Here is a 72,089-nt window from a genome sequence, read left to right on the forward strand (position 1 = left end):
CAGTTTTGTCCTCAATCTAGGGTCATTTAGGGCTTCCAAGACCACTAAGATCTTTTCTTCACTTTGCAGTTGGAGACTGGAAGAACTATAACAAACGTTTTGAGCTTCTAAAGTGCCTATCAGCCTTGTACACATTTGAGAAGAACTTTATTAAAAAGTGGACTTCCCCCTCTGTGGATCTGGTATTATCCATTCTTAACAAAGCATTACCATCCCAATGGAAGTTGCATTTATCTTTAAGACCCTTACAGACCACTACTCCCTCTGACAGGACCTGCATTACAGCCTCTATTGGCCATGACATTAGTCTGTCAGACCCTAGCTGATTGGGCTAAGGCCATTAGAAGGCATCTGATCATTCTGGCAGTTAAGTACCTGGCATTCATGCCCTTGCCCTACAGCAGTGGACTCCAAACTTTCTAAACAAAGGGCCAATTTACAGTCCTTGAAACTTTTGGGGGGCTGGACTGTGGCCGATGGGAGAAGAAAATGTCCTGGCATCAGAGGGAGTGAACATTTCCCCATCGTTGGTATTAGAGGGAGTATTAGTGCTCCATCAATGGTATCAATGGGAAGAATAGTGCCCCATTATTGGTGTCAATGTTAGGAATAGCATCCCATTGTTGGTGTTAGTGAGAGGAATAATGCCCCATCGTTGGTGTCAACTGGAGGAATAGTTCCCCTTCGTTGGTGTCAATGGGAGGAATAGTTCCCCATTGTTGGTGTCAATGGGAGGAATAGTTCCCCATCATTGGTGCTAGTGGGAGGAATAGTTCCCCATCATTGGTGTTAGTGGGAGGAATAGTTCCCCATCATTGGTGTTAGTGGGAGGAATAGTGCCCCATCATTGATGTCAATGGGAGAAATAGTGCCCCATCATTGGTGTCAATGGCAGGAATAGTGCCCCATCATTGGTATCAATAGGAGGAATAGTGAACCATCATTGGTATCAATAGGAGGAAATTTTGTCCTTTTGTCGGTGTCAGTAGCAGGAACTATGCCCCACTGTTTCTGACAGTGGGGGGAATAATGCCTCGAGGGCCACATAAAACCGAGCAAAAGGCCACATCCAGCCCCCCGGGCCACAGTTTGGAGACCACTGCCCTACAGTAAGGATGAGTTGCTAGGGCTCTCATGTCTCGTTTCCTGGATAAGCCTAATATCAATGAACATGAGGCTAAAGTGTAGGGCTGAAAAACACACATTCACAAAGTGCTTGCTTTGCATGCCCTTCGAGGGACAACATCTCTTTAGAGCTGCCATGGATACCCTCATCAAAGATGTTACTGGGGGTTAAGAGTACCCACCTTTCCAGCGTAAAAAAGCCTAGGTCTGAATTTGGGAAAACCCACTCATCATCGGAGGCCATGTAGAGTCTTTTTTTACTTACTTCCAGGCCACAACTTCCAAACCCATACCCTGCTCCCAGTCCGCCCACAAACCATGAACTTCCAAGTCCCCCAGAACCCTCAGATAAATCTTCTTCAGCATGAGGGTGCAGCCCACTTTCCAACAGAGGGTAACATCTGTTAACCTGTGATAACACTTGGAAAACCAGCATCTCGGGTGCTGGAGGTAGTTTTCTGGGGCTACAAGCTAGAAGTTTATTCCCTGGTTTATTATTTTCAACCTGCCTGTATGATCGCAGAGATTAACAGATCTTTATTTGGCCCTAGTGGATCTTCTGGAGCAGAGGATTATTGCCCTAGTCCCTACTGTTTCAGGGGTTCTACCCCAACCTCTTCACATTTCCCAAACAAAAGGGATATCCTGGATCTCAAGGCCTAAATGCCTTCATTAAGGTGCAAAACGTTCACATGGAATCTACCAGGTCTGTCATAGCCTTCCTTCATCAGGAAGACTTTCTGGCCTCTGTGGATATCAAGAACATGTGCCTGCATGTGCCCATTTTTCTGAGGCATCAGTGATTCTTTCACTTTTCTGTGTGTCCCCTACATTTGTGACCCTTCCGTACACTATGTAATAAATCCTGGACTTTTTTGCAAATGGGCTTGACCAGCATGTGTCCCTTATCAAGGGCCCTATCTCTGACCACTGGCTTCCATTCTTTGATCAAGAACTTCGTACAGGGTGTCTCCCATGTGGCTCCCCCTGTGCACTGTGGGAGACTCCATGGGATGCTAAATGCAGTTGTCCTGCTGCATCAAAAATCATTGTTTGGACCGTCAGGAAAATTCTTATTTCTACTTTTACTCAGAAAGTTGTGTTCCTGGTTGTTACTGAGCTGGCAGTCCTATCTGGTCCTACATAAGCATAAGGTAGTGTTCAGGCCAAAAACCTCCTTCTTTCCTAGGACAGTTTTGTTCTGTTGGATTGCTTTTGGAGACCCTGACAATCTGTGGATTCCTATGTCCCTCAATGAATAAAAAAAGAAAATGGGATTTTTATACTCTATGATTATGATCACGTTTCCACATACTGAGAGTAGGATGGGTTATATTGGGCTGGTCTACAATTTTTATGACTGCCAGTGTCCAGTCCTTCTTTAGGCAACAGTATAACCTGATAGTCTCTAAATTCCTGTGATCCTCAAGGGACTCCAAGAAATTATTTAATGGTACATTTTAGGATGTAACATGTCTTAGGGGAACTTAAAAGTTACTTAGAAAGTGCAACATATATGTATACATTTTTATACAAATACATACTAATTTCTAGGTACATCTTTCACAAAGTTGTCTAAATGTCAAAGTTTTGCCCATTTGTAAGGGACAAAATGATTGCAACACAAAATGTGCAGCTGTGATGTTTTTAAACTACCCAGAAGCAATAAATACTCTTTGGAATATGTTTTTTTTTTCAAATCCAGAAAGATACTTTCTTTCTCAAAAGGGAATACGATTCATCCATTACATTGTAGACCTATAGCTACAGCTAAACAGAATTGTAGTAGTGTTCATTATTCATATAGCAGGAATATATCCTGGTAAGGTACTTATGTTCCAAATGAAAAACTGACATTTCAGAAAGGGGGCAGAGGAGAGGGCAGAAGGAGGGGCACCCATTCTCTCCTCCATCAAGATGACACACATGAGAGAATAAGACAGGACTCATTTAGACGTCTGGCTGGAATCAGACCGTCCTCTCAGGGTGAGCCTTTCTGTTCATTCATTTCTGCCCTTCTCACTGCCAACGCCTGCCAGGGAATTAGCACAGATACCATGCCGGATTTTGCAGGAATCTGGAAAATGAAAAGCAGCGAGAATTTTGATGAACTTCTGAAAGCCCTTGGTAAGACTGGCAGACCACTAATTGTATAGGATGTAAGCATCTTTGTCTTATGCTTAAGGTTTTTTGCTGTAGTAATGTATTAGCTGTCCTTGTCTATTACCTATCTTTGATTTATACACTGTACATGGGAAATTAATAGCTATTGCTAACTTTTCAGAGGACTAGAAAGTTTCGCCTTTATTTTGTCTTTTATGAGATCACACCATAACTACACAGAAACATCCTTTGCACATTTTTTTAAAGATAAATAGATAGATAGATAGATAGATAGATAGATAGATAGATAGATAGATAGATAGCTGAATGTGTGATTTGTTTGAGGAATGGCAAGAGTCTCTCTATGTTCAAGAATCATTTTGTACACGTTAATAGATAATGTTACCTTTAGAAATGTACTTTCTTCTAGCAGGCTAACATCTACAGGTATGGATCCAGGCAGGTAGTAGTATTATTGTAAAACAGCAGAAGTGGTTTTGGGTTGGTTATTTGCTGAAAGCAAAGTAAAGTAAGGGAATATACGAAAAGCATGTGTGTTATATGTATAAAGCAGTGACTGTGACATACACCAATCATTCACTGCAGGTGTATCTTTTTGCTGTGTTTTAAGTTACAGTAATTGATGTCACATTTACTGCTTATTTATACCATAAGTGATGCAATGTATAGCAACACAAAGGATTTCCTCTGCCAGGCAGCATATACATTAAAATGTTACATAGAATTCAAAGGAAGGAGGTATTTGGTAAAGTGATCTGATTTTTGTTCCAAACAAAAGTTCTTGTTTTTTATTCCCCTGGGTACATACAGTGAATACAGGTGCACTGCTCCAAGGGAATAAAATAACTTGAGAATTTCAATTCATGTGATGTGAAAATGAGAAGAAGCTGTATAATTTAATTTGGTTTGTATCTCTACTTTTATGGGGCACACCTGTAATATAGCAATGTTAGAAAAAAATGAAAAAGACTCACCGTGAAAGTCATACTTTGATTCTTAATAAAGCAATAGCAATATATTTTATAATTTTCCCAAGATACAATAAACATTTGGTGATATTATACTGAGTCAAAATATTTTAAACCCAAAACAGAGACTGACACACAATGTAATGTGATTAAACTATACATAATGTCTCATAAACACATGATAAAAAAAACATTGAAAACATTGATTTAGCTGTCATTCTGGTTCTTTCATAAACCACTGTATGTACCAGCAAAAGTCAAGCTTGTGGCTTTGATTACCAAGGGATACTGATGCCTCAAGATGTCTTGTTTATCGTGTTTTATTTTATTGGCTTGTTTATTGGCTATTACATAAGTTCTTAAAGATTATGTAAATTTTCGCTAAGATAAAACACATGCTTAAGAACAGTTAAAACGATTAGATCTCAATGATTTTTTAACATCAGCTAATTTGTGCTCCATAAAAGTCGACAAAAAACATCTCTACAAGCCTATTTTTAGACACGTCTCCTGGTATTGTGTCTCCAATGCTTTAAAATATTTATCAATAGCAACAGATTGCAGTTGCACGCTCTCCTGTAAATGTTGGGTGGTTAAAAAAAGATCTTTGGAGAGTCTGCTTGTTGTCTCATGTTAAAAAGCTTGACCACAGAATATGGGTTGCTATAGGCAACTACTATAAATACTGGTTTTTACTAAAAAGAATTCTACATTAACTCCACCCACCACAATCTGAGTTATACAATACCAATAGTGAGTAACTGATCTAGAGGTGCGTTTTTTTTTTCAGCTTTTGTCATTTATTGAATATCATCTTTCTTATGAATTACTCTGAGATGGTTAATGCCTAAAATATACATGTAAAATGTAGGTGTGTTAAACACAGAAATCAGCTAATTTTATATATTGCAGGTTTCTAGTCCTTAAATGTGGTTGCATTTGTTTTAATTTCTGAAGCTTTTTTTCTTTATTTAACCTTGTAATCCTACAAGTAACACTTTCTATCTATATCCACTTTCTCGTCTATACTCATTTCTCTATTGAATCTATGGTGGCATCCATGGTTGTCACACAGGCTGGACTTCAAACATGTCTGCCTTTGTTCATCTCCATTACATGATGGATTGATAGGACTAGCAGTTTACAAAATAAAGATAAGGTTATTTGTGCTTTCTTTTAAGCTCACAGGAAGTGACAAGAACATTGCACTTCTTACAAGATCAGCAGACATTTTCGGTACTTGCTGAATGTGTTCACAGCCAGAGAAATAAAACAAATGCAACCACCATATCTATAGATTGGTAAGCTGCAATATATTCAATTTTGGATTTTAGGTTGAGATACATTTTAAAGGAAACCTTACCATTAACCTTAAGAAAACTTCAATATTTTCTGATTTATTGATGCAGAACAAAAAATGACTGTAGTTAAGTGCATTATAATGTATATTTCATGGAACATAAGTATATCATGTATGGCTATTACAGTTTTTGCCACTGAAATTAATATCTGTAGAGCAGTTAAGGAGTTTAGGAGGAGCCCAGAAGCACCCTGAACTAAACCAAACATTTAGGCCTCTTCTAAAATAGGTCTTTAGTTGCATAAGAACAGCTAAACCTTAAAATAGATGATAATTGTTTATTAGGTATTTTCTAAATTTCTCAATGAATTCAACAACACAGGTGTGAATGCTATGCTCAGGAAAGTAGCAGTGGCTGCAGCTTCTAAACCTCACGTTGAGATCCGTCAGAATGGAGACCAGTTTTATATTAAAACATCTACCACAGTTAGAACTACAGAGATCCAGTTCACAGTTGGAGAAGAGTTTGATGAGGAGACTGTGGATGGCAGAAAATGCAAGGTAGTTTATATATTAATCTCCCATAATCTACTATAACACTGTGATCCCATGTTTGTGACAGATGGCTAACCCAAATGTGTTTAGGAAATGTCAAGGTGTCTTAATGTCTCACTGATCAAGTGAAAGGAGTAATGTAAATGACTTTGGTTGCAACTAATAAGTGTTGCAATCAATACGAATTTCACAACTCCAGTCCTCAAGTATATCACTTATGTGATAACTTAGATCAGTAATAAATATTCATAAAACTAGAAATTTTAATTGAGAAACCTGTTTGAGGTACCAGAGGAATGGAGTTGAAAACCAGAAATTTACATTTACATTCACAAAAACAAAATCCTGACATAGTTTTCAATTATTCCACACTGTATATTAGACCCCACCCCCATATTATGGTAAATTTCCCCTATTTTGCCCCCAGTGACTACCTGCCACAAGAATAGGAAGAGGGAGAAAATCTTCTCTAAGGGGACACAAACATTAATCAAAACCATACAGAACTTGTAACCCTTACCTCTTCTGTTTAAAGCAAAAAGAAAATGTGTTGGCTGAATTTTTTTCATCAATAGATTACAGTTTGTTGCATGCTGAAAGAGAAGAGGTCACAATTTGATCAGTTCGAAGAGTAAAAATATGATTTGTGCCCCGAAGAGTTGAGAAGGTAGCAGGAAAAGAAGCACACCACCACCGCTTGTGTCTACCATACTTGTGTTGCTTACACATATACACATATACAATAATTTGGGGCTGCTGGTGCCATATAGGGGACAAGGATGCAAGAGATTGCATTTGTGGTCTCCTATACAACAAAAAAATTTAAATTACTGTTCACAAGTAGGATACAAAAATATTATGGAAGCAAATGTAGATATGGTAGAAAACACTGTGGCAAAAATGCCTCCTGGAGTATGGTACAAGCCCATGCCTATTTAAATGTGCTAGAAGTAACTTTATCGAGTACACTTTCCAAAAGATGATCCAATGTTTAGATATTTGTCTGTTACATAAAGCTCAGCCAAGCCTTCATAAACATCCCCTTCTTCAAATGCTGTTGTATAATTTGTTTATAACTTTAAAAAATTGCCCTGCACCAACCCTATTAATTTAACACTAGGTAAATGATTACAAAAGGAATAATTGAGACCCTTTAACCACATCCAGTCCGGACACTTTTACCCCCCTCCTGCCCAGGCCAATTTTCAGCTTTCAGCGCTATCACACTTTGAATGACAATTGCATGGTCATGCAACACTGTACCCATATGAATATTTTAGCATTTTTTTAAGACAGATAAAGCTTTATTTTGGTGGTATTTATTCACCACTGGGATTTTTATTTTTTTTGCTATGTAAATGAAAATGTCCAAATATTTTGCAAATAAATAATATTTCATCATAAATCTTGGCCAAAATTTATTCCGTTATCTTTTTAGTAAAAAAATAAACAAAACCCAAATTAGTTTATAACCAAAAATTATAATTTTTAAACTTTTTTTTTTACATTTTTATTTTATTTTTATATTATTATTTGTTTTTTTTACATACTGTCACCCTAGCAGTACAGTGTCACCCATATAGGCTGTAAAAGCAATCATTTCTCCTTCTCTCTGGCTGCATTCTTGCATCCATTGAGAACTACTGTGTGAGCTGTGATTGGTCACAGCTTGTCACATGGTACAAGGCTGTTGTGAATAGCCTTGTACCATGTGACCTCTGTGATCATTCACAGATTTCACACATAGTAAGCAATGATGTCAGAAGTGACATCTTGCTTACTACTCTGCATGTGATCACTGATTGGCCAATCAGTGATCAGATGATTGGGACCATCCGACAATTGGTGTTCCACTGTGTTCGGAGGACACAGCGGGCACCGGATCGCGGTGCGGCGCGCTCCCAGGGAGCGCACACAAGCAGGGGGCGGGGAGGCCATTTATAAATGGCCACCCGACCCTGCACTGCCACCGTCCGGCCGTTTATATACAACAGCCAGAAGTGAAGTGGTTAAAAAAAAAAATTAGGACACATTTTCAAAGATATTTCTTTCACGAAACCTGTTGTCATCCTGAATTACTAAACTAGTACTTCTACACTGCCCTGTTTTCTTTTCAGATGCCCAATCAGATTCAATGGAATTTAAAAAAAAAATTAAGTTTGCCCTGTACCTGATTGGATGACTGTGGTGAATGCAGGGAAAAATATTTCTTTAGTAAAAGACCCCCTGGGGCTTTCTCACAAGGGAGAGAAAGGAAAGTCATATGTATAAACCATTAATCATTTCACTGCAGTTTAGCTATAAGGTACAAGAAGGATCCTCAGACAGTGAAGTCCATGCATAGAGATCCTTTGGCTATGTGAGACACACTTCCCACCAATCAATACACAGTGTCTGCACACACCAGATCATAGGACCTCATATGCACAGAGGTCAATATACGCTGGTTTTCCCACCCAAGGGGAAAGAAGGGCAACTCTCCTCTATTACTACAGAGAACAATCCTTCTCTTTCTCAGTTTGCACCATCTCCACTCCTAAAAGATGGTATCTATCCGCACATTAATCCTAAAATTCCTCCATTAGTCCATTAAACTATGACATTAGTATCAAAACTACCAGAGGGACCTTAGTACACATCATAAAATCAATTAAGGGATACAGAAAGCCTTCACCCTTGGATTATACTGCCACCTACAAGAAGACTGGACACTAGCAAACAAACAACTCTAGACCAGACCAGGATAACACCTTCTACTACTTGCATGCCTTCAATTTAGTGGCAAAAAAAAAGGAAGGACAGAGACTGAAGCAGAATGATAAATAAGTTCTTGAGATCCTGATGACTTGGAAGAACCAATGGAGATTCACCAGAGGTTTTAGCAGGTCAGTGTGCCAAATCTGCCATGGATAATCTGGAGCAATGAGGATCATCAAAATGCTCTGCATTCCAATCCTGTCACATAATTGAAGGAGAGGTTTCAAGGGAGGAAAGACATAGATCAGTGTGTATTGATCCTGTGGAGCCACCAGAGCATCCAATGCTTGTGATAGAGGATTTCTGTACCTAGAGACATTCCTGCCCAGTCTGGCAATGAAACTGGCAGCCAAGAGGTCCACTTCCAAGGTCCCTCACCTGCGACGTAGATCCACACCTCTGAATGTAGAAGACACTCACCTGGGTCCAGTTGCTGCTGGCTGAGGAAGTCTGCCTGTCTTTGGATGTACATGGCTGACAAGGATGGAACAGGAACTTTTGCTCAGGACAGGATTTGATTTACCCTAGTGGCTGATGTATGCACCACCTGTGGCATTGTCCAACTGAGTCCAGATAAGATGATCTTTCAGAATAGATGTTCTTTCAAATGACAGGAAGGAAGGACTTCACCAGTACCAGTAAATTGCTGCACCACCAAACCAGGAACAGCCTGTTCCTCTGTGCCAAATGAGTTGGTCTGTCTAAACAATGAGTCGGTCCTGAAGGTTCAGGATCCATCTTAACTGCTGTAATATCAGGACAATGAAAGCCATATTGTCCAACAGGGCCTGTGCGGACTGTTCCCTCAACAGAAAGTTATCTAAGAATCTCAAAATGGGGATGCCATGACAGCACAGCAGAGTTAATACAATACCAGCACCTTGGTGAACATTCCTGGTGCAGAGGAAAGGTAGTACGGCAGGGCTACTGATTGGCAGTGTAGGTCTCCAACAGCAAAGCGTAGGAAATACTGATATGCTGGAAAGATGGGGGCACGTAGGTATGTATCCTGGATGTCCACTGAAGCTAGAAAATCTCCCTGGTAAACAGAGGTGTAGATGGACCTGGTAGATTCCTTACAGAATTTTTGAGCTTCAATAAAGACATTTAGCATTTTTAGATCAAAGATGAAGTGGATGCCCCTTTTGGATTTAGGAACAGTGAACAGGTTGGAGTAAATCCCCTGAAACTGTTCTGCCACATGATCTACCACAAAAACACCTTTATCTAAAGGAACAGGAGGGCTCGATGGAGATCTGTTAATCTGTGCAGTGACACAGGAAGGTTGGAGGTGAGAAACCGAGGAGGGTGCAGGGAGCATGAATACGACCTTCAACACGCAGGCATCAGAGATGCAAGCAGTTCAAGTGTCTGAAAAGGTTAACAAACTTACCCCCACTTTGGAAAGTGGGGGTACACCTTTATGTCGAGGAAATTTTGTCAGAGAATTTGGCGACTTAGAGTCCCAGACCTTGTTAGTGGACTGGCAGTCAAGCTTCGGGAGTCTGGATGTGGATGGTGCAGGAGTGGAGAAGCAAAAGGGACGTTTCTTAACCAACAGCAAAGGAAAAGACTTTGGAGTCTGTTCCTTATGCTTCATCTGCTGAGAAAGTAGTACTCTTGACACCAGCAGCATCCTTGAGAATCAAAACTGGATTTGAAGAGACGTTATCACTGCAAGGTCATACAGACCAGACACTTCTTAGACATGAGCTCCACACTACAGCGCTTTAACCAAAGTATCCTCAACATGTGTATTGACAGGAGACCCATGCAGGAGATGAAACAGGAAGCCTCGAGCAGCCCCTCAAAAGTGTAGATTCAAATATCTGTTTTAAAGAATTTTGAATAGTTAGCTTAGATTTGACAAAGTAAGATCGCAGCCAAGATGGAGTAAAGAGTAGAACCAGCAAACGAAAACAGAGCTCTAGAGAGGGTTTCCAACCATTTATCAGTTGGGTCTTTAAAGAAAGGTGCATCCTCTACCATGTTGGTCACTTAGGGTGGGACACTGCCGGATCCACAACGAGAGCAGACTACGTTTTAACAGAACCCTCTTCAAACAGGTCCAAGGCTAACAAGCACTTAGGAGAGGGGGAGCAAACACCTTGTTATGGTGTTTCCAATCTCCATAAAGGAAGATTTGGAATAGTGGGCACACTGGGAAAGTCTTTGCAATTTTAGGAGCTGTAGCTGACCCAAGACTGGGAACAGCACTGGCAAAGGCAACATGTTGATCCTCTAATTTCAGAGTAGTGCATACCACATTAATAGGAGTCAAAATAGTCTCTTTCAATTTGGGAGTAATGGCAGAGGATTGTGACTCCTCAGATACAAGCTCATCACATAAAGACTGAAGTGAAAGACAGAAAAAGTCTTAGCAGTCCATGGCTCAGTGGGTGCAAATACTGGCTCTGGCATTGTCATAAATCAGGTACAAAATCTGCAGGAGAAGGAATGAGAGTGTATTTGTGGACTCTGTAGTAAGAGTCAGCAAAACCATGGGTAATTTGGGCCATAAAGTCTTGAACCACTGTAGTAAAAACCTCACCTGAGGGGGGGAAGTGGCAGCAGCCACACCCAATGTAGCTAAGGAAGACTCTGAAGACAAAATAGAGGGCAACAAGATTCCAGATGCTGACTATAGCATCTTCAGTAGGCACACTGTAAGCAACTCTAGAGCCTTTAGCAGAGTTTAACCTGGGGGCACCACATTCAGCAGAGTTGCCCACCCATGTCTAAAATAAGATGTTGTGACCACATGGCAGTAAAGCAATGTAAGGCTCTGAGTACGATGCAACAATAAGGGTAAGTTGGCACTGTTGGCTTGGACCTGAAAAGCGTTTCGTGGCAAAATTGTTACCAGAACAGAAACTGGAAAGCATACTATGTGGAACCCAGAGGCTCAATGTCACAGCCAGGCTTTTCCCACACTGTTCAAGTTAGAGGGATGCAAATGCAGCAATCCAAAGTCAAGGTAGATGACAGCTGTTCCAGATAGCCGCATTTGGAAAGACTAGCTCTAGCAGTGATATAGAGATGTGTCCTGGTCAAACAAAAAAAAGAGTAAAAAATCTGCTAGCATAGTAAGTTAGTCTTTGACACACCAGAGCTGAAGAAATAACATCAATCCTTCTAAGACACTAGCAAAAACTGAGGCTGTTAGTAAAAGTGGTTATTCTAGGCTAGCCTATAGGTTTTTTATTCGCCAGTGTACAGTCTTCTGTAGGTGGCAATATAAACTGAAGGTGAAGTAATACTCAACTAAACATTTTGTGAGGATACTACCATAAAAGTTTTGTTCAGGCACTTTTTGATTTACCATTCGGTTTTTCAGCTTGTTTGTTCACATTTTTTTTACCGTTTCATCCTCCATAACCACCATATTTAACTTTTTACTATCATCACACCTACCTTTCTTTATATAAATCCCTTCACCTGTACTACTATTTTTCTATTTCTTATTTTGTCAAAATCTAGCCACAGACAGAACAGAAATTTGAGTTCCTAACATTTTCTGTAAGTGCTTACTCGTATCTGCATGTTTTCTCATAGATAAGACTCCCCATTATCTAGAGGACACAATAAGGATCAAGTAAAAAAAAGTAAAAAATTCCAATCCAGCTCAAAGTATAATTTATATTTCTCATACCACATAAGTTTACCTAGAATTCATGTTTATTGATTGAAAGTGCAAGCTCTGATCTACAAATTATACCTAATATCACATGGTCACTTTGTATCTCTTTTACGTGTGAAGTGTATATATATATATATATATATATATATATATATAGGTATTTTAATATATACACACATTTTGCAATTCGATATATTAATTAAAGCATACCATATGCGGTACTTTGGTTGAAGTCTAATATTTTTTATATTTCAAATTATGTTTTCCATTCTCTGTAGGTTTTCTTACACAAATCAGTTACATTTCTTATGACTAATTTTTTTTGTATGTAAAAATCCACTCACAAGAACAGTTGCATGCTTTTTCTTACCTTACAAACTGCTGACTGGTGATAACTGTGAGGTCCTATGAGGTGTATATTAAGGAGAGCAGAAAATGGAGGTATTAAGGGTGCAGGTAAAATAAGGTTTTAGGAAACAAAATACTGATTCATAGGAAATAAAGGCTTGCATTGATTGAATAACTATTTAATGGAAAGAATAAATAATGGTTGTACACCTATGCAATATTTACTGCATGTATGTGCATTAAAAACGTTGATGAATGAAATAAATACAAGCAAACAAGCAATGATAAAGTAGCTCCATCAATGTATAAAGAATTAATTTGTAAAATGTAAAACTAGTAAAAAATGTTGTGATTCAGAAATGCTGTCCTGATCCAGACTGGCATATAAATTTGGAATCTTAACACATTAGGGTTGATTTACTAAAACTGGAACGTGCAAAATTTGGTCCAGGTCTTCATGGAAACCAATCATCTTACTGTTTTTTTTTTTGTCAAAGCTTAATTGAACAAGCTGAAGTTAGAAGCTGATTGGCTACCATGCCCCCGATTTTGCACTCTCCAATTTTAGTAAGTCAACCCCTTTGTGTACTGTTTTTTTCTCCCATGAACATACAAGTACTTTAGGCATTTATAGTGGATTGAACATCCTGTCAGAAACTCTGGAAAGGGTCAGCAAACAGGTATTGCCTCAGCTCCAAAGCAATAAAGGAAAACATAAAATGCAGTCATATTTATGCTAAATACAGTAAATGGTTACATATCTGGGCCTCAATTTTTCATACATTTTTGGGCCTGTAGTAGGAAATTAAGCCCATCAGAGATAATTATCTTCTTCTGCTGATTCCAAACAACAGCCTTTCATAAGTGCATCTACTGCTAATTGCTTAGAAAACAAATGATCAATATAAAATAACATAGCGCATAACCAAGAATGCAGTGTAGTACCCAGAGCTATTTCAACGTGTAACCCACCATAAAGACAGAGACCTCATTTTAATTATACGGATAAGCCACATAAAAATAACCATAAAATAATATATTCCCCACTTAAGTGCTGAAAGTGTAAGTGCTTTAATTTAACACAATGACGGCAGAGTGAGTGAAATAGCTGGACACGTTACAGCTGTCAGTGGAAGTACATTAGTGTAACAGATGATACGCATAATGGCCTACAATGCGCTATATATTTCTTTGGCTGTCACACTGAACGTGAATTGGCTACATGATTACATCCCAGACGTTACACAGACCACACGATGTACAGTTTATTAATCCTGACATGGCACAGCATGAAGCCATGATTTATATGGCCGCCTCACATCTGCCCTTTTATAGAGATCACATAGAAAACATGGGGTGGGTTTACCAGAGTATTCATCCTGCAAGAATATTATAACAATGAAAGATACAGTGGAACAAATTACCAAAGGACAGAATGAAAATAATAATTTATAATATCCATTTACTACAGATGGAGCATGCTGTAGAAACTTCATAATGTATAGTTTTATAGTTGTACACTTTACTTTACTTCTAAATGTAATTTCCCAGTAAACCCTGCACACCACCCCACCCCTTTCCCTTGTAGTTGGCACCCAGAGCTCTTTACTGCTTTGTTTTGGTGATATACACCATGGAACTGTCCTATGATTATCACAGTGTGTATGTCCAACTTTGATTTACATTATTAAAAAAATAATAATCTGTTTTTGTTCTCAAAGTAGCTGTAGACTATTGCACCCCAATAGTTGTATCCATCTCCCCTTATAAATATTTCAGGGCACAACTATTTTAGCCAAGTCACAGCACATTGCCACATTCCTTTTGCATTTTTTAAAAATAAAGATTGCGGTAAAAAAAAAGGATTTCATTAATGTCAGTTCCTCTGTTCATTTAGAACCTGTTTTGCTCTTTTTTTGTTTATAGTGCAAAAAATAAAACACCCAGTGGTGATTAAACACCACCAAAAGAAAGCTCTCTTTGTGTGAAAAAAATTATAAAAATTTCATATGGGTAAAGTGTTGCATGACCGCACAATTGTCATTCAAAGTGTGACAGCGCTGAAAGCTGAAAATTGGCCTGGGCACGAAGGGGGTAAACGTATCCGGTAGGCAAGTGGTTAAGGGAACGTGGCAGGGGGTCTGTCCTATACCTACATACTTTTGCTAATAGATGTCCCTCGTTCCCATCTCAAAAAGTTGGGAGGTATGTGAGTGATTTCAATAGGCCATGGGACTCACAAGTGGCACTGGACATTTTTACCTTATGCATGCACTGCCTGGTTGGCTCACTCAGTCACTGGCTATTTATATTGTTTGCATCAGTTACCTTCTTACCACATCTTATATTCTTCTTGCCTATGGCCTTGGATACAGTGAGTAAAACATACTGGGGTTTATTTACTAAAGCTGGAGAGTGTAAAATCAGACTCATTTCGGCATAGAAACCAATCAGATTCTAACCTCAGCTTGTTCAATTAAGCTTTGGCAATAAAACCGGGAAGCTGATTGGTTTCTATTCAGAAGTGAGCCTGATTTTGCACTCTTCGGCTTTAGTAAGTAAACCCCACAGAAAACTTTTAAGGGGAGCAGGATTTTATACATCTCCCTCCAACTGCCTTCTCTGACATGGTAGGCCAATTAGTATTATAAATCTTCAGCCTGACTGATGGAGAGAAATGCATTTCTGGAGAGCTACACATTTGTAATTAAGTGAAACTATACAGTGGATCTCTCATTTGCATTTTCCATTAATATCACATCAATTTTTATTAGGATGGATGCTTTCCATTGTGTAGATTGCTTAGCAAATACTCCTGGAGATGAGGTTTCACATGCCTTTTTTGTTATGTTTTGTGCTCTTTGTTTTCTGTATCCCTTTACACATGAGTATTAGTTGTCTCCTTTGTATCCCTTGTTATTAGAGTTTTCCTATCTGGGAGAAGGAAAAAAAGATCTACTGTAAACAGACTCTAGTGGATGGGACAGGGCCCAAGACGTTTTGGACTCGGGAACTTGCAGGGGATGAACTGATTCTGGTAAGAAAATTTACATTGATTTGTGAGGCCTGTTTCACACTGATGTGGTGTGGGATTCACAGCAAATTCACTGTATCAAAATCGCACTTTGTTCATGCAGACCGCTGCGGGTGTCAATGTCAATGACACCCCCAAAATGGTTCGTAAAATGCAATGTGATTGGGTGAATCGGATCACATTGGTGTGAACACCCATGCGATCTGATGCCAGTGCGTTTGTGTGATTGGAGCTGTACAAAATGAATGGCTCAAATCGCACTGCAAAAGACTGACATGTGATTTGAACAGCAATTCCTGTCCAAATCACATGCAGTTTCCTGCACCGCATCAATGTGAACCGGCCCTTAACATACATTGGTTTATGTAATGAAATGAAGGTCTAAGAAGTCCCAAATGAAAATTCATAAACACCTGGGCACCAGTGAACCTGACCTAAAAGCCATCTTCCAGTGTGGTTTTCATTTCCACATTTAAAGTAAACCTGTCAGAAGATAAATACAGAGGCTGCATCTGAATACTTCTTTTTAAAAAAGCTAATTGAGTGTTGTTGTGTTATGTTATCTTACTTAATCAGTGACCCCCAGCACAATTACTTGGTTATAGAGGCAGAGCTAAGTCCTTACCTTGGAGTCAGTGACTCCAAGCTTTGAAGCCAAAGGGTCAACATGACAGCCAGGCCACTAACATTTTCTATAGGAATAGAAATAGTATAGAATAGAATAGAATAGAAATAGTCAGCAATAATAGCTTCCATTTTTCACTCATGATTGTGCTTTTTTTTTAAAGGAATGAAAGTTTACCTTTTTTAACCTTTGCCAGCAAAAAAGATGCGTCTGTGCATCAAACCAATCCACAATTTATCCAACAAACTTTCAAAATGACCAAGATGCAGTGAGGCTTATCAATGGTCCGTGTGTGTCAATTCCAAAGCCCATTGTGACAACTGGAAAAGGACTGGGCTTTATATGATTTTAAAGGGTAATTAATTTCTCCTAACCGTAAGAAGCGCTTATTTTTGTACACGTAGGAAAATATTGGTGCAAAGACCTGATACTTAACTCTTCTTCTCACTAAGAAAGATGCAGTGCACTTGTACGTAGATTGTGTGGTTCTACATACAACAAAATCAGCATGGAGCAATGGCAAATTGGCTGAACATTTACTGCACATACTATAGCAAGATATGCATATTTACATTATATTATATTATATTACATAATACATACGGCTCATGGCTCAACATACATCTTATTACTCAGAAGGGCACACATCCATGTAAGATGAATTGGCCAGTTGCTGTGACCTGTTCTCTGTGTGCCTTACAATATACAGTTTGTGTTACTACTGCGTTACCAACAGTGAGTTACAACATCAGAACCGCAGGCAGAAGGCAGCATTTATAAAGACATATAAAGCACAAAAAAGACCTACGTCTTTCACATAAAAAAATCATGCCACAGATAATAGTACTAACGATCAGATAATTTGAACTGGAGACTCAAATGACAATATCATTTGTTAAATTTATCTAAATTCATATTGCAGTGCTATACGTATTACAGAATACTTTTAACCATTAGCACCAATCCCTGCTCCAGACAGGAACTTGCAGTCTAGTACAACCAGCTCAGTTATACAAAAGAATACATATGCACACACAATGGACAATATGGATAGAAGATAGTTAATCTACCAGACTGTATTTTGGTTTTAGGAGGAAAAGATTTGGAAATGCAAACAAATGTGTTGGAAAATATACAAACTCCACATAGATTCTGTTTCTGCTGGTCATGCATTCTAGCACTACAACCCCGCTGCAATTGGTGGCCGAGGAGGATGGAGGAAAAGAGCACACTAGGAAAAGTAGTCTGGTGAGCCACGCATAGGCCATTTTAGCTGGAAAGCAGAGAGCAGGAGGAATGAGTGAGCCGGAGGAATGAGTGAGCCGGAGGACTGTGACAACCAGATATACTCTGGGTGCCCTAGGTATGCAGTGCAGCACTCACTGGGAATGGACCTGACAGGAAAGTGGTGTGCATAGTATCAGAAGAGTGATGTCAGCACATGTCACTTATTGTACCCTGTGTGTGCCTGATACCTCACCTTATCATGGCACCCATAGTTTGCACCGACCTGTGTGTACCCACACCCACTGTGAACACCCACCGACAGTACTGTCATCGGTGCCCCATCCCTCTATGCTTTCTTCAATGTCCTATCCTGTTGTATGTATATCCCCCTGTATGTATACTGACCGACTGTACTGTTATCCTAACCCTCCGTGTACTGACCTTTCTGGTCTGCCCCTGGTCCCCTCTCCCTCTGGTCTGGCCTCAATGCCCTGTCCCTCTGGCCTGCCCCCCATACCCTGTCCCTCTAGTCTGCCCCCGACGGCCTGTCCTCCAGGTTTCGCTGAAGAACACTGTCACCTCACTGAAGGAAATAGATCCATCTATCTACTGGCAACATCAAAGCCTAGTAAAACTGTTACAGGGATGACTCGGATAACAAATAAATGCTATCCTATTACTAATGACAAACTGTATCACATGTGTAATGTTTTCCTTTGACATGGGCTGCTCAGTCTAAATTGCCCGGAGCTATTTATTTTGACCCAGGCCAAGGCTGACTACAAATCAAGAGTGTAAAACTGTGTGCTGCATTTTTGTAGGGAGATGATGTTAAACTCAAAATGTTTGGTATTGGCAAAGGTTACTGTTATTCTGCTAATGGGTTTGTGTGGCAATGACAAAGAGCACACTGCTGTTTCTCACCCCCACTGTGGCCAATGAAGGCAGCATCATTAAATCACATTGTACCCAGCCCCCATTTACACTTAGCAATATTAATGCCCCTCATTAGTATATAAAGATGATCTGGCCAGACAGTCAGGTCAACAAAAACATATCAACACAAGAAAGCCTTTGTTAGCTGACCAAGCGCTCGTTAACACCACATATACAAAGAGGTTGTTGTGCTATTGCTCATTAAAATCGTGGCCTAAAAAAAGGCCTTTTCAGAATTGCCTTTATTATTATTTTCAACATTTTCTAAAAAAAAAAAAAATCACTTCCAGATCTTCATTTCAACCCCAAACCTGACTTGCTTGTCTTTCTGCCATGGGTCACACCCCAGCCTGGCAGCAAAAGACATTTCTGGAATATAGCAGATTAGCCATGTGAGAAAATTGCTAGTCTATTTTTAGCCTATGATTCTCTAGAGCTAATTTAAGAAAAACTGGATGGAAAGAAAGCAGAGAAGTTGTTCATACCATGCAGTTTTTACTTTTGAAGCATGGACTAAAAATGCTTTTTTTCAGCTTATTTTCATAAAATATATTAAACTATCAATCTCTAGGAGTTGGAGAATGTGCAAAAACAAAATTATGGTTAGTTATGGACTCAACCAGAATGGGGTTTGTTGATATGTATTGGTAATGCAAAAGCAATAATTCAAAAGGGGCTAGTGGTCAATGGCGCACAATGATTTCTTTATTTAACATAGACCAGTGTTTCTCAACCTTTTTTTAGTCAAGGCACCCTTTAAAATTGTGGACAGTCCCAAGGCTCCCTTTAAAATTATGAATAGTCTTGAGGCACCCCGTTCTAAAATAGGGTGCCTCTAGAATGTCCATTAAAAGGGTACCCTATTCTAAATGTGAAACACTATTCTAATATTTTTATATAATGCAGCAACATCCACACATGTAAGACACCCAACATTGGAGGTGATTTATTCTTCCAAAGCAAATACACTTTTGCATACTGCTACTGACTAGTATTCCAGTGTTTCTCTTTTCCTTCAGTTTTTCTCCATCACTGAGCTAATGTGACCTCAGTACTGACATCCTCCTTATCAACTGATGATGTCATTGGTTGTCAGGATGCCAGCGGCTAGTAGGTTGTAATGGTGACAATGAAAACCTATGGCTTTGTGCAACTGAAAGGCAGATTTGTCCCACCCGCTGGCTCGTATACAAGTTTTGGGCAATTTTTAAATATTTTGCCAAGGCACCGCTGAAGAAACCTCAAGGCATCCGAGGGTGCTAGGGCACCCTGGTTGAGAAAGGCTGACATAGACAGTTCTAAAAACAATAATGCAAAGAATCATACCACACTCCACAGGTCCCAAACAACAGTCCCCAAAAGGGACTACCCACTTATATGTATATGGTAATGATAACTTTCCTCATGAATTGCACATGTGCTCCATATAACAAAATTGCAGAAACATAATGATTCAAAAAGCTCCTGAAAGGGGAGCATGCTCTTTGCCACCTATGGTATTTCTGCCAGGCCAAAATCACCAGGAAAAAACTAATTGTTGAACATCTCATGTAAAGGTTAGTGTAATGCAGGGATGATATTGTAAACTGTGCGGGCCTCCCTCTTACACTAAGCTGGCATTGAACCATGTCACATGAGGAAATGACAACATACAGTCCCAGATAATGCATCAACATGTAGTCCAGAGGAGGATATTACTGGTGATAATAATATACATGTAATGGCTTCAACTCCCTCAGACTCCTGATAATGGGGCACATCCAAGAGAGATTTGTGAGCCAAAAGGACCTCCCTCATACATGGAAAAATAATAGCATCCTTGGTCCGGGGCCCATCTGTAGAAGATTCCTGGTATAAATGTGATAATCTTAAAGATAAGGTTGCTCCAAAGTCAATTAAGTAATATGGAAGACATTAGATGCACTCCCTTTGTAAGGCACAGTGTTCAACAGTCAAGTTATCTCTTGCAAGATTGACAGAGTAGAGCGATAAACATATATGCAGTCCCTTGAATGTGAATAAACATCTCAGCAAGGAGACTTCTTGATTAATTGATTGCCAAAATTGATTAGAGTGACAAGGGAGCATATGAAACAACTAATTTTATTCAAAATGAGATGGTAATGGAACAATCCCTTCAGATGCATAAGGATAGACATGGCAGTCCCTTTAGGTATTCAGCATATGAGGCAACTCATTTTGTTCAGAGTGAGGTGGTTATAAGACAATCCCTTCAGATGCATAAGGATAGACATGGCAGTCACTTTAGGTATTCAATATTAATCAAAAGAAGTATCTTCCAAGTTAAGCAAAGCAGAGTAGACAGAGTTTAGGCAGAAAGTACAACACAGGAAGTTCCTTCAGATGTATATCAGTAGACCAGCAAGAGATAGTGAGATTGGAGCATCAAAAAGGAGTATCCAAAGTTGAGTGGTAGTACTTATCATGTGATGGAAGTCCATGGAGAGTTCACTGGGGAGCCTGGGAGTGTGGTATCAGCCCATTCCTGACCGCTACAACCGACTGCCTCAGAGGTAGGCTCAAGATTGTTTGACAGGTTGTTTCAGAGCTGGGTGCCTAAAATGGCCACCTCATCTCAACTGCTCATGCGTGGGACGTGGCCATGTCATGACGTGGCGTGTGTGCGAGCACGAGCAGTGCACAGAAGCCCATATAAGCTTCCAGGAAGGCAATATGGTTAATACAAAATATCCAGTGCACCATCTAGTAGATACTTCTGGTAATACAATGATTCATCTAGAAAACCATGCACTTTTTTGGACAGCATGAAGAAAAAGGGGAGAAGATGTCCCATAAATGCCAATCCAAAATCCTCCCGTCCCCAATCCCTCCCTCTTCGCAAGGAGAGAACCAGAAGGGAGGAGAAACGTAAAAACCTAAAAGGCATCCAGCCAGGAAAACACAACCACATCAACATTCTAAAAGGAGAAAAAGACCACATAACTCCATGTTATATAAAAAAAACGTAAATCAATGACAAAAACAAAACCCAAATGTAATATATATGAATATGTGAAAAAAAAAAGGGGGGGGAAGGGGAATCTGCAGATAGAGGAGGGCTAAGGCCGGCAGAAAGGGGGCAAAGCTAAGGCTTTCGCTCAAACCTGGAGGTTTTGTGTTCTCCAGCTCTCATATCCACCTCGTCTCATGTTGGAGTACCACTTTGTCGAAGTCCCCCTCCCCCCCGGTATCATGAGGGACAACTTCCAGTACCCAACATCGGAGGTGTTGGGGATTGCTATTATGTTCAAGACATACATGTCTTGCAAATGAAAATTTGAGGTGGTAGGTGGAGATCTCATAAAGATGATCTTGAAAGCTCTTGTGGATGGTACGTATGGTTTTGCCAACATAGAAGGATCCGCAGGCACAGAGAATAATATATACAACTCAAGACATGCCACAACTGGCTCTCTGTCTGCACCTAGGGCACCCTACCGATCGGCAACATTAGACTATAACCCTCGATCATAGAGGGGCAAACATCACAACAACCGCACCTATATATACCTGATGACAGACGTAGCTTACGGGGGGACCAATTAATGTGACTGTGGACCAGGAGGTCTGCTAGAGATGTAGCCTTTCTATAGATTAGATTTGGGTGGTTGTAAATGTATTTCTAAACCGAGGAATCCTCCTTGAGAATGTGCCAATGTTTGGCACAAATATCCCTTATATTTTCTGATAGTTCTGTGTACTGTATATTGATTTTAATTGTTTCCTGATCACTCAAGGGTTTCGCCCTAGGTCCAAAGATTAATTTCTCTCGGTCAAACACCCTTGCTCTATGATACGCCTTCGCCAACCATTTTTTATTGTATCCTCGCTTAGTAAATCATTCACATAGATTGGAAGCTTCCTCCTCGAAGTCCAGAGGATCCGAACAGTTCCTCCGAGCCCTTAAGTATTGTCCGACTGGAATATCCTGAATGAGGGAGTGGGGATGAAAGCTACTCGCATCCAATAGATTATTGGTCACTGTGGGTTTGCTAAACAGCTTGGTCTTAATACCTCCATTTCCATTAAGTTCAATCTCTAGATCCAAAAAAGTCACTGTTTGGGTATTGCATTTGCTAGTGAACTTAAGGTTGTATGGGTTTGGGGCGAGTTCCTCCACAAATTGTTGGGCTTGTTCTATTATGCCTGTCCAAAGAACAAAGACGTCGACGATGTATCTGTCCCAGGACAGTATCCTGGACAGATGCAGCGGCGAGACCCCACCTCCCCCCCTGAAAAGCCAAGATTCCCAATCTCCCAGGTAGATGTTGGCATAGGCTGGGGCACATTTGTACCCATAGCTGTGCCCTGAGCCTGGCAGAATGTCCTGTCACCAAATTGGAATATATAGTAAGGAGAAATTCCAACAACCCAACAATTAAGTGATTGTGTTTTTGCTTTCCAGTGGCTCTACTGCTCAATATTTTCTTAATGACTTGGAGGCCCTTGGAGTGTGGAATTGAAGAATACAGAGCTTCAATATCAATGGTAAGCAAAATGGTGTCGGGGGGAATGGTGAGGTCATGCAGAAGTGTCAAGAGATGCAAGGTGTTCTTAATATAGGAAAATTGGTCTACCACAAAGGGCTGGAGGATCTTATCTATGTATTCACTGGATTTCTCCATCAGGAATCCCATTCCAGAAATTATAGGATGGCCAGGAGGGTCCTCAACAGACTTGTGAACCTTCGGGAGGGCATAGAAAATCGGGTTGCGGGGATTTGTGACCCTTAGGAATTCCATTGTTTGTTTGTCAATTATGCATTCGTGATATGCTTGGTCTATTATAGCAAACAAATGTGCCTTCTCTCTCTCCAAATTAATGCTGGGGATAGGGGTATACCCTCCAATTTAATGCTAGGGGTAGGAGTATGTGTATTCCATGAACGTAAGTCACAAACTTCTCCTTTAGGTCCTTTGGGGGACTGGACACATTTGAGTCAACGTGAGTATAGAGCAGTGATGGCGAACCTTTTTGAGCCCGAGTGCCCAAACTGCAACCCAAAACCAACTTATTTCTTTCAAAGTGCCAACACTGCAATGAAACCTGAATATCGAGCTTTTGGTTTAGAAAAAACAACTCGTACAGTAGTGCAAACTAATTAACAGTACAGGGATGACCAGAGACTGCGGACACAGTACAGGGATGACCAGAGACTGCGGACACAGTACAGGGATGACCAGAGACTGCGGACACAGTACAGGGATGACCAGAGACTGCGGACAGTACAGGGATGACCAGAGACTGTGGACAGTACAGGGATGACCAGAGACTGCGGACAGTACAGGGATGACCAGAGACTGCGGACACAGTACAGGGATGACCAGAGACTGCGGACACAGTACAGGGATGCCCAGAGACTGCGGACACAGTACAGGGATGACCAGAGACTGCGGACACAGTACAGGAGATGACCAGAGACTGCGGACAGTACAGGGATGACCAGAGACTGCGGACAGTACAGGGATGACCAGAGACTGCGGACACAGTACAGGGATGACCAGAGACTGTGGACACAGTACAGGGATGACCAGAGACTGCGGACACAGTACAGGGATGACCAGAGACTGCGGACAGTACAGGGATGACCAGAGACTGCGGACAGTACAGGGATGACCAGAGACTGCGGACACAGTACAGGGATGACCAGAGACTGCGGACACAGTACAGGGATGACCAGAGACTGCGGACACAGTACAGGGATGCCCAGAGACTGCGGACACAGTACAGGGATGACCAGAGACTGCAGACACAGTACAGGGATGACCAGAGACTGCGGACAGTACAGGGATGACCAGAGACTGCGGACACAGTACAGGGATGACCAGAGACTGCGGACAGTACAGGAGATGACCAGAGACTGCGGACACAGTACAGGAGATGACCAGAGACTGCGGACACAGTACAGGAGATGACCAGAGACTGCGAACAGTACAGAAGATGACCAGAGACTGCAGACAGTACAGGAGATGACCAGAGACTGCGGACAGTACAGGGATGACCAGAGACTGCGGACACAGTACAGGGATGACCAGAGACTGCGGACAGTACAGGGATGACCAGAGACTGCGGACACAGTACAGGAGATGACCAGAGACTGCGGACACAGTACAGGGATGACCAGTGACTGCGGACAGTACAGGGATGACCAGAGACTGCGGAAAGTACAGGAGATGACCAGAGACTGCGGACAGTACAGGGATGACCAGAGACTGCGGACATAGTACAGGGATGACCAGTGACTGCGGACAGTACAGGGATGACCAGAGACTGCGGACAGTACAGGGATGACCAGAGACTGCGGACACAGTACAGGGATGACCAGAGACTGCGGACAGTACAGGGATGACCAGAGACTGCGGACACAGTACAGGGATGACCAGAGACTGCGGACACAGTACAGGGATGACCAGAGACTGCGGACACAGTACAGGAGATGACCAGAGACTGCGGACACAGTACAGGGATGACCAGAGACTGCGGACACAGTACAGGAGATGACCAGAGACTGCGGACAGCACAGGGATGACCAGAGACTGCGGACACAGTACAGGGATGACCAGAGACTGCGGACAGCACAGGGATGACCAGAGACTGCGGACAGCACAGGGATGACCAGAGACTGCGGACAGCACAGGGATGACCAGAGACTGCGGACAGTACAGAGATGACTGCTGACCTTTGGGGAGGGAGGGGGAGCGGGTACCTGAATTTGACAGGTACCCGATCTTACTTCCGCAGAGTTTTTTTTATCTTACCTGTTCCTTTATCCAGCCGCGCGCTGTCTTCCTGGCTTCTGTAGTGTGGGCGCTCGTCGGACTGCCGGATGCCCAGTGCGCATGTGCGAGAAGCGCTGCGCTTTGTGATTGGTCCGGCGGCTTCTGGGATCTGTCATGTGTCCCAGGTACCGCCTTACCATTCACAAAGAGCACTGCTTCTTGTGCATGCGCACTTGGGACCCGGCTGTCACGCACACTACAGCCGGGAAGACAGCGCGCCGCTGGATTCTCCTGGCGTGCCCACAGATAAGGCTCGGCGTGCCGGCTGTGGCACGCGTGCCACGGGTTCGCCATCACTGGTATAGAGCCTTATGAGATTTGATGAGTCTATGGGAGGAGGGACAGACTACTGATCAGGATGATATAGCTGATGAGGAATTTTCTAAATTAATGTTGGATCTAGCATTAGAAGCAAGTGGTGAGGCCTTGGGAACGCAACTACTACAGATTGACACTGTGACTTTACAAGAAGCCAGTTTATTTAAAAGATCCGGTGCATCTCCCCCTCTGTCTGCTGTTCCAGGAGTATCGTGTTTTGTTAAAGCTGTTACCAAGGATTTAGGAGATTAAGAAGGAAAAGTGTATCCAATGACAATCTGACTCCCAGTGAACGCAATGCTTTGCAGGAACTGCGTTTAAATCCCGATTTGGTGATTAAAATGGCAGACAAAGGGGGAAATATTGTAATCATGGATAGGAAAAAATATATAGAAATGTGCAGATGTATTTTGAATAATAAGGATTAGTATACTCCTATTCCCAGCATTAATTTAAAGAAAGAGCAGGCGTTTGTTTGCTATAATAGACCGAGCGCATCACGAACACGTCATTGACAAACAAACAATGGAATTCCTAAGGGTTACACATCCCCGCAACCTGGTTTTCTATGCCCTCCCAAAGGTTCACAAGTCTGTTGAGGACCCTCCTGGCCATCCTAAAATTTCTGCAATGGGATACCTGATGGAGAAATCAAGTAAATACATAGATAGGATCCTCCAGCCCTTTGTGGTAGACCAATTTTCCTATATTATTATTATTATTACACAGCATTTATATAGCGCCAACAGTTTGCTCGGCGCTGTACATTACAATGGGAGACCATACATGAGACAGTACAGTAACAATACAATAAAATACACGTGGGGTTTGAGGGCCCTGCTCCTTGGAGCTTACAATCTAGGAGGGAGGGGAGAGTGGTACAGGAGGAAATAGCTGTGGGGGATGGAGTGGTGGGGAGAACGGAGGAGATCAGCAGTTAGGTGAGGGCGGGGTAGGCTTCTCTGAAGAGATTGGTTTTCAGGGTGCGCCTAAAGGTGAGGAGGGTAGGTGACAGTCTGATAGATTGGGGTAGTGAGTTCCAGAGGATGGGGGAAGCCCTGGAGAAGTCCTGGAGACGGCATTGGGAGGAGGAGACCAGGGAGCTGGAGAGTAGGACACCTTGCATCTCGACACTTCTGCATCACCTCACCATTCCCCCCGACACCATTCTCCTTACCCTTGATATTAAAGCTCTGTATTCTTCAATTCCACACGCCAAGGGCCTCCAGGTCATTAAGAAAATATTTTACTCACAATAAATTCCAATTTGGTGACAGGACATTTTGCCAGGCTCAGGGCACAGCTATGGGTACAAATGTGCCCCAGCCTATGCCAACATCCACCTGGGAGAGGAACTCACCCCCACTCATACAACCTTAAGTTCACAAGCGAATGCAATACCCAAAAAGTGACTTTTTTGGATCTAGAGATTGAACTTAATGGAAATGGAGGTATTAAGACCAAGCTGTTTAGGAAACCCACAGTGACCAATAATCTATTGAATGCGAGTAGCTTTCATCCTCGCTGCCTTCTTCAGGGTATTCCAGTCAGACAATACTTAAGGGTTCGGAGGAACTGTTCGGATCCTCTGGACTTCGAGTAGGAAGCTTCCAATCTATGTGAATGATTTACTAAGCGAGGATACAATAAAAAATGGTTGGCGAAGGCGTATCATAAAGCAAGGGAGTCTGACCATGAGAAATTAATCTTCGGACCTAGGGCGAAACCCTTGAGTGATCAGGCAACAATTAATATCAATTTTCAGTACACAGAACTATCAGAAAATATAAGGGATATTTGTGCCAAACATTGGCACATTCTCAAGGAGGATTCCTTGGTTGAGAAATACATTAACAACCGCCCGAATCTAATCTATAGGAAGGGTAAATCTCTAGCAGACCTCCTGGTCCACAGTGATATTAATTGGTCTCCCCCTAAGCTACGTCTGTCATCAGGTATATATAGGTGCGGTTGTTGTGATGTTTGCCCCTCTATGATCGAGGGTGATAGTCTAACCTTGTTGACTGGTAGGATCCTTAGGTGCAGACAGAGAGCCAATTGTGGCACGTCTTGAGTTGTATATATTATTCTCTGTGTCTGCGGATCCTTCTATGTTGGCAAAACCATACATACCATCCACAAGAGATTTCAAGATCATCATTATGAGATCTCCACCTACCACCTCAAATTTCCATTGGCAAGAAATGCATGTCTTGAACATAATAGCGATGTTGGGTACTGGAGGCTGTCCCCCATGATACCGGGGGGGGGGGAGACTACGACAAAGTGGAACTCCAACATGAGACGAGATGGATATGGAAGCTGGAGGCCACAACACCTCTAGGTTTGAACGAAAGCCTTAGCTTTGCCCCCTTTCTGCCTGCCTAAAGCCCTCCTCCATCTCCAGTTGTCCCTCCCTTCCCCTTTTTTTTCACATATTCTTATATATATTTACATTTGGGTTTTGTTTTTGTCATTGATTTATGTTTTTTTTTATATAACATTGAACTATGTGGTCTTTAGTGCACCATTTCGATAGGAATTTTAACAATTTGCTGTTTCTCCTTTTAGAATGTTGATGTGGTTTTCTGGGCTGGGTGCCTTTTGGCTTTAACGTTTCTCCTCCCTTCAGGTTCTTTCCCTGCGAAGGGGGACAGATTGGGGACAGAGGGGAAAACTTTGGATTGGCATTTATGGGACAACTTCTCCCCTTTTTCTTTATGCTGTCCAAAAAAGTGTATGGTTTTCTAGAGGAATCATTGTATTACTGGAAAGATCCACTAGATGGTGCAATGGATATTTTGGATTAACCATATTGCCTTCCTGGAAGCTTATATAGGCTTCTTTGCACTGCGCATGCTTGTGACGTCACACGCATGCCACGTCATGACGTGGCCATGTCCCGAACATGCGCAGTTGAGATGAGGTGGCCATTTTAGGCACCCAGCTCTGAAACAACCTGTCAAACAATCTTGAGCCTACCTCTGAGACAGCCGGTTGTACCGGTGAAACCAGTCAGGAATGGGCTGATACCACACTCCCAGGCCCCCCCAGTGAACTCTCCATGGATGTCCATCACATGATAAGTACTACCACTCAACTTCAGATGCTCCTTTTTGATGCTTCAATCTCACTATCTCTTGCTGGTCTACTAATATACATCTGAAGGGACTGCCTATATTGTACTTTCTGCCTAAACTCTGCCTACTCTGCTTTGCCTAACTTAAAAGATACTTCTTTTGATTAATATTGAATACCTAAAGGGACTGCCATGTCTATCCTTATGCATCTGAATGGATTGTCTTATAACCACCTCACTCTGAACAAAATGAGTTGCCTTATATGTTGAATACCTTAAGGGACTGCCATGTCTATCCTTATGCATTTGAAGGGATCGTTAAATTACCATCTTGCTTTGCATAAAATTAGTTGTTTCATATGCTCCCTTGTCACTCTACTCTACCCAATTTTGGCAAGAAGTCTCCTTGCTGACATGTTTATTCACATTCAAGGGACTGCATATATGTTTATCGCTCTACTCTGTCAATCTTGCAAGAGATAACTTGACTGTTGAACACTGTGCCTTACAAGGGGAGTGCATCTAATGTCTTCCATATTACTTAATTGAATTTGGAGCAACCTTATCTTTAAGATTATCACATTTATACCAGGAATCTTCTACAGATGGGCCCCGGACCAAGGATGCTATTATTTTTCCATGTATGAGGGAGGTCCTTTTGGCTCACAAATCTCCCCTGGATGTGCCCCATTATCAGGAGCCTGAGGGAGTTGAAGCCATTACATGTATATTATTATCACCAGTAATATCCTCCTCTGGACTACATGTTGATGCATTGTCTGGGACTGTATGTTGTCATTTCCTCATGTGACATGGTTCAATGCCAGCTTAGTGTAAGAGGGAGGCCCGCACAGTTTACAATATCCTCCCCTGCATTACACTAACCTTTACATGAGATATTCAACAATTAGTTTTTTCCTGGTGATTTTGGCCTGGCAGAAATACCATATGTGACAAAGAGCATGCTCCCCTTTCAGGATCTTTTTGAATCATTATGTTTCTGCAATTTTGTTATATGGAGCACATGTGCAATTCATGAGGAAAGTTATCATTACCAACAATTGATCTACACATAAGTGGGTAGTCCCCTTTGGGGACTGTTATTTGGGACCTGTGGAGTGTGGTATGATTCTTTGTGTTATTGTTTTTAGAACTGTCTATGTTAAATAAAGAAATCATTGTGCGTCATTGACCACTAGCCCCTTTTGAATTATTGCTTTTGCATTACCAATATATAAACAAACCCCACATTCTGGTTGAGTCCATAACTAGCCATATTTTTCATGTAGCTTTTCCATATTTTGGTGTCTAGGTTCTCCCAGTTTACTTAATAATAGCTACACATTTAGGTACCTTGAGGAATTCTCTTGGAGGTTTTGCAAAAACAAAATTATGTTGTCTTGTTAAAGCACAACTCCACTGCATCTGAGCACCACAAACCAAAAACGCTGTTTAATTCATTTTTAATATTCAAAGCAAACTCACCCACCTATTCATGGCTCCATGCTTTATTTTGCTGAGAGATCGCTTTGAAAAACACCTTAACATTTCCTGGTGTGGCCATCTTCAGTAAATTAAGTTACATGATTAATGTAGCATTTAATTCCTGGAATCCATCTGCCCTTAGCAAACCCTTCTTTCCCTCCTGAATACTTCTGGAACATATGACATCATTAGCCTAGGCCAGAAACCAGGACATAACTGAAGAAATGTGAAAAAAACAAGTATAAAACAAGTAAATATGATATACCTTCCTATGTATTACCTAATGCTAGTAGAACAAGGAATACAAATAATCAATGTTGATTGAGAGAGTGATGTTTCACTTTAATGTCTGCTTAAAATAGGAAACAGTCTTTCATTAGGCACCTCTTAGCTTTCATCAGCTTACCAACCAGCTGCAGTCACCGTCCCCCCTCTCCTCGTCCATTCAAAGAACACATCTCCAAATTGTCCAAACAGCGAATGATCAAAGAAGGCTTCGTATTCATTGACCCAAAAAAATTACAGCTATCACTGTAGTATCTTCAACTACTACAGTGATTTCCAGCTTTCCCAGTGGTCCCTCAGGTGTAAGTAATGCTGACTTACATTTGCCAAGCTGGACCAATGTTAAGTATGCAATACAAATAATTCCTGGAGTTCAGCTTTAAAAGGTAGCTCCATTTTCATGGGAAAAAAATTAGCAAATACAAAAAAACATATTGTATAAAATTGCAAAACAAGTCTTATTTTAATTGAATGCTATTAAAAATTACCTTTCCTTTTCAATCTGCAGCATAATTTTCTGTAAAATGCAATGAAATATGGCTACCTGGAGGTGTTCTGTACACAAGATATGTCATTTTCTGCTTATGTGATTGGCTTACTGATTTTCCCAGAAGTCTGCACTAAGATACAAGTCAGATTTTGAGCATCCCCTGCAACACAAATGTCATTTTTGGTGGGAAACTCCAAAAGGAAATCACATCTAAAGGGATGCAGATCCTGCAATTTTCTTCATTAGAGCCCTGTAGGTGCAGCAGCTGATAGATAATTATGAAGTCATTCCCATACAGATTCACTCTGCGCATGGTCACAGACAAACAAACAGCTATTTCCTCAGAATACCAAAAGGTAGGAATCTGCAACAAAGTTTGTTAAAATTCTTGCAATGTACATAGATCATCAAGAAGGGAATGTTTTTTTCTCAACAAAAGTGGAGTTACTTTTTAAGCTGTTACAAAAAATAGTTGCACCCTCTATTTAGTAGAATATTTTTTTATAAATATTGTTTAACTGAAACCATAAAGTAACCATACATTTCATAGTATCTTACCTAATGTAGGAGGAAAATCTTGCACATAGGATTTTCTTTTGTGTATTGTGGATAAGCCATAAATTAATACTTTTAACAATGCAGCCAAGCAGTTTGTTGGAAAACATTTCAAAAGTAATTTTCTTATCAGTTCTGTCTACCATGGGAGGATTTTAACAAAGGGTTTTAAAAAGGTAGTAATAAGATAACATGTGCCCACTCACAAAGAAATGATCAGTCTAAAAATTGAATAGTAGGTGTATTGTAACACTGAGAGACAAAATAGCAACAAAAAATTCTAACAAATTATGCACTGATTTGCATGTTCATGACGGAAATAAGTATTTGATCCCCTATCATTCAGTAGGATTTCTGGCTACCAGGTGTCTTTCATGCAGGTAACAAGCTGAGATTAGAAGCAGTCTCTTAAAGGGAGTGCTGCTAATCTAATTTTTTTACCTGTATAAAAAAAGACACCTGTCCACAGGAGCAATCAATCAGATTCCAAACTCCCCACCATGGCAAAGACCAAAGAGCTGTCCAAGGATGTCAAGGACAAGATTGTAGACCTACAACCTGGACTGGCCTACCAAGAAGGTGACAACAGTTGGTGCAATCATTCGCAAATGGAAGAAACACAAAACAGCTGTCAGTCTCCCTAGGTCTGGTGCACCATGCAAGATCTCACCTCGTGGAGTGTCAATGATCATCCCAGAACTACACGTGAGGATCTTGTCAATGATCTCCAGGCAGCTGGGACCACAGTCACCAAGAAAACAATTGGTAACACACTACGCCGACAAGGATTGAAATACTGCAGTGCCCGCAAGGTCCCTCTGCTCAAGACAGCACATGACCAGGCCCGTCTGACGTTTGCCACTGAACATCTGAATGATGCAGAGGTGGACTGGTTGCAAGTGTTGTGGTCAGATGAGATCAACATCAAGCTCTTTGGAATCAACTCAACTCGCCGTGTTTGGAGGAGGAGGAATGCTGCCTATGACCCCAAGAACACCATCCCAACTGTCAAACATGGTGGTGGAAACATTCTGCTTTGGGGGTGTTTTTCTGCTAAGGGGACAGGACAACTGCACCACTTCAAAGGGAAGATGGACGGGGCAATTTACCGCCAAATCTTGTGTGAGAACCTTCTGCCCTCAGCCAGGGCATTGAAAATGGGTCGTGGATGGGTGTTCCAGCATGACAATGACCCAAAACACACGGCCAAGGCAACAAAGGAGTGGCTCAAGAAGAAGCACATTAAGGTCCTGGAGTGGCCTAGCCAGTTTCCAGACCTTAATCTGATTGAAAATCTGTGGAGGGAGCTGAAAGTTCGAGTTGCCAAACGTCAGCCACCAAACATCAATGACTTGGAGAGGATCTGCCAAGAGTAGTGGGCCAAAATCCCTCCTGAGATGTGTGCAAACCTGGTGGCCAACTACAGGAAACGTCTGACCTCTGTGATTGCCAACAAGGGATTTGCCACCAAGTACTAAGTCATGTTTTGTGAAGGGGATCAAATACTTATTTCTCTCATAAACATGCAAGTCAGTGCATAATTTGTTAGACATGCATTTCTTTTGAATTTTTTGTTGCTACTCTGTCTCTCAGTGTTACAATACATATACTATTCGACTTTTAGACTGATCATTTCTTTGTGAGTGGGCAAACATTCAAAATCAGCAGGGGATCAAATACTTATTTCCTTCACTGTATATATATATATATATATATATATACAGTTGTGTTCAAAATAATAGCAGCGTGTTGAAAAAAGTGAATAAAGCTCAAAATCCTTCTAATAGCTTTTATTTCCATACACACAAATGCATTGGGAACACTACACATTCTATTCCAAATCAAAACATGAAGAAAAATATATCAAATTTGTGTTGTTTCTCTAAAACAAATTGAAGAAAAGTGAATATTAGACTGTTCAAAAAATAGCAGTGTTTGTATTCTTCTTTACAAACTCAAATATTCACTATATACACTGAAAAATGTTTGAAGGTTTTGCTTTCTTTTGAATCACTTGTATAAGCACTGTTTCTGAGAACTGCTGTACATCTGTGTTGCATGGAGTCAACCAACTTCTGGCACCTGTGAACAGGTATTCCAGCCCAGGATGATTGGATTACATTCCACAGTTCTTCTCTATTTCTTGGTTTTGCCTCAGAAACTGCATTTTTGATGTCACCCCACAAGTTTTCTATTGGATTAAGATCCGGGGATTGGGCTGGCCACTCCATAACGTCAATCTTGTTGGTCTGGAACCAAGATGTTGCACGTTTACTGGTGTGTTTGGGGTCGTTGTCTTGTTGGAACACCCATTTCAAGGGCATTTGCTCTTCAGCATAAGGCAGCATGACCTCTTCAAGTATTCTGATGTATTCAAACTGATCCATGATCCCTGGTATGCGATAAATAGGCCCAACACCGTAGTATGAGAAACATCCCCATATCATGATGCTTGCGCAACCATGCTTCACTGTCTTCACAGTGTACTGTGGCTTGAATTCAGTGTTTGGGGGTCGTCTGACAAACTGTCTCCGGCCACTAGACCCAAAAAGAACAATCTTACTTTCATCAGTCCACAAAATGTTGCGTCATTTCTCTTTATTATTATTATACAGTATTTATATAGCGCTAAAGGGTTTGCCCAGCGCTGTACATTAGCGAGGGGGACAGAACAAGAGACAATACAGTAACAATACAATACACGAGGGGTTCGAGGGCCCTGCTCTTTCGAGCTTACAATCTCTAGGCCAGTCAATGTGCTCTTTGGCAAATTGTAACCTCTTCAGCACGTCTTTTTTTCAAAAGTGGGACTTTGCGGGGGCTTCTTGCAGATAGCTTGGCTTCACATAGGCGTCTTCTAATTGTAACAGTACTCACAGGTAACTTTAGACCTTCTTTGATCTTCCTGGAGCTGATTGTAGGCTGAGTCCTTGCCATTTTGGTTATTCTTCTATCCATTCGAATGGTAGTTTTTCGCTTTCTTCTACATCTTTCAGGTTTTGGTTGCCATTTTAAAGCATTTGCGATCATTTTAGCTGAGCAGCCTATCATGTTCTGCACTTTATATGTTTTCCCCTCTCCAATCAACTTTTTAATCAAGGTACGCTGTTCTGCACAATGTCTGGAACGACCCATTTTCCTCAGAATTTCAGAGAGAAATGCACTGTAACCAGCATGTACAACATGTGCTGCCTTCCTTCCTTAAATAAGGGCAATAATTGCCACCTGTTTTCAAAGAATGAATGACCTCACTAATAGAACTCCACACTGCTATTATTTTGAACATGCCCCTTTCAATTAGTGATTCAATTACACAGAATCAGCAGCATGCATGTCATGACTGTTGGGTCTGTTGGATTTCTATTACTCTACTACACCTGCTAGTATATTATATATATATATACCATGTAGAAATATAATTTCTACCAAAAACAGTGATTGATCAGGTTAGTGATGTCTGACTGCTATTATTTTGAACACAACTGTGTGTGTGTGTGTGTGTGTATATATATATATATATATATATATATATATATGGTATCAGACATTTGAGAGGGTATGTATATGTTGTCCTGTGTCTAATTTTGCATGCTTTTTTAACAGGTTTTTGGAGCAGACGATGTGGTCTGTACACGGATATATGTCAGAGCATGAACACAAATTCATCAGGGCTCTCAAAACCGTTCTATACCCATCAGTTATGTAAGGATCCTGCTACACCAGCTCATCTGTTGTATACTTTAAGGTTGAAACAGTGTTGTCATTCACTAGTAGACTCAGACTGCGCTCTTACAAAATGCAGTGTTTTATAGCAGTAGTGCTCAAAGTTCATGTGGCATGAATTGCCTATGATCCTTAACAGCTCAGAGTGCATTGGTGCTATTTCAGTAGATATTCCCAAGCAATTATATCACCATTTAATGCTGAACAAACAGTAAATAGTCTACTGACCTTTATGGACAGCCTTTTCTTCAGTCGATTTAATTAGAAACTCTCAAAATAATAAGCACTTAAATCCATACATCAATAAGTTGAAGTATACATCCCAGACACCCAATGCAAATGAACAAATCCCAAACAAAAATTTAGCACCTTTAAGATTGCACCAAACTTAAAATTTGTTGTGCCAAGTAGAAAAGCAGCCATTTCTGCTGTGTACATAGGGACTTTTGCCTTAATAATATATTCATGTATGTCCAAACCTCCAGTTATAATAGCTTTTGGACTATTTTATGGCTTTGTACTTTCTGTTGCAACAGGATTATGGGTTGTGGTATGGTGATAATTTAGCATTTATTATAATTCCCCACATTTACTAGGGTATACCATGTTTTCCATACTTTATTTTTTTAGATATGCATATTTTCATAATTGTAGGCATCTTTTCATATTGGCAAGGAAATATTCAACTTTTGCTCAGAAAAAGTAATTCTAATGCTACCATATTGGCAAAAGAATGAAGATACAGGAAACACACATACAGATAATTAAATACAAAGTCTACAAAGTGTGTCTGGACTTTTTGTATTGTTGGCGTATGTTATAAAGTAACCTATTATTGCATGTTATAGGAAAAAATTTCACCAGAATCTGGATATGCATTTTATTCTTCTAAAACATATTGCCTTGCCCAGAAAGCTCTTGGAAGAAAATTCACTATAAGGTGTATCCACAATTTTAGACATGGCTGAAATTATTAGTCAATAATAAGTCAGGCACTCACATAAAGGATGCACAATTCAGTTTATTACAGCTGACCCCTATCATAATTCCAACCTGACTGGAAAAAAAGTTTACTTGTGTCTACAGTCAATTGCTTTCCCCCTAAATTAAAATAAGCTCCAGATGAAGGTACTGAATGCTATGTTTAGTTATAAATAGTGAAACCTTTATGCAGGTATGCCATTATAACAACCCTGTGGTTGTGATAAAAGTATCTGTACCATAAATAACAAAAATGCCTGTTATGGCGCAAAGATTAAGATTTCATTTTTTATGGAACTTCTGAATCAAGGCTGTATTTCATAAGGACGCAGTCTGTCATTTATCCCTTACCACTAAAGGGGAATGGAATACACTACAAAGCACGACTCCCTTCAATAACCATACCTTGAACAATGTTCTCTGTATTGTGTACTGTGCCTTTGATCAATGTCTCATTACGCATCTGCTCTTGTTACTCTGTGATTTAATAAAGTTATTTCAATAAAAAAACTTCCCACTTTGGTTCCTAGGATTCTTTTTCCATGTACATTGACTGCAACACATGCAGACTGAAGTGTATACCCCTGCTGGATGCTAGGACATGTAACTCCAGAGCATACAGTTGCAAGAAAAAGTATGTGAACCCCTTGGGATAACGTGGAGTTTTGCATGAATTGGGCATAAAATGTGCTCTGAACGTCATCTAAGTCACAACAATAGAAGAACACAGTCTGCTGAACATAATACTACACAAACATTAGATGTTGCCATGGTTTAATTGCACATAACATGTAAACATTCAGAGTGCAGGGAGGAAAAAGTATGTGAACCTTTGGACTTAATAATTGGTTGACCCTCCTTTGGCAGCAATAACCTCAACCAAACGTTTCCTTTAGTTGCAGATCAGACCTGCACAACGATCTGGAGTAATTTTGGACCACTCCTCTTCACAAAACTGTTTCAGTGTAGCAATATTTTTGGGATGTCTGGTGTGAATCGCTCTCTTAAGGTCATGCCACAGCATTTCAATCGGGTTGAGGTCAGGACTCTGACTGGGCCACTCCAGAAGGCGTATTCTGTGCTGTTGCAGCCATTGTTTTGTTGAATTACTTGTATGCTTTGGGTCATTGTCCTGTTGCATCACCCATCCTCTGTGGAGCTTCAGTTGGCGAGCAGATGGTCGTACGTTTTCCTGCAAAATGTCTTGATAAACTCTGGAATTCATTTTCCCATCAATGACAACAATCCGTCCAGGCCCTGAGGCAGCAAAGCAGCCCCAAACCATGATGCTCCCTCTGCCATGTTTTACAGTGGGGGTGAGGTTTTGATGTTGGTGTGCTGTGCCTTTTTTTCTCCACACATAGTGTTGTGTGTTCTTCCCAAACAACTCAATCTTGGTTTCATCTGTCCACAGTATATTTTGCCAGTAGTGCTGTGGAACATCCAGGTGCTCTTTTGTAAACTTCAAACGTGCTGCAATATTCTTTTTGGACAGCAATGGCTTCCTCCGTGGTGTCCTCCCATGTTCTCCATTCTTGTTTAATGTTTTCCTTATTGTAGATGTGTCAACAAAAATGTTAGCATGTGCCAAAGATTTCTGTAGGTCTTTAGCTGACACTCTGGGATTCTTCTTTACCTCATGCAGCATTCTGCGCTGTGCTCTTGCAGTCATTTTTACAGGACGACTACGCCTAGGGAGAGTAGCAACAGTGCTAAACTTTCTCCATTTGTAGACAGTCTGTCTTACCGTGGACACATGAACATCAAGGCTTTTGGAGATACTTTTGTAACCCTTTCCAGCTTCATGCAAGTCAACAATTCTTGATTGTAGGTCTTCTGAGAGCTCTTTTCTGCGAGGCTTGGTTCACATCAGACAGTGCTTCTTGAAACCAGTAAACCCAAAACAAGGTGTGTGTTTTTTAAGGGCAGGACAGCTGTCAGCAACACATCCAATATCATCACACTGATTGGAGTCAAGGTTGGCTCACTCCTGGCTCCCATTAGCTCTGGGAGAAGTCATTAAGCTAGGGCCTCACATACTTTTTCCTCCCTGCACTGTGAATGATTACATGTTATGTGCAATTAAACCATGGCAACATCTAATGTTTGTGTAGTATTATGTTCAGCAGACTGTGTTCTTCTATTGTTGTGACTTAGATGACGTTCAGAGCACATTTTATGCCCAATTCATGCAAAACTCCACGTAATCCCAAGGGGTTCACATACTTTTTCTTGCAACTGTATATCCAGGAGTTACATTGTCAGTTGCTGCTGGACCCAAAAGAAGACCAACAAAAGATGTCAGCAGTGGTAGTGAAGTAACAAGGGGGGCAGCACAGACATTGTGCACAGTGTGAGTATGCTGTGCATCTACTCTTTATTAGCTGACTTTTAACATAATGAAAAAAATCATTAAATGTGGCATTGCAAACACTGGGCAACCTTTCAGTTTATTCATTAGAGTGAATTCATATTTAAGTCAGATAAAGACAATTCTAGAGTTAAAGGTAAACTTCAGACAGATTAAAAAGACAAGCATTAATGCAGCTCTGAATTCATTAGCCCTTGTATCTGACTCTTGCTATCCGTGTACAGTACAGCAGATCTCAGATCAATAGAGGAAGACACACCACAAGAAATCTGTCAGGTATACTGCAGTTCTTATGTGCAAACAATGAACATGCTGACAGGGGAAGAGAACAAAGTATCAGAGAGATCAGCTCATTGGCAAGCTGCTTCTCCTTTCATTGTTCAGTACAAGCTGGAGGGGGAGGCAGCTTGTAGGTGTAATTCAAAACCCATCTCCAGGCAAATCTTCACTCATTTAGCATGTTTTTTGTTTATTATTATACAGGATTTATATAGCGCCAACAGTTTGCACAGTGCTTTACAACATGAGGGCAGAAAGTACAGTTACAATGCATTTCAATACAGGAGGAATCCGAGGCCCTTGCTCGTTAGAGCTTAGAATCTAAAAGGGAGGGTCAGGTGATACAAAAGGTAATAACTGTGGGGAATGAGCTGATGGAGAAAGTGGAAATACAGTTGTTATGTGGATGTGAGATAGGCTTCCCTGAAGAGAAGGGTTTTCAGGGATTGCTTAAAGGTTGACAGAGTAGGAGAGAGCCAGACAGATTGGGGTAGGGAATTCCATAGGATGGGAGAGGGTCAGGAAAAATCCTGGAGGTGAGCATGGGAGGAGGTCACAAGTTAGCTAGAGAGTAGGAGGTCTTGGGAGGAACAAACAGAACAATTTGATTGGTATTTTAAGACTAGGTTAGTGATGTAACTGGGGGCAAAGCTGTGCATGGCTTTTAATTTATTGTTAGTATTTTGAATTTAATTAGTTGGGTGAGTGGCAGTCAATGAAGGGATTAGCAGAGAGGGGTGGCAGACACTGAACGATTGGTAAGTCTGGCAGCAGCAGTCAAGATGGACTGAAGAGGGGATAGCCTATGTAAAGGTAATCCAATGAGGAGGGAGTTGCAATAGTTGAGGCGAAAGATGACCATAGAGAGAATTCAAAGCTTTGGGGTGTCATTAGTTAGGAAGGGGAGTATTTTGGAGATGATGCATAAGTTGAGGTGTCAAGCTTTGGACAGTGATTGGATGTGGGGCCAAAGGAGAATTCAGAGTCCAGGATTACACCTAGCACCATGGCGTGGGGGCGGGTTGATATTTATGCCTTTGATCTTAACAGAGAAGTCAGAATAAGGGGCACATGGGGGAAGTGGTGTGACATCCAGACTGATATGTCAGTCATTAAGTTAGTGATGCATGTGGAGACTGATGTTGTGAGCTGAGAAGTAGAGAGATAGATTTGGGTGTGGTCACCGTAGAAATGCTATTGAAAGCCATGGGAGTCTATCAGCAGACCCAGGGAGGAGGTGTAGATCAAGAATAGAAGGGGTCCAAGAACAGAACCTGGAGGGACCCCAGTGGAGGAAGGAAAAGGAGAGAAGTACGTGGAATTGTAAGTGACACTGAGGGTGCAATGGGATAGGTAGGATGAGAACTAACAAGGGTACAGTCACAGAGACCAAAGGAATAAAAATTCTTGAGGAGGAGGGGGTGGTCAGCCGTATCAAAAGGCAGCTGAAAGGTCCAGAAGTTGGAGTATAGAATAGGAGATCAAGAAGGTTATTCTTAATGAGGTGGCAGCTCAGCCAGTTGTAGACCAAGTGTTTAAGGAGTTTGTAGAAGGGAAGCTAGGTTGGTGGGGTGCAAGGAAGGCTTTTTAAGCATGGGGGTGACTAGTGCATGTTTTAGAAAGTAGGGGAAGATGTCAGGAGAGAGGGAGAGATTGAAGATGTGAGTTAGAGAATGTAGAATAGAGCCTGAGTGTGACTGCAGTATTTCATAAGTGACAGGGTCCATGGGACAGGTGGTTAGGTGGGTGTTAGAAAAATGTTTAGCAAGCTGGTCTATGGTAGTGGGGTTGAATGAGGGGAGTAATGATTGTGCATGTGGACATCTTATTTTTGAAGATAGTGGAAGCAGTGGAGGACGAAAATTGAAGGTAGAGAAGAGTTGATGGGGGCTGGATAGGAAGTTGTTAATGAGAATGATAAAATAGATCTGTTCGGCAGTGTGGAGGCAGGAATTGTATGTTTGGAGGGCAGAATTATATTGGTTGAAATCTTTCTGGGACTTAGTCTTACGCCACAGACGCTCAAAAGTGTGGCTACGTTTTTTGAGGTTTCTGGTGTCATCTGTTTGTCAGGGTTGTAGGGGCTGGGGCCTCATTCTATGTGTAGTGAGGGGGCTGAGCTCATCCAAGGCGGAAAACAGGGATCTATTGTAGACAGAAGTGGCTAGATTGGTGCAGGACAGGGGTGAGATTTTGTCACAGAGGTGGTCAGTAGCAGAGCAGAGAAGAGAAGGGTTAAATTGACAAAGGTTTCTATGGGTAATTGATAGGTGGTTGGAGGAAGAGGTGGTGGAAGACAGGGAGAGAGTAAAGCTAATAAGGTGGTGATCAGAGAGAGGAAAAGGATTGTTGGAGAGGTTGCATGGAGTGCATAGGTAGGCAAATATAAGGTCAAGGGTGTTGCCATCAGAGAGAGTAGAAACATGTATCCATGGCTTCAGATCAAAAAAGGAGGTTAGACTAAGAAGTTTAAAAGTAGTAGGAGTGTTCACATTAAAATGATTCTAAAACCTTAGGGTTTTTCACCTATATGCATTCTATGCATTAAGGTGAGAAACCTTTTGTGCTGCAGGATCCTTCCCAGCACCCCCCTTATTCTTACCTGAGCCCGATGAGATTCAGCGATGTGCATGAGAGCAACGGCTCTCAACACTGCCTCCCTCCTCACTGGTCAGATTGTCAATCAAAAGCTGTGACGAGCGAGCAAGGGCGGGGCTGAGCCGTCCGCTCTGTGTCAGTAGATGCAGACTGGGCTGCTCGGGAGCAAGCCTGCACAGGTGCACCAATGCAAAGTGGCTTTTCATGGGGTACTCGCCGAAGAGGAGGAACCTGGAACGCCGGCGGGGGACCCCAGAAGAAGAGGATCGGGGATGCTCTCTGCAAAACCATTGCACAGAGCAGGTAAGTATGACATGCTTACCCTTAAAGCTTACCCTTTATGAATAAGTCAGGTGACAAAACGCGTCAAAGGGAAGTGACATCAAGACGCATAGCTTAATCGGAAGTTACCAGGTGGCCATCTTGGATCCTGGAATTCGCACTCAGAGACACACAAGGAGCGCTCCTAAGGATCTATGGAGGGTCTGATTTCATTTTTATTATGATTCTGACGTTTACTCAATAAAAGTTATCTGGTTTTGAAGAGCTTCTCATTGCTGGTTGTGGTGGCATTATCCTGAGTCATTGAATATAGAGAACATGATTGGATGAGTCTTTATGAACTATACTATCATAGCCTGTTCAGCTTTGGAGGGAACCTATATAGGAATGGAGGATGAATGTTCCACTTGCTGAATCTACAAGGCTGTCTTTGGATTGGGATTTACATGCTGGTTATATCCACGTTCTGGTTCGATCTCCATAACCATTGGAATTATATCCTGCTGGAAGTCATTTTGCGGAGTGTTATTCTGGAGAACTATTGGTTATTTATTTATTTTATTTTATATATTTTGGACATTATACATTTTGGACAGTACTATTTATTATTGACATTCAGCAATCAGCACTTTATATATATATTATGCTTGATATTTTAATTTAAAAAAATTAAGCTTTAATGTCACTTTAACAGGGATGTTGACGTCATCGAGAATGATTGTGGGAATTTCAGAATAGAGAAGTTAGGGTAGCCAGGCAGAGAAGTCATCAAAGAAAGTTGATATCAGTCCAAGGGGCTGGTAGATCACAGCAATTTGTAAAGAAATTGGAGACGTATACAGTGAGCATCAAATGATGAGAGGGACAGAGAGAGAGGAAAGTGGAGAACCTGAAAGGTGCTCTGTGGAGATAGGAGGATTCCCTCTGCACCTCCCTTCCATCCACTGGTTTAGAAAGAGTAAGTCCAGAGAAGGCCACCATGGAAGAGGGAAGCAAGAGAAGCAGTGTCACTCATAAAGCCAGGTTTCAGTAACAGCAAGTAGATTAAAGCAGTTAGTGACCAAGAGGTCATGGACAGAGGTGCACTGACTGTAGAAAGAGTGGGCTTTCTAAAAGCACACAGGAGAAGGGGAGGCTGGTTTTGGGAAGAAGAATGGAAATTAAATTGTGTGGATTGTGGCTTTTACCAGAGGGTGCAGGATGATGGTTGTGTTGGGTATAGTTAAATTGAGTCCCTGAGTTTGGGGATACATTTCCAGAGGTCAAGAGAAGCAGAAGGGTGAGGAAGGTAATATGGGAGTGTGATTTATATTGTGAAAAGGAGAGGTAGATTACACATGCTACAGATAGGAAGGGGAGCTGAATGGGGAAAAGAGTTTACCTGCAATCTGGTGTTTTGCAAAGTAGTTTGCTGTAGATGTTTGCTTTGTGCAATCTCTGATGTGCCACTTAACCACTAGGGGACCGCCCGCAGTGCATATACTGCTATAAGGCGGACCCTGTGCACAGGATCACGTATATAAACGTGATCCTGCATTCCGGGGTAGTGGGTGCACGCAAGGCGTACACCGATCGCAGCAGCGGGTGTCAATCACCGGATCCCGCCCGGTCATTACCCGCCGGAGCCCGGCGATTGCCGGCAAAGACTGATGGGGAGGAAGGCTGCATTGTTTTCAGTGGAGCTCTCCTCCCTGTCAGCTTTCAGCACACTGTTCCGGGATCGCTGGACACAGCCTTCCGGAACAGTGTGTAATAGAGAGGTACACACCCCCGCCCCCTAGTAAAACACTCCCCTCACACAGTTAACCCTTTGATTGTCTCCAAAAGTTAACCCCTTTCTCCCCAGTGACATTATTACAGTTTCAGTGTTTTTTTTTTTGCACTGATCACTGTATTGGTGTCACTGGGGATGTCAGTGACCCCATGTCAGTTCACCCCCAGTGTTAGAATGTCCGCCGCAGTCCCGCCATAAGTCGCTGATCGCCGCCATAAGTTGCTGATTGCCACCATAAGTCGCTGATCGCCACTATTTTTAGTATGAAAAAAAAAATCCAGTATCTATACAGCCATTTGTAATCGCTATAACTTTCACGTAAACCAATTAATTTACACGTATTGGGATTTTTTTTAGCAAAGACATGTCGCAGAATACAAGTTGGCCGAAATTTATGACGAAATTAGATTTTTACATTTTTTTACTGGACATGTTTTATAGCAAAAAGTCCAAAATATAGTTTTTTTTCTCAAAATTGTCGGCCTTTTTTTTATAGTGCAAAAAATAAAAACCGCACAGGTGATCAAATACCACCAAAAGAAAGCCCAATTTGTGGGGAAAAAGATGTAATTTTAATTTTGGTGCAGCGTTGCATGACCGCGCAATTGTTAGTTAAAATAACGCAGTGCTGTAACACAAACCGCTTATGTAACTGCTTCCTGACCGCCCTATAGCAGAAATACTGCTGCAGGGCGGCACAGGTGCGCACAATCTTATATATATACGTGATTCGCGCTCCCGTGGTTTTCCCACCCCTCCCAGATGGCGTCAGATTGCCCGTCAGCAGACCAGTAATCTCATTTAACCCCTTGATTACCAGGAACACGCTCATACACAATAAACCTTCATTGCTAGTATAGTGTCTGAACGGATCAATATCTTTGATCAGATAAGCACTATACCAGCGTTCACATTAGTATAGAGTCCCCAAAAATGCAGTATTAGCGGGATCAGCCCCGGCACCTGCCAGCACCTGCGTTTAGCCCCTATGCTTACCCCCCCCTTCTCCCCCAGAAAGTGCAGTGTCAGTAGGTCACTGTCACTTGATACACTGTACACAAAACCGTAGTGTTGGCAGAATCAGGCCTGATCTCTGTTAGCACTTGCCGGTAAATTTTGATGACTCTCATATGCAGCAGAGTGCCATTACTAGTCAGGCGCCACCGTTTGGTGAACTGGCGAGCACCAGCGGTCTAATACATCCTGGTCTCTCACATACCTCTTAGATTGTAAGCTCCCAGGATCAGGTCATCCTAACCCTCTTGTATTGAACTGTATTGTTGCTGTATTTTCTCCAGTTATATTGTAAAGCGCTGAGGAAACTATTGGCGCCATATAAATCCTGTATAATAATAATAATGATAATACCAGCACTGAAGTATTACTTGTCGATGTGGCGAGTCCCATAAGTGCAGTACAAGCTGGTGCGGTGGCGAGCACAAGTATTGTCCCGCAACCACCAAGAATTCGCACACAGGCACGTAGAGCCCCTAGTATCCTTCCAGACTGGCAGACTGGAAAATTCTGCAGCACCCATACTTCCCCCATTCACTGCCCAACCTGGAATTCAGGTGGAAACAGCAAAATTTAACTACTCCCCTTGATTTGTGGAGATTTTTTCATGAAAAATCTGTATGCATTGATTATGCATTTTATATGCACAACAATGTATCGCCGCCAACCCAAATTCAAACCTTGCCAGACTATTCTCATGGAAACTTATTACGGTTTCCGAATGTATATTATTTTTGGGCCTGTTGAATTTTCTGAGACACATATAATACTTCTTTAGTGTCTATAGGCAATTTTGCAAATGAAGGAGCCAGTGAGATAAAAAACAAAGTGTGATTTTATTTTATCACACAATGGCTTAAAATAATAAGGTAAAGCATATCATGAACAGTTCCATGTAGATACAACCAGAAATATCATAGCAGAAGATTAAAGATGTGTCACCCTTATGTCCATTGTCTCATGTCCTTCCATGTTCAGTTTGTCTTTCAAGGTGTAAGACAAGAAATAGTCACTTGCGTCTACTTCCGGCTTCTTTCCAAAGAAGCCGGAAGTAGACGAAAGTGACTATTTCTTGTCTTACAGCACCTGTTCCAGCTTCTCAGAATGTTCTTATGCGTGTCTGAGTGGATAGATGTGTGTGTGTCTCTTCAGTGTGTATGAGTGTGTGTTGGTGACTGTCTCTTAAGATGACTTTTTATGATACTTGAAGGCGTCATAATTTGTGATCTTAGAACCTTGTATGGCAAACAACACTGCTTAGCAGAGCAATTTCATTGAAGGGAGGAGACGCTACATATAAGGTCTTTTGATTGACAGGCACATATGTAGTGAACATAAACTGCATCAGCCTGCTCATATTTAAATGATAATATAAATTAAGAATGTATCTTTACAACATCTCAATAATGTTGTATAACCACAAATCTACATACCGTATTTGCCAGCGTATAAGACGACTTTTTGACCCTTGAAAATCTTCTCAAAAGTCGGGGGTCGTCTTATACGCCGGTACACATGTTAGGGGGGCTGCGGCATTAAGTACAGGGGTTTGCAGGGGCTGATGTCTCTTACCTGGATCCAGTCCCACGACGATCCGGTCCAGGAAGCGCGGCGTCTCCTTCAGTTCGGCCACTGGATGTTCGTGCGGCTGCTCGGCTCCGCCTCCTCACCGGTGATTGGCCGCCAGAACTGTAGCTCAGGAAAGGCACACAGGCGGCCAATCACCGGCGAGGGGGCGGAGCCGAGCGGCCCCGCGAAAATTGAGTGCCGGAGCAGCAGGTAAGTGTTCTGTGTAGAGGTGCTGCTGCAACCACATATGCTGGCTGCAGCAGCACCATACGAGAACAGGGTCAGCAAGTCTCAGTGGGAGGAATAGTGCCCCATCATTGGTGTCACTGATACCAATGATGGGGCACTATTCTTCCCACTGATACCAACGATGGGGAACTATTTCTCTCACTGACACCAACGATGGGGCACTATTCCTCCCCCCCACTGACACCAACGATGGGGCACTATTCCCCCCCCCACTGACACCAACGATGGGGCACTATTCCACCCCCCACTGACACCAATGATGGGGCACTATTCCACCCCTCACTGACACCAATGATGGGGCACCATTCCTCCCACTGACACCAATGATGGGGCACTATTCCTGCCACTGATACCAATGATGGGGCACTATTCCTGCCACTGATACCAATGATGGGGCACCATTCCTGCCACTGATACCAATGATGGGGCACCTATTCCCCCCACTGATACCAATGATGGGGCACTATTCCTCCCACTGATACCAATGATGGGGCACTATTCCTGCCACTGATACCAATGATGGAGCACTATTCCTCCCACTGACACCAATGATGGAGCACTATTCCTCCACTGATACTAATGATAGGGCACTATTCCTGCCACTAATGCCAATGATGGGGCACTATTCCTGCCACTAATACCAATGATGGGGCACTATTCCTCCCACTGACATCAATGATGGGGCACTATTCCTCCCACTGATACCAATGATGGGGCACTATTCCTCCCACTGATACCAATGATGGGGCACTATTCCTTCCACTGATACCAATGATGGGGCACTATTCCTCCCACTGACACCAATGATGGGGCACTATTCCTCCCACTGACATCAATGATGAGGCACTATTCCTCCCACAGGTGTGCATTGGAAGAGGGGTAGTCTTATACGGCGAGTATAGCCCAAACACTACATTTTAGCAGGAAAAGTAGGGGGGTCGTCTTATACGCCCAGTCGTCTTATACGCCGGCAAATACGGTATGTAACAATATTACCAACTTATAAATCAAACTAAATACACACAGATACTATTAGAATACATTATGTAATACTTATACTATTTTGGTTACTCCATGACATTCTACACTAGAGTCTTCTAACCAGCTATGCCCTATTATAAAATACTCAGCTCTCAGCTGGTTAGCTAGCTCAGTTTATAACTCCTTCAGTTCAGCTTTACTGAAGAAATTAACACTATCACTGATTCAAGGTGACCATTCACACATTTTAATAATAATTATGATTAATCATAAAAAACAAATATTTTGCAAGCTTGCCATCAATATAATACAAGTGCCAAATTATGAATTTGATATAATTAATATTTGTCAGGGCCTAACCCTCAACATGGGCATTACTAAAAAAAATGAATTGCGATTGTATTGGTCCACAGACCCGATTAATCATATGCCCGTGTTCTCTGCTGCCATGGCCAGGCATAGATATGAGAGTATAATGTGTTTTATGCACTTCAACTGTCACTCTGTCGTCCTCGAGGTGACCCTGAACTTGACTGGCTTCACAAAATTCAGCCCCTCACAAATCACCTTAACCAAAAATTTGCAGATGTCTATACTCCCCAGCAAAAAATCTGCATTGATGAGTCCCTCATTAATTTTTCTGGCCACCTTGCATTCAAACAATTTCTCCCCAGCAAGCGTGCCAGATATGGGGTCAAGATGTAGAAGACCTGTGAGAGGACAACAGGCTATACTTATAAGTTTTGGATTTATGAGGGAAAAGATAGTCACGTGGAGCCCTCCGGATGCACAGACTACATAGGGAGCAGTGGCAAGATAGTTTGGGACTTGGTGTCATCCTTTTTCTATATGGCATACCACTTATACATGGACAATTTTTATTCAAGCGTGCCACTATTTAGACAATTGTACAATCTTGGAACTGGCACATGTGGCATCGTGTGACCTAATGTGTGCCCACCATTAGAAGTGGCTGGATGCAGGGCGGTATATATTAATGGTGGGCATACCACACATTTTTTTTTTGGCAGAGATTTCTTCTTTTTTTCATTCAGTCCACAGGCTGCAAACAAAAAAAAAAAAAAAAGAACATAGCATATATACCCAACAAGGACCAGCGATGTACTGGTACATCACTGGACTTTGAATGGTTATACCAGGATGATGCCTACATCTGCAGGAATCATCCTGGTATCATATTTTTCAGCTGGCGATCGGCTTTCATGTAAAAGCAATCCTAGTGGCTAATTAGCTGCAGGATTGCTTTTACAAGCATTGGGAGACAATGCCCCCCCCGCCCCACTGCCTTCCACCGTCTTCTTGGGCAGTCCCGTGCCATCGGGGGAACCTGAGAATGCAGCCTCTGTTTCTGCCAGCTGACCATAGAACTGATTGGAGACCAGAATGGTGCAAATAATCCCTATAGCCTAAGAAATCAGAAGCTACAAGCATTTCATCACTTCAGTTTTGCAGGATATAAACAGCACCATTTGTAAATTGGAAAAGCATCTGATCACACCGATCTTGGTTTGATTAGTTAATGTAAGGGCAGAGGAGATATCTAGAGTCTGATAGACCCCAGATTTCTCAAAAAAGAATATATGACAATGCCCATTGAAGTTATAGGGGATATTTGCATTCCCTGTGATAGCATTAAAAGTAATAAAAAAAAAAATTAAAGGGACAGTGTAAAAATAATTAAAAAAATCAAAATAACTTAAAAAAAAAAAAAGTACCCTCGCCCCCGCGCGCATGCACGCACCTGAGTTTCTTGAGCTTTGACCCTGTGCCAGTATGGAAACAGTAGTTGCACCATCATGTGAGGTATCGCCACGAATGTCAGATCACGGGCAGTAATTCTAACACTAGACCTCCTCTGTAAATCTAAAATGGTAGCTTGTGAAGGCTTTTAAAATATTGCCTATGGATATGAAAAACGTATGCAGTTTGTCGCCATTGCACGGGGCATGCACAGTTTTAATGCATGTAATGTTTGGTATCTATTTACTCGGCATACTATCATCCTTTATATTTTACCAGATAATTGGCCAATACATTGTGTTTTTGTGCATTAAAAGTAAAAAAAGTGTTTGTTTTTTTTAAATTGCATTTGAAAAATCACTGCACGAGTACTGTGACATAAAAAATTACAGCACCCACCATTTTATTCACTAGGGTGTTTGCTTTAAAAAAATATATAATGTTTGGGGTTTAAATTAATTTCCTAGCAAAAAATACTTATTTTTTTCATGTGAACAAAAAGTGTCAGAAAAGGCTTGGTCTTCTGGTGGTTAGAAGAGTGAATGATGTGTACATAAATCTCTAGTGCTGAGCTTAAAATGCCCTCACCCCCCAAAACGACCCCTTTTTGGAAAGTAGACACCCCAAACTATTTGCTGAGAGGCATGTTGAATCAATAGAAGAATTTTTTTTTTACCACAAGTTTTTGGAAAATGACAAACAAATTTTTTTTTTTTTACACAAAATTGTCACTTAAATGATTTATTGCTCACACCACATGCCATGGGTATATGTGCAATTACTCCCCAAAATATATTCTGTACTTGGCAGTCTAGCCAAGTACAGGACCCCAAATTCCACCTTCAGGCTTTTAAAGGGCTTTATTTCCTCATTACACTTCCTGACTACCTATCACAGTTTCAGAGGCTCTGAAATGCCAGGATAGCACCAACCCCCCCCCCAAATGACCATTTTTTGGAAAGTAGACACCCCAAGGAATTTGATAAGAAGCACGGTGAGTTGCAGATATCATTTGTTGCCACAAGTGTTTGAAAAATGAAGAAAAAAAAAACAAAAAATATTTTTTCTTTTCTTTTTTTATATTTTAAAACCTTGTGAGAAAAAAATGAGATCTGCAAAATACTCACCATGCCTTTTTTTTAAATACCTTGGGGTATCTACTTTCCAAAAAGGGGTAATTTGGTTGGGGGGTTGGTGCTATCTTGGCATTTCAGGGCCTTCAAAACTGTGATAGATAGTGAAGAAGTGAAATAAAGAAGTTACGCACCTTCAGGCTTTCAAAGTGGTCATTGGATTTCAGACTCCTGTATGTGGCTACGCTCCCAAAAAGTCTCACACATGCGGTATCCCCATACTCCGTAGAAGTAGCAGAATGTAATTTTTGGTGTAATTTCACATATACCCATGGCTTGTGTGAGAAATATATAATTTAAATTACAACTTTTTTTGTCATTTTCCAGAAACTTGTGGAAAAAAAATAAATCTTCTATGGACTCAGTATGCCTCTCATGTACTGTCCTGGTATTTTAGCACCTCAAGAAATGTGATGAGCAGTCAGAAAGTAAAAGCTGTGTAAATTCCATTATCTATATCATAGTTTGTAGATACTATAACTTTCACACAAAGCAATCAATATACACTTATTGTGATTTTTTTAATCAAAAACATGTAGCAGAATACATTTTGGCCTAAATTTATGACAAAATTTTTGTTTTTTTGGATATTTTTTATGACAGAAATAAGAAAATATTGTTTTTTTTTAAAAAAAAATTATTTTCCTCAAAACGTTTTTGTTTATAGCGCCAAAAATAAAAAGCGCACTGGATATCAAATACCATCAAAATAAAGCTCTATTTGTGTGGAAAAAAGGGACATAAATTTCATTTATGTACCGTGTTGCATGACTGCGCAATTGTCAGTTAAACTAGTGCAGTGCTGTATAGCAAAAAAATGGCGTAAATTGAAGTATCTATACTATAGTTTGTAGACACTATAACTTTCACACAAAGCAATCAATATACACCTATTGGGATTGCTTTTACCAAAAACATGTAGCAAAATACATTTTGGTCTAAATTTATAATTAACTTTGAGTTTACTATATATTTTTTATAGCCCAAAAGTAAAAAAAATAGTTTTTCTTCAAAATTTTTGGTCTTTTTTTGTTTATGAAAAACAAAAAAAGAAAGCGCCAATCAACAATATCAATCCTCTCCAGCAGCAAACCTTTAACCCAAACTATTGGTAAAATGTAAAAAATCAACAATAGGAATGCGCTAAATATATATCAAAATTAACATCATAAATATATGTGTAAAAAGTCCAAACATAAAAAAAAAACTTTTTAGTGAAAATAATCCATACATTTCGTGTATATAAGTGTACAAAAGAAAGTCCAACACCACAAAGAATAGAAAATTTTCTTCTTTAAACATATAATTCCACCGTGCTTTATCCACCACCAAATGAATGGAATGAACTCACCAGAGCTCAATGCTGATTAGATTATAAATCAGCACAAGCGCATTTTCTCTGGGAGCGATGAGTAAGTAGATCATGAAGTAGCACTCTATAGTCTAGACACTTCCAGATAGCAGGAACAATACTCTGCAGTGATTTTGAGGTATAGCCAAAACTCCTTATATAACGATCATCCTCCAATTGTATAGTAACATCACTCAAAAATAAAGAAAAGGCATGATGGTGCAGCAAGTAAGAACCATTTAAAACTTTTATTTCAATTGCATCCTACTCACAAAATGAAGTGTCCACCTGACACTGGTATAGCAAGCGATCAAGTATACGGAATGGACGAGCCCCGTTCACCGCGGACACCTCGCCGACAGCTCCAGGGAACGTCCTGACGTCATCCAATAAGCTCCGCCCTACGCGTTTCGTCACTCTGACGTCCTCACAAGCGGCGCTTGTGCTGATTTATAATCTAATCAGCATTGAGCTCTGGTGAGTTCATTCCATTCATTTGGTGGTGGATAAAGCACGGTGGAATTATATGTTTAAAGAAGAAAATTTTCTATTCTTTGTGGTGTTGGACTTTCTTTTGTACACTTATATACACGAAATTTATGGATTATTTTCACTAAAAAGTTTTTTTTTTATGTTTGGACTTTTTACACATATATTTATGATGTTAATTTTGATATATATTTAGCGCATTCCTATTGTTGATTTTTTACTTTTTTTGTTTATAGTGTGAAAAATAAAAAGCACACAGGTAATAAAATACCAACCAAAATAAAGCTCTATTTGTGTGGAAAAAAGGACATAAATTTCATTTATGTACCGTGTTGCATGACTGCGCAATTGTCAGTTAAACTAGTGCAGTGCTGTATAGCAAAAAAATGGCGTAAATTGAAGTATCTATACCATAGTTTGTAGACACTATAACTTTCACACAAAGCAATCAATATACACCTATTGGGATTGCTTTTACCAAATACATGTAGCAAAATACATTTTGGTCTAAATTTATAATTAACTTTGAGTTTACTATATATTTTTTATAGCCCAAACGTAAAAAAAATAGTTTTTCTTCAAAATTTTTGGTCTTTTTTTGTTTATAGTGCGAAAAATAAAAAGCACACAGGTGATAAAATACCAACCAAAAGAAAGCTCGATTTGTGTGAAAAAAAGGACATAAATTTCGTTTGGGTACAGCATTGCATGACCACGCAATTATCAGTTAAATTAGTACATCGTTGAGTAGCAAAAAGAGGCCTGGTCATTAAGGGGGGTAAATCCTCTAGAGGGCAAGTAGCTAATTAAAGAATCACACTTATTGACATAAACCCAACATGTACCACTCTAGCATGTGCCCCCCATAAAGGTGGACTAGCTTTATACTGTGGTGTGTGGGTGTGTAATTTGACAATTAATCAATTAGGAGTTAATAATGGGCACACAGCTAGCAGAGCAAACTTTTCACACCACAATCAGACTGCAAGAGGACCAAGAGTGCATGGTTGTAAAGATTAAGATCAGTTCATAATTTAGGTAAGACACTAAGGAACAAAAATAAACATCACAATACTGTGAACAGGGCTACAGATTGTGAAGGCAGCAGCATAGTTGCAAAGTTTACTGTAAATACACTGAAAGCAGTCAGTCAGTATTCAGGTTTAGATGGTTGTGAAGCAGCAGCATACTGTAGATGCATAGTTTACCAGGGAAGGGACAGAGAAGAGATGTTCAGATGAGCAAGAGCGGATGTGCCACTTAATTAACTGCCTCCCGCCATATAAGGTAATGATGGGTGCAACGCAGTCCTCTCGTTCTGGGAGGAAGTCATACGATGTCCTCCCACTCTAAATGCGCGTGCGCAACTCCGGGAGTGTGCAGCGTGGTGATCGGTGGTGCGCTCTGTCCCTTGGACACAGCGGATCACCGATCAATGGAAAGAGCCGAAGATGTCGGCTCAGTCATGTGATCAGCTGTGTCCAATCACAGCTGATCGCATGTAAATAGGGAAATGCCAGTTATCGGCATTTCTCTCCTCACAAGCTGTCACGCTGACAGCTCGAGAGGAGAGGAGAGCCGGTAATCGGCATTCCTCGGAGGGGACATGCACACTGATCATCAGGGCACTGATGATCAGTGTGACCTGATGATCAGTGTAGCCCCAGCAGTGCCACCTGTCAGTGCCCATCAGTGCCACCTACCAGTGCCCATCAATGCCACCTGCCAGTGCCTATCAGTGTCTCATCAATGCCACATATCAGTGCCCATCTGAGCTGCCTTTCAGCGTCACCTATCAGTGCCAGTCAGTGCCACCTATCAATGCCAGTCAGTGCCACTTAGTGCTACCAATCAGTGCCACCTATCAGGGCTAGTCAGTGCCGCCTATCAGTGCCGCTTAACATTGCCAGTCAGTGCCTCCTAACAGTGCCAGTCAATGCTGCCCAACAGTGCCAGTCAGTGCCGCCTAACAATGCCATATATGAGTGCTGCCTTTCAGTGCCCATCAGTGCCACCTACTAGTGCCTCCTCATCAGTGCCACCTATCAGTGCCCATCAGTGCAGCCTATTATTGCCCATTACTGCAGCCTCATTAGCGCACATCAGTGAAGGAGAAAAATCACTTATTTACAAAATGTTATAACAAAAACTAAGAAAAAACGTGTTTTTTTCAAAATTTTCAGTTGTTTTTGGATTGTTTAGCAAAAAATAAAAAACCCAGAGGTGATTAAATACCACCAAAAGAAAGCTCTATCTGTCTCAAAAAAGTTATAAAAATTTCATATAGGTACAGTGTTGCATGACCATGCAATTGTCATTCAAAGTGCGACAGCGCTGAAAGCTGAAAACTGACGTGGGCAGGAAGGGTGTATAAGTGCCCTGTAGGCAAGTGGTTAAAGGACTCCACTTGTTGAAAAAAACCCCAACATGTGCCACCTTGTAGAGTGTAGAGTGCTTACAAGTGCGGGGAACTAGTAACCCATTTACGCACATGTGCCACACTGGCTGGTCCACAACGATCCCTCATATTGATGTAGCTGTCTGCAGACAATCCTCTAGGTCACTGGAGGACTACAACAGTAGACAACCAAAAGGAAGTGTATACATCATGCGGGTGGTGACGTGAACACCCACTGTGCATAAGACACCCCACCTTCTGTGTGTAAGAGAGATAACTACTGGATTTAAGTGAGTAATTTAGGTTTGGATTTTTTTTTTGCCAACCTGGCGTCCAGCTTTAATTGCAGCATAAAAAAAATCAGGTCTACCGCCTTGCCAGACTGGCCTCTGCCCACCTCTTTTAAACTTTAAACCAACTGCTACACCTTTTGTTACCTTAGTGATTGCTTAGTCTCTCTGTTCAATATCTACTTTAAATATGTTTAAGCAGGTTGAAATTAGTTAGGTGCTGCCCCGGACAGACGGGTTAGGGATTAATGCTTTTCTCGGTTCTTTAGTTTTTGGCGGGATAGCTCTAACCCCCTGGGCCCATGAGATAAAAGAGAGACAGTGGTTCGAAAGGAGAAGATTTTCCCCCATGGACAGCTGAGAGCACAGAGAATGTAAGAAATAACCCCGTAAGAGGGAGGACCAGAGAGCTGCACGCAAAAGGAGTACAAGAATGTTGCTCTTTACTACCTGGATGTAAAGTTATCAGGACATGGGGTTCGCCCCAAAGAAACCAGCTGCTGGAAAATGCCTCTGATGAACTCTGTAATTACATGGACTATACCTATGCTGGTATGCCCATACAGCACATACCCTTAGTAGAATTAGGGATTAGGGACTTAGGAAAAGACTGTGTCATGTTTGACTCTGTACTGTCTACACTTTATTCAGTAAAGCATTTGCCTTTTGCCTGGTCTGAAGTTAATCACTTAATCTAAAGCTTGGGTCACCAGCATATAGGGTAGGAAGAGTTAACATGTTAAGAGTCATTCTAGTGCAAGTTATACATGTGGTTGCCATGAGCAATGAAAGTACAGTTAGCAAACAGCCTGTCGTAAATGTGTACCTGTATGGGTGGAATTGCCTCTTACTGTGAGGAAGATGTCAGCACTCCCAACGCCACATTCCATCTCCCATAGCAACTGGAACAAAACTGCACTGCAGAGGTCCCCATCCTGTACAGACGTTCAGGAGTTAAAGTCAAGTGCATGTTGGAGCCCGCCTTTTGTGCCCAGTGGGACCCCATGCTGCTACTGGGAATGGTAGTGGGAAACACTGGACAGGTAGCTGAGGTCAGTGTTTGGCATGGCCCGCCTAATTGCAAGCTATAGTGGGAAGATATACACTTACACAGGGACCAGAGAGTTAACTGGAAAACAGCTGTTGTGCAATTGTACATGGTGTGTGCTCGTCTCTAAAAGGCCTGTGGAGGTTTCCCTCAATCACATTCCACATCTGCGGAGGCCCGTCTTAAGTTCCCATATTCCCTGGCAGCAATCTCAGCCTGTCCCAGGGAATTGGTGAGAACAGCACTAATGCAAAGGCACCCTATGTGTGTGAAGTAAAGAGAGAGAGAGACCCTGTAAAAGGTGTCTAGCATAGCTCAGAAGAAGCCACTCCAGGGAAGGCCTCTCATGTGACCCTTGCTTGGCACCCATTGAGGAGGTAAACATGGAGGATGTGACAAAAAACCACCACCCTGCCCTTACACATATGAACATAGATCCTTCAGTTCATACACCTCTCTTACCATTCTACGCCTGCTACTGTACAGCCAAAGGGTAAAATTCCTAAGAGTCCTAGGTGTAACATAAAGACTTCTAATTTTTAGGGACTCTTTAATGACTGGCATAGTACCACTGGATTAGTGTAAGGCCAATGTGGTGCCTATTTTTAAAAAGGGATCAAAATCTTTACCAAGTAATTATAGACCTGTTAGTTTAACATTTATAGTTGGGAAGATACTGGAGAGTTTAATAAAAGACCACATAGATGAGTTTTTGTTGGAAATAAATATTTTAAGCAACAGACAGCATGGATTCATGAAAAACAGAAGTTGTCAAACAAATCTTATTTCTTTTTATGAGGTGAGCAAAATCTTGGACAGAGGGGTGGCTGAGGTCGTGGTATACTTGGATTTTGCAAAAGCGTTTGACACAGTTCCCCACATACGGCTAATCTGTAAGGTAAAGTCTACAGCTTGGATAAATCTGTATGTAAATGGATAGAAAACCGGCTAAAAGATCATATTCAGAGTAGTGGTTAATGATTCATACTCTGAATGGTCTAGGGTTGTTAGTGGTGTACCCCAAGGTTCAGTGTTGGGACCCTTACTTTTTAATATATTTATAAACTATATAGGGTCTGGGATTAAAAATACAGTTTCAGTCTTTCCAGATAACACCAAGCTTTGCAATGGAATAACATCCTTACAGGATGTCTTCAACTTACAAGCCAGCCTCAATGCACTGTTTAATTGGGCATCTATGTGGCAAATGAGGTTTAATGTTTGTAAATGTAAGGTTATGCACTTGGGGGCTAAGAATATGCATGCATCATACATACTGGGGGGGGGGGGTACAACTGGGGGAATCAATGACGGGGAAGGATCTGGGAGTTCTGGTAGATCATAGGCTTAATAATGGTATGCAATGCCAAGCTGCGGTTTCTAAAGTGAGGAAAATCCTCTCTCTATCCTCTGTATTAAAAAAAGTATAATCTCCATAGAGAGAGAAAGATATCATTTTACCCCTGTACAAATCATTAGTAAAACCTCATCTGGCACATGCAGCTCAGTTTTTGGCACCAATTCACAAAAAGAACATTGGGGAACTGGAGAAAGTGCAGAGAAGGGCAACCAAACTGATAAGAGGCATGGAGGAGCTCAGCTATGAGGAAATATTAGAGGAACTGAATTTATTCTCTCTTGAGAAGAGGAGATTAAGGGGGGATATGGTCAACATGTATAAACACATCAGTGGTTCATATAGTGAACTCGGTGTAGATTTATTCACCTTGAGGTCATCACAGAGGACAAGGGGGCATTCTTTACGTCTGAAGGAAAATAAATTTAATCTCCAAATATGGAAAGGTTTCCTCACAGTAAGAGCTGTGAAAATGTGGAATAGACTCCCTCAAGAGTTGGTTCTGGCCAGCTCAGTGGATTGCTTTAAAAAAGGCCTGGATTCTTTCCTAGATGCACATAATATAACTGGTTACCAACATTTATAGGTAAAGTTGATCCAGGGAATATCCGATTGCCTCTCGGGGGATCAGGAATTATTTTTTTTCCTTTCAGGAGCAAATTTGATCTTGCTTTGCTGGGGTTTTTTGCCTTCCTCTGGATCAGTTGTGGGTATAGGATTATAACTTTTTTTTGGTTGAACTGGCTGGACTTTTGTCTTTTTTTAGCCAGAGTAACTATGTAGCCTCAAAAATGTCCAAATCTATACTTTTTCTTAAACTGAACTAAAGGCAGTTTATATTTACCTATCCTTCAATTGTCCCGTCCCTCACTGGTGCTGACATCTTCCCGTGTGTCAGTTTTTGGACATCTTCATTGGCCGGCACAAAATGATGTCACTCATGCACATGCGCAGGAAGCCATCATATCGGCACACAGGGATCTGAGCTGAGCTATGTAATAAATAGGGATATTGCATGTATTGCAATATGTGTGAACAAAATATCCCTATTTATTGCATAGTCTGCTTCAAAGGGTATATACCAGTGTGCAGAGGGTCCTCAGAATTTCTAGTGTTAATATGTGGTTACACCCCTTTAGCACCTGATGGATAAATGCATGTACTAGCTGTTGGGATTTGAGCACAGGGATCTCTTGTTTGTTGTATTGTTGGGTCAATAGCCAGACCTGAAACTTGTAGCTCTCCCCATTGTGTCTTTTCCCCTATGCTAGCATTGTGTCCACAGTAGCATTTGCGTAGGCAGAGCAGAGTAGGACTGGCCATAGAGGGATTACTTTGACGCAGTTGGCCAGCTTAAGCATGTATTGCAATATGTGTGAACACAATATCCATATTTATTGCATAGTCTGCTTCAAAGGGTATATACCAGTGTGCAGAGGGTCCTCAGAATTTCTAGTTGCGATTTTTTATGTCACATAGTACTTGCGCAGCGATTTTTCAAATGCAAATATTTTGAAAAAAAATACACTTTTTTGAATTTTAATGCACAAAAACACACTATATTGGCCAATTGTTTGGTAAAATATAAACGATAATGACATGCCGAGTAAATAGATACCAAACATGACAACATGGCTTTAAAACTACGCATGCCCCATGCAACGGCGACAAACTACATACATTTTTAATATTCATAGGCGACACTTTAGATTTACACAGGAGATCTAGTGCTAGAATTACTGGCATCAATCTGATGTTCCCAGTGATACCTCACATGCGTGGTGCAACCGCTGTTTACATACCGACAGGGCCAACACGCACACGGGGACGAGGGTGCTTTAACCACTTCCCGTCCGGCCGTTGTATATAAATGGCTGGACAGTGGCAGTACAGGTTCGGGTGGCCGTTTATAAACCGCCTCCCCACACCCTGCTTGTGCGCGCTGCCTGAGAGCGCGCAGCACCGCGATCTGGTGCTCGCTGTGTCCTCTGGACACAGTGGAAAACCGATCGTCGGACGGAACCTCTGTGCGAGGTCCCGATCATGTGATCATTCATTGGCCAATCAGTGATCACATGCAGAGTACTAAGCAAGATGTCACTTCCTGACATCATTGCTTACTACGTGTGAAATCTGTGAATGATCACAGAAGTCATATGGTACAAGACTATTCACAACAGCCTTGTACCATGTGACAAGCTGTGTTCAATCACAGCTCACACAGTAGTTCTCAATGGCTGCAAGAATGCAGCTGGAGAGAAGGAGAAATGATTGCTTTTAACAGCCTTCCTTAATGGGTGTAAAAGCAATCAGTGTGAAAAAAAAAACCTTCATCACCCCCCCCAAGTAGTACAGTGTTACCATGGTGACACTGTACTGCTAGGGTGACAGTATGTAAAAGAAACAAAAAAAAACATAAATTATAAATTTTGGTTATAAACTAATTTGGGTTCTTTTTTTTTACTAAAAAGATAACGGAATAAATTTTGGCCAAGATTTATGATTAAATACTATTTGCAAAATTTTATAAGACACTTTTTTTCAAAATTTTTGGACTTTTCATTTACATAGCAAATAAAATAAAAATCCCAGTGGTGAATAAATAACACTAAAATAAAGCTTTATCTGTCTCAAAAAAATGCTAAAAAATTCATATGGGTACATTGTTGCATGATCGCGCAATTGTCATTCAAAGTGTGATAGCACTGAAAGCTGAAAATTGGCCTGGACAGGAAGGGGGTAAAAGTGTCCGGACTGAAAGTGGTTAATTTTTTTTTACACTGTCCCTTTAATTTTTTTTTTATCACAGGGAATGTAAATATCCCTTGTGATAGCAATAGGCAGTGACAGGTATTCTTTTCTGAGAAATGTGGGGTCTATTAGATCAGATGTTTTCCCAGCTTAAAAATCGAGCTGTTTATATAAATCGAAGTGATGAAATGCTCTGAGCTTTTGGTTTCTTAGACTATAGAGATGATTGGTGCCATTCCGGTCTCCAATCAGCTCTATGTTTAGCTGGCGGAATGCTGGCTGCATTCTCACGTTCCCTGACAGCACAAGACTGACCAAGAAAGTCATAGGAGGCAGCGGGAGAATGTTGCTGTCAGAATAAACAGATCAGTACTGCAGCTGAATGGAATTGCTGCAAAGGAAACAGCAATGGTTAACAATAAAACAGCAACTCAATAAAACAACATTTTTATTGAAATTTGTGCCAAAAAATATTATAAAATATATACTGTATGCCGAAGCATAGGAGCGATCCACCCTCTGGCCACCCCAGACCCCCATGCTTGGGCATATATGTTCTTTTTTTTAACTGCAGATGAAAACTCTCATCCAACAGCGCTGCAAACACTGATGTATATTCTGAGAGCAAGACCCCCCTGTTGCTGTCAGAATAAACAGATCGGTGCTGCAGCTGAATGACATTCCTGCAAAGAAAACAGCAATGGTAAACAATAAAACAGTAACTCAATAAAACAACTTTTTTATTGAAATCTGTGCCAAAATATATTATGAAATATATATGCCGAAGCATAGGAGTGATCCACCAACTGACCACCCCAGGTCACCATGCTTTGGCATATATGTTCTTTTTTTAACTGCGGATGAAAAATCTCATTCAAAAGTGCTGCATACACCGATGTATATTCTGAGAGAAAGACCCTGTTCTTGTCAGAATAAACAGATCGGTGCTGAGGCTGAATAACATTCCTGCAAAGAAAACAGTACTGTTTAACAATAAAACAATAACAATAAAACAGTAACTCAATAAAACAACTTTTTTCTTTTCCTTTTTTAATGTTTTTTTTACTCTGTTTAAACTTTTTTTTTAAAACTGTAAACTCCAGATGTTAGGGTCTCTCAAAATGTGGTAGCCGTTTCCTGACTGTCTAACATCTTTTGAGACCCTGTGTATATATGTGCTCTAGACTGTGCCGTGCTGTACCTTATACTAATAATCCATTAGTGTGCGGTAGAGACGGAAGCAGTCCTTGGGGCAGAAAACGGGATGCCCAGGACAGGAGGGACAAAAAAAGCGGGTGTCATGCCTAATTCCGTGTCTGCTACAGACATCTTTTTTGGGGTGTCTTTTGGTTTGGGGTATCAAGAATGGCCTCTCATGCAGCTGGCTCACTGCATCTGGGCTGGGGGTTTTATCACGTACCAGGTGATGGAGGCCAATGGAGACAGAGCTTCCCATGCGGCTAAGTTCCAGTCTCCCCTGAGAGTGGGACAGTGGGAGTCAGGCCCAAAGTGGCACAGGTCGCCTGTAGGAGTGCTGGTTGGTGGTCCACCCAGAAGCACAGCTGATGTACAGAGATAGGTCTGCAGACAAGTGGCGCCTGTGCGAGGTATGCAAGCCCTTCTGGGATTTAGAGATTTACTGAATAGCCGGCTCAAGCCAAGGTTAGGTACCAGGTGGGAATCAAAGCAAATGTAGTCAGATGGGATAGCCGAGGTCATACACAGAGGAGCAAGAGAGAGAGTATCCGTAAGCCAAGCCGAGGTCAGATCAGGGGTTAAGCTGAGTAGACAGGTCCAAGAGCAAGCCGAGTCGGTATCAGGAAATCACAGGTCACAATAACACAGGAAACAGGAACAAGGCACGGGTAGCTAGAGATCATCCTGCAACTTGAGGAAGTGATGAGTCTCCTTATAAAGGTTATCTGGGACCAAACTGAGGCTTATGTGTGCTTGTGCGGCCATGCAGGGTACTGGCAGAAATGCCAGATCTTCCAGAACTTCTGCCGTGGACAGGACCCTGACAGGTTTGGGCCACAGCACCTTCTGGATACAAAAGGGAGGTGATGATCTCTTCCTGGAATTTTAGAAAGGATCCACTTTGTCCAGTTGCTTTGTGAGGCACAAAAACGTTGTGTTGACCCAATTGAACTAAATATACAGACACTTTTTTGTACCAGCATCTGGATTTACAGGAACATAAGTACAGTTTCATCATCTGGTCGTTGAAGTCCACCCCTCCCATGTTAAGATTAAAGTCATGGACACAGAGGGGCTTCTCAACAACACCAGCTGCCGTGGCAATTTGGATGGTCATGTCTACGTGAAAACTTTAAATTTGCAAACCATAATAGGTTTCAATGAAAATGGTCTGGCAAGGTCTGAATTTGGGTTGGCGGCGATAATGTGTTGTGCTTTTAAATTGCTTTGATCCACAATCAATCCATACAGATCTTCCGTGAAAAACAGCTCCAAAAAAATCAAGTGGAGTAGTTAAATTTGCTATTTCCACCTGAATTCCAGATTGGGCAGTGAATGGGGGAAGTACGGGCACTGCAGAATTTGTGGGCTGCCAATCAGGATTTGCAAGCACATCCAGAAGGACACAATGGGCTCTATAGGCCTGTGTTAGAATTCTTGGTGGCTGCGGGACACTACTTGTACTAGCCACTGCACCAGCTTCTACTGCACTTATGGGACTCGCCATAAAAAATATGCAAGCTAGGACATTCCCCTTGGGTAATAGATATCATAGTGTGGTTGCAAGTGCAGTTCATTTGTAACAGTGACAAGTCACTAGAAGTGTACCAAAAGGGTCTGCACTAGGTCTTGTTCTATTTATTCTGTTTGTAAATTATATAATTGAAGGATTGGTGGGTAAGGTATGTGTTTTTGCGATGACACAAAAATGTGAAAAAGGGTTGATATTCTTGGAGGTGTTTATAACATTGAACTTGACATTGCATAAAGATTGGTTAAAGCAGTGGAAATTGCAGTTAAACATCTATGAATGAAAATTATGAACTTAGAGAAAAGAATCTTCTGATAGTAGTACAATATTAGGGGTACAGTGTTGATTAGAACTACAGAGGAAAAAGATTATAAGGTGCCTATTTCAGATGATTGCAAACAGTGTGGTCAGGCAATGGGGAAAGCAAACAGAATACTGGGCGCATCACAAGAGACATCATCAGCAAGAGGAAGAACGTCCTAATGAATATATATATCTTTAGTTGAATCTCGTTTGGAATATTGTGTCCAGTTCTGGAGACCTCACTTACAAAAAGTTGATAAGATAGAATGAGTCCAGAGATGGGTAACAAAAATAGTGAAAGGTCTAATGGATAAAACATTTCTGGAGAGACTTTAGGAACTTAATAAGTACAGTCTTGAGGAAAGAAGGTATCAGGGATGGATGGGCTCCTGCTACTTAATGAGCAGCTCTTTCGTTTCAGTGCTCAGAAGCTTCTCAGCTCTTGTTTAATTACCAGCCACTCGTCACCTCAGTGACTCACCTGGATACCATTACCTGCCTCATTTGTCTCTTTTGGTTTCCTAACCTTGGCTCATCTGAGTACTCGCTCTGGCATCCAAACTTTGCCTTGTGGTTTTGACTATGTTCCTGAACTGTGTTATTTTTGCTACTTCATGAAAGGTGTGAATTTAACAGCACTTTCTGTCTCCGCCTGGTTTATGGTTCCTAACAGAAGGGAAAGGACAGACAAGATTAAAACCTTTAAATACACTAAGGGTGTGACTAAGGTTCTTGAAGGCAGCATTTTACAAAGAAGCTAAGATCAAGAATACAGGGAAACAACCTCAAACTAGCAAGCAGAAAGTTCAAAACTAATCAAAGAAGGTATTACTTTGATCACTTGGAGGGTGCATGCTCATGTCTGAAGATGGTGAAAGTTTTATACTTTGGCTCCTCGCCATGCTGGCCAAAAAGTACTGGAAACAGCTGATGCAGGACCCAGTCTACATTTCTGACCTACCGCAGCAACTCAGGTAACCTTCTGCACACATAATTATGGCAAAAGGGAAGCAGAAACAGCCTGGTCTCCAGCTGCCTGATGTGATGTGAGCTGCCTTTGCAACAATGGGTCTCATTATAGTGCCCGCAGTCCTGCCACCTCTACAACAGTGACCTGTCACAGCAGTGCACACTGAAGATGCACAGGAATACTCAAGCCCTCACACAGGTAATCACTTTTCATATCCAGTTTCTTCCTTTGAGTACTTTTTTGTGAATGTTCCCCTCAATCACATTCCTCCACTGTGGAAAAAGTTATGAGAGCCATAGTAACTAGCCAGAGCAGCACGATCTACAGCCCTGTACAGTTACCAGCTGCAAAACGTACCCTGCAGTGGGAATACTCATGGGAACTGTATCATCCTTGCTAAATTCTCCAAATTGTTAGAGTAAGGCTTGGCAAAAGATTCCAAAAACTGACATGTGAATTTAAATAACTAAAGGCAAAGCCTTTTTTTTCCATTTTGGACAGATTGGAGAGGGATTAGAACACCTGCTAGGCTTTTATTGCTGTCTGTGCTCTCATTAGGGCGATCCACCCTCACTATTTGTCCTACCTTACCATTATTATTGAAAATGAAAGAAAAAGAAGCGCCAAATTTTGGGTTGCCCCCAGAAAAGTAATAGAGGGCAAATTTTCCAATGGGGACACTAGTTCTGGTGACCTGGAGGTCCCCAAAGAATTCCCTTAATTTGCAGAGTTTTTTTCACTTCCTTTTTTGTTTATGGGACAGGAACTGAAGGTAAATCTCCCAAATGGGACACAGATATAAAAATATAAACTGACCAGGTTATAACCCTCCTTTACCCTATCCAAAATGAAAAAGAAAACCTTTTGCTTATAGTTCTACTTTAAAGGGCTAGTCCCCTCATGAAGAGCAATGAAAACTTGATGCAAAAGACTACCCACATTAAGGACCTACGTAAGCAACTGGATGAAGCCCTTACAAACGAGAACAGATCACGTCACTATAATTTTTGTATTTGGGGTTTCCTGGAAGCCATTACCAATATGGATAAGGCAGTGAAATAATTGTTACAAACCTTCATGCCAGACATTCCTGAACATCAGCTATAGCTGATGCACACATTCAAAGAAACCAAAACAAATAAGTTCAGAAATTAAGTTATGTGTAATAAATGCAATGACACAGGGAAAAAAGTATTGAACATGCTAACTGAAATTTATTTAATACTTCGTACAAAATCCATTGTTGGTAATGACTGCTTCAAGATGCCTCCTGCATGGAAACACTCTTGTGTATTGCTCAGGTGTGATTTTGGCCCATTCTTCCACACAAACAATCTTCAAATCTTGAAGGTTCTGTGGGCCTCTTCTATGAACTCTGATCTTTAGTTCTTTCTATAGATTTTCTATTGGATTCCAGTCAGGTGATTGGCTGGGCCATTTTAGCAGCTTTATTTTCTTTCTTTGAAACCAGTAGAGAGTTTCCTTGGCTTTGTGTTTGGGATCATTGTCTTGCTGAAATGCTCCCCAAAAAATAAAATGAGGCTCTGAAGACATTTGGACTTAAAGTGACAACACTTTTGGTATTATCTTCAGCACCTGGACACTTTATGATATTTATTTGACACTGGTTATGTTTTTGGGGCAGTTTTTGCATTACATAATATTTGCACTAGAACACTGCACACTTTATGTATATGAACTTTGGATGATATATATTTATTTCATATTTTTTATACTGAATATTTTTATTGTATAAGTTTGATCAAATATTACTTTAGAATAATGATTTTTTTTCTTTATGGTACAGTATGGCGCATATTGTATGTTTTAAGGGGGGGTTTAGCGCTGTCTCATTTTTTTCCATTTTACAAAACCAAACAGCAGTGAACAATAAGTTACACATTGATTCATTCTGTTAAAAATATCAACGTTTCCAAGATTGCTCACATGGCCCTCTTGAATGAACTGGTTGCTGAAACTCTCAGACACTCATTTTTTTTTTTTTTTTTCCAAGAAATTTTTATTGAGATATGAAAGGCATAACAAGTCATAAACAAATACGGATCGCAGTCCGCGCAAGTCTTTAAGCATGTTCTCCCGTAACGCAGACGGGTTCAGGACATATAAGTAAATCGTAGCACAACCTGAAATACAGTCCTAAGAGGAAGGCATAGTATATACCCATAGCAATGATGTTAGCAGTATGTAATATATAGAAAGACGGGGTACAATAGCCCTTGTGTAGGGAGATCTAAAGAGACAGGACAGTGAGATATATAACAATAGTCGTGTCAACTCAAGGCATATATGTCTTAGGATTCCGTACCTGAACATTATAGATTAGATTTGAGGAGTATTGTTACACCTGTGTGTCTGTAAGTACTCTGTACCTTATGAAAAATATAGTTAGTTAGAATACGGTAAAGAGGTGAAACTGAGAGAAAGAAGAGATGGGAATGAGACGAGCAAGGGAATGGAGGAAGAGAATGAGTATGAGGAAAAATATCATAGTGGGGCGAGGAGGGACATAGGGGACGAATACAGAGGAAGAGAGAGAGAGAGAGAAAAAAAAAAAAAAAAAAAAAAAAGGGGGGGAGGGGGGGAGGTGAATGGGGGAAGGATGAGTTATATAACTAAATAGGCATAACCAAACCAGACATATCAGTTAGCAGCTTCCAGGCTGAGACAGATTCAATCTGTACTTAGAAATACAATTTCGTTAAAGTCCCGTAATGTAACTATTCCTGAGGTGAACGTTCTAGGGGTTTCCGTGTCACCAAATCTCCTCTCGCTCATTCCTTCATTAGACAATGATAAGTATCGGTAGTTTGGAAATGATTCCAACACGCCCAAGTCTTTCTGAATCTCTCGGGGTGTTCTTTTGCCACTGAAATCAGCTCCTCCATCTCTGCGAACCTGATGATCCTAAGAAACCACTCTCGCACGGTGGGAACGTATTCCGATCGCCAATGGATCGGAATACACTGTCTTGCCGCATTTATCATGTGTAAAGCAAGCGACCTACGATAAGTCCTCACTGAAAGTGAGGAATGATGAAGTAGACACTGTGCTGGGTTAAAGTCTAGGGTGTATGTAGTTACTTGTGTTATTATGTCCAAAACTTTTCTCCAGAAGGGTTGCAGCCGCAGGCAGTCCCACCAGATATGTAGAAGAGTACCTGTTGCCCGGGAACATCTCCAGCATAGATCTGAGGCGTTAGGATCAAATTTACGAACCACAGATGGAACTCTGTACCATCTGGAAAATAATTTATAATTGCCTTCTTGTGTAGAGACACAAATGGAGCCTTTATGCATATGGTCGTAAATGTGGTCCCAGTCCTCTGGTGAGATTTGAAGTTGTAGGTCACGTTGCCAGGCTGAACAGGTCTTCCGCGAATGAGATGTGTTAGTACTTTCAAGACAGGAATAGAGCTTAGATATAACATGCCGCTGGGGGATGTCTGTAAAGCAGAGCTTCTCAAATGCAGTAAGCGGTCTTGAATAGTCTTTTAGATGTGGGGAGTTACGTAAGAAATGGTGGATTTGTCTATACATCCATGGTGTTAGTGTAATGGATGGCCACGTCTTTGCAATGTCTTCTTTAGATAATAGGCTAGAATCTTTGAAGAATTGACCCACTGTAAGATTCTCATCACGGCCATACCCAGCGAGAAAGGTCGGAGAAATCCCTGGAATAAAGTCCGGATTCAATTTAAGCGGAGTAAGAGGGCTCAGAAAGGAAGATAGTTCTTTTTTCTGGAACAACTGAGCACTACAGCATAGAGTGGGACCTATAAGTGGGTGTTCTCGAAACTCGGAAGGGACGTGAGAGGTTTTCAGCCACGGGGAGGTGGAGAGTGGTATCTTTGAGAAATCAGCCTCTACACCAACCCACACCTTACGAGTGTGGTTTGTTGTCCAGTCCACTATTCTGGCTAGGTGACAGGACCTGTAATAACGGGTAATATCCGGAAGTCCTATACCTCCACTCCTCTTGGGCATGGTGAGTTGGGCAAAGCTAATTCTTGGGCGTTTATTATACCAAAGAAAGGAGGTACAGAGCGTTCTATAGGATTTGAAGAATGAGTTTGGTAATTGGATTGGGATTGTCTGCAAAAGATATAATATTCTGGGGAGCACGTTCATCTTTAGTATAGCTGCCCTACCAAACCAAGAAAACCAGGGTTTATTCCATGTCTGTAGGTCTTTGGAGATGTCACGTAAGAGGGGTAGAAAATTTTTTGTATATAATTCCGAAAGATGTGTTGGTAATTGGATTCCTAAATAAGTGATAGCTTCACGTTGCCAAGTAAAAGGAAAATTTGATGTCGCTTGTTTCAACACATCCGGAGTTAATGATACATTAAGTGCTTGAGATTTAGAAAAATTGATTTTAAAGTTAGCCAAGTGCTGAAATAGTTTGAAATCTTGTAGCAAGTTTGGCAACGTGATATGCGGGTCTGTTAGGAAAAGAAGTATGTCATCAGCAAAGGCTGCCACTTTATGTAGTTTGTCATTGATCAAAATCCCCTTGATGTTAGCATTATCCTTAATGCAATTCAATAAAGGTTCCAATGTAAGGATAAATAAGAGGGGTGACAAGGGGCATCCCTGTCTGGTCCCGTTGCCAATTGAGAAGGAGTCCGAAAGGTGACCATTAACGCGCACTCGCGCTGTGGGGGCTATATATAGAGACATAATAAAAGTCAAAAAGCGCAAAGGCAGTCCCAGTCCAATCAAAACTGCCTCCAGGTAATCCCATGCTAGTCTGTCAAATGCCTTTTCGGCATCTAAAGAGAGAAAAAATCCAGGTTGTCGCTTTTGAAGTAGCCAGTGATGTATATTAATGGCCCTAATTGTGTTATCTCTGGCCTCTCTGCCCGGAACAAAGCCCACCTGGTCCGGAGATATGATGGATTCTATAACAGGTAGTAAACGGTTAGCCAGAATTTTAGCAAAGATCTTTAGATCAACATTTAATAGCGAAATCGGACGATAATTCACTGTAGAAGTTTGGTCCTTATTCTCTTTGGGTATAACCGTAATGTGAGCCTCCGAAAGATGACTCATAGATTGTCCTGGCGTGTCTAATGTGTTGAAGGCCTGTAGAAATGGAAGCGCTAAAATGTCAAGAAAAGATTTGTAGTAAGAGTTGATAAAGCCATCGGGTCCTGGGCTTTTACCAGGTTTCAACTGTGTAATAGCCTGTTGTAGTTCCTGTAGCGTCAAAGCTCCCTCCAATTCTTTCGCTTGTGTCCTTGAAACTGGTTTGGGGAGATATTGCGTGAGGAAGGCCTGTATAATGGTCTTACGTGGCCTAATGTCACCTGTTGGTTTGGGCTGTAAAGGTAGGTTGTATAGGTTAGAGTAAAACTCTTCAAATTCCGCCGCGATTTCCGACGATGTTTTCAGTAGGCGTCCATGCTTGGAATGGAGCTGATAAACGTGTCGAGCTGCCTTTTTAGATTGTAGCGCCCGGGCAAGAAATTTGCCACTCTTATTGCCATGTTCATAGAAAAGCTTCTGTTGTAGAATAAAATTACGCTTAGTTTTCTTCTCTACGACATCGCGGAGTTGTTGTCGTGCTCGATCTAGTTCAGTAGCCGATCTTAAGGCTATAGATCGTTTATGTGCGCACTCAAGTGAGCGAACTTTTTGCAATAAAGAATAAAAGGATGCTTGAGCCCGGCGTTTTCGCGCAGCTGAGATTGACATTATAAGTCCACGTATTACACATTTGTGTGCTTCCCACCGTACGAGAGGGGTCGTTTCCAAGGATGTATTTTCTCGAAAGTAGTTTGTCAAAGAATCACGGATCTGGAGGGTAACTGAGGAATCCGTAAGGAGAAATGGATCCAGTCTCCATATTTTGGATATGTCTGGTGTATCCAGGAATTGCAAAGTTATCATAATCGGGTGGTGATCTGAGAGGATCTTTGGTTCGATCGAGGCAGACTGCAAGGTATTTAAATCTTTTTGCGAGAGAAAGAAGTAGTCGATTCTAGAGTGGCGTTTGTGAGGAGCAGAATAAAAGGTATAATCTCTGTCGGAAGGGTGAAGGGTACGCCATGTATCATGAAGGAGAAGGTCCTTCAATTCAATTTTAATTTGTTTGAGTGCTTGGAACGGTATGGAGGAAAACCCCGAGGACGTATCTTCCAGTGGGTTCAGAGCCACATTAAAATCGCCTCCTAGAATCAGGATACCCGATTGAAATGTAGCAAGTAACTTGGTGATTTTACGAAAAAAGCTTACTTGTGCAGTATTGGGACTATAAACATTGACTAGGGTAAGTGGTTTATTAAAGAGGGTGCCTTTGAGAAAAAGGAACCTGCCCTTGGGATCTTCAAGAGACTCAGTAAGTTCAAACGGGAGCGTTTTAGAAAGCAAAATGGATACCCCCTTAGCTTTTACTTCCGCATTAACTGAGTGAAATGCCGTGGGGTAGTTAACATTAGAGAATTTAGGGACTTGGTCTGCTCGAAAATGAGTTTCTTGGACAAAGATCACATCTGCACGTAAGCTTTTCATATAAGTGAGTAGTTGCGAGCGTTTTTCAGGCACATTTAGGCCCCTTGCGTTGAGAGAGGCCACGGAAAGTGTGCGAAATGACTGTTTAGATGCGTGTTTATTAGCCATTATGAAATCTACACGAACTGGTTGCTTGAGGGCTATAAGTGTACTCGATACGTATCGCTTAGACAGGGAGAGGAAGGGGAAGGCGAAGAGAGAAAGAGAGAGGGAGAGAGAGAGAAGTATAAAAAAAAAAAAAAAAAAAAAAGGGGGGGGGGGACAAGGGGGTAGCAGAAGAAAAAAGATTAATATAAAGTTTCTAAACTGTTGAAATAGAAACTAAATTATTAAGGAACAGAGTCAAAAAATTAGGTAGAAAAAAAGGAGAGAAGTGTCAGGTGTGTTTCATATATGCCCGTATGTATGTATTAATCTATGTTCCTTCAACTTCCTTTAAAACTCGACTCCAGAGGCAGAATAGTCCAGCTATTCTATCTCATAGTAAAGCTCCTATGGAATGGTTGTTTGCAAGACGTTGTGTGAGAATCTCGAATATACTGTCGGAGAGGTGTCAAACCCAGAAACGGCCGTATTAAGAATATATAGTATAGTTCTAAAGAGGCCTAACTCTCCTGAATAAAAGGTGTAGAGGGGGAATGATCCAATATGATGTGTCCTTGACACATATACGTAGGTGGGAAGTGGCTAACTTGTATCGAGAGATAAGTGGAGTGTAACGGGAGGGATGTATGCTAAAAGTATTATATGCAACATCATGATAAACTCAATGTTGTAGGTAGTCACTTGGACCCTATCAAGGCTCGTAAACAGTGATGTGCAACAATAGGTGTAAAAGTGAATGTATGCCAAAGGAGAAGACCCAATATTGAAAACTGTATGACATAACTTGGACAGTCATTGGAAATACGTTATGCAATTGAGCGTATCCTATTTTACCATATACATATTATGTTATCACGAGTCATACACAATGCAATCTGTGAACTGTCATTTCCTAAAAGAGACTTTAAACCGTACCACATAAACACTCGAGTCACTTGAAAAGGGTCTGCATAGGTCATATCAATTTCGGATAAAGATAGCTACTGTACATGAAAAAGTGCAAGGCAGGAGCAACAAAATCCCTTATGCCGAAACTGAGATGTAAGCCAAGGGCCAAATATCTCCTGAAACCGCTTTCCAAAGATAATGTAAGTAATAATCCCAACTGAGGGATCCTAAGTAGTGTTGAACACCCCATCGCCTACAAAACAGAGATAGGTTGCTGGGGAAGAAGCATCTATAATCTGTGGACCAACGAGTCTGCGTCAAAGTAGAGCAGCTAAATGTATAGGGCCAAATTGTACCCATCCACGGAGTGAACTATACATGTGAAAATCATATAGTATGGGCTCATACTCCAAATCAAAAATACCACAGTACTCACATCTAGTTAGGAGGTATGTAACATATCATAAACTGAATTGCAGATAGAGGTAGTCCAAGAGTTTTGTAAGACGAAC

The 72,089-nt window shown here is 41.3% G+C and overlaps 1 protein-coding gene across 1 annotated transcript; it reads left to right on the forward strand.

Moving 5' to 3' along the window:
- Window positions 1–3,028: 3,028 nt before the first annotated feature.
- On the forward strand, window positions 3,029–36,877 carry CRABP1 (cellular retinoic acid binding protein 1). Its single transcript, XM_089655271.1, has 4 exons — window positions 3,029–3,252; window positions 5,900–6,078; window positions 15,741–15,854; window positions 35,255–36,877. Exons 1-4 carry the CDS (start codon window positions 3,183–3,185, stop codon window positions 35,303–35,305), a joined length of 414 nt encoding a protein of 137 aa, XP_089511397.1. The 5' UTR covers window positions 3,029–3,182; the 3' UTR covers window positions 35,306–36,877.
- The last annotated feature ends 35,212 nt before the right edge of the window (window positions 36,878–72,089 follow it).

The sequence above is a fragment of the Staurois parvus genome, unplaced genomic scaffold (genome assembly GCF_062004578.1).
Source record: "Staurois parvus isolate SC_StPar_1 unplaced genomic scaffold, SC_StPar_1.0 ptg000832l, whole genome shotgun sequence".
NCBI classification, from domain to species: domain Eukaryota; kingdom Metazoa; phylum Chordata; class Amphibia; order Anura; family Ranidae; genus Staurois; species Staurois parvus.

Coding starts and splice junctions, on each gene's coding strand:
- CRABP1 (XM_089655271.1), top strand. CDS start 3,183: ATGCCGGATTTTGCAGGAATCTGGAAAATGAAAAGCAGCGAGAATTTT. Junction 6,079..15,740: donor TGGATGGCAGAAAATGCAAG/GTAGTTTATATA, acceptor CCTTGTTATTAG/AGTTTTCCTATCTGGGAGAA. Junction 15,855..35,254: donor CAGGGGATGAACTGATTCTG/GTAAGAAAATTT, acceptor CTTTTTTAACAG/GTTTTTGGAGCAGACGATGT.